A 72089-nucleotide genomic window follows, 5' to 3' on the forward strand; every position below is an offset into this window, starting at 1 on the left:
CTGAAGTCCATGTATATGACATCTACAGCCCTTCCCTCATCAATTAACTTTGTCACTTCCTCAAAGAATTCTATTAGGTTTGTAAGACATGACCTTCCCTGCACAAAACCATGCTGCCTATCACTGATAAGTCTATTTTCTTCCAAATGTGAATAGATCCTATCCCTCAGTATCTTCTCCAACAGTTTGCCTACCACTGACGTCAAGCTCACATGTCTATAATTCCCTGGATTATCCCTGCTACCCTTCTTAAACAAAGGGTCAACATTAGCAATTCTCCAGTCCTCCGGGACCTCACCCATGCTCAAGGATGCTGCCAAGATATCTGTTAAGGCCCCAGCTATTTTGTCCCTCGTTTCCCTCAGTAATCTGGGATAGATCCCATCCGGACCTGGGGACTTGTCCACCTTACTGCCTTTTAGAATAACCAAAACTTCCCCCTTCCTTATGCCGACTTGACCTAGAGTATTTAAACATCCATCCCTAGCCTCAACATCCGTCATATCCCTCTCCTTGGTGAAAACCGATGCAAAGTACTCATTAAGAATCTCACCCATTTCCTCTGACTCCACGCATAAATTCCCTCTTTTGTCTTTGAGTGAGCCAATCCTTTCTCTAGTTACCCTCTTGCTCCTTATATACGAATAAAAGGCTTTGGGATTTTCCTTAATCCTGTTAGCCAAAGATATTTCATGACCCCTTTTAGCCCTCTTTATTGCGCGTTTGAGATTTGTCCTACTTTCCCGATATTCCTCCAAAGCTTCATCAGTTTTAAGTCGTCTAGATCTTATGTATGCTTCCTTTTTCACCTTAGCTAGTCTCACAATTCCACCCGTCATCCATGGTTCCCTAATCTTGCCATTTCTAACCCTCATTTTCACAGGGACATGTCTGTCCTGCACTCTAATCAACCTTTCCTTAAAAGACTCCCACATTTCAAATGTGGATTTACCCTTAAACAGCTGCTCCCAATCAACAATTCCTAGCTCCTGCCGAATTTTGTTATACTTGGCCTTTCCCAAATTTAGCACTCTTCCTTTAGGACCACTCTCGGCTTTGTCCATGAGTATTCGAAAACTTACGGAATTGGGATCCCTATTCCCAAAGTAAACACCAACTGAAACTTCAACCACCTGGCCGGGATCATTCCCCAATAACAGGTCCAGTATGGCCCCTTCCCGAGTTGGACTATTTACATACTGCTCTAAAAAACTCTCCTGGATGCTCCTTACAAATTCTGCTCCATCTACGCCTCCAACACTACATGAGTCCCATTCAATGTTGGGAAAGTTCAAATCTCCCATCACGACCACCCTATTGCTCCTACATTTTTCTATAATCTGTCTACATATTTGTACCTCTACTTCACATTCGCTTTTGGGAGGCCTGTAGTAAAGTCCCAACAATGTTACTGCACCCTTCCTATTTCTTAGCTCTACCCATATTGCCTCGGTGCTCGAATCCTCCATCGTGCCCTCCTTAATCACAGCTGTGATATCATCTCTGACCAGTAATCCAACTCCTCCACCCCTTTTACCTCCCTCTCTATCCCTCCTGAAGCATCTATACCCTGGGATATTTAGTTGCCAGTCTTGCCCTTCCCTCAACCAAGCCTCAGTAATACCAATAACATCATATTCCCAGGTACTAATCCAAGCCCTAAGTTCACCTGCCTTACCTGCTCCACTTCTAGCATTGAAACAAATGCACCTCAGACCACCTGTCCCTTTGCGTTCATCATCTCTTCCCTGTCTACTCTTCCCCTTAGTCACATTGAGTTTATTATCTAGTGCCTTACTGGCTTTAGTTGCTGCCTTTTTACTGACCTCTAACTTCCTAACCTGGTTCCCATCCCCCTGCCACATTAGTTTAAAACCTCCCCAACAGTGTTAGCAAAAGCACCCCCTAGGACATTGGTTCCAGTCCTACCCAGGTGTAGACAATCCGATTTGTAATGGCCCCACCGCCCTCAGAACCGGTTCCAATGTCCCAAAAATCTGAACCCCCTCCCTCCTGCGCCATCTCTCAAGCCACTTATTCATTCTGACTATTCTTGAATTTCTACTCTGACTGTCTCGTGGCACTGGTAGCGATCCTGAGATTACTACCTTTGAGGTCCTACTTTTTAACTTATCTCCTAACCATAAATTCTGATTGTAGGACCTCATCCTGTTTTTTACCTATATGTTGGTGCCTATATGCCCCACAACAACTGGCTGTTCACCCTCCCCCTTCAGTATGTCCTGCAGCCGATCTGAGACATCCCTGACCCTTGCATCCGGGAGGCAACATACCATTCGGGAGTCTCGTTTTCGACCACAGAAACGCCTGTCTACTCCCCTTACGATTGAATCCCCTATGACTATAGCCCTGCCAGTCTTTTTCCCGCCCTTCTGTGCAGTCGACCCAGCCACGGTGCCATGAGCCTGGCTACTACTGTCTTCTCCTGGTGAGTCATTTCCCCCAACAGTATCCAAAACGGTATCCCTGTTTTGGAGGGAGATGACACCTGAACTGCCTTCCTGCTTTTTCTCTGCCTTTTGGTCACCCATTCCCTGTCTCCCTCACCAATCCTAATCTGCAGTGTGACCAACTCACTGAACGTGCTATCCACGATCTCCTCAGCATCGCGGATGATCCAAAGTGAGTCCATCCGCAGCTCCAGAGCCATCATGCGGTCTAACAGGAGTTGCAGCTGGACACACTTCCCGCACATGAAGGAGTCAGGGGCATCGGCCGCGTCCCTGAACTCCCACATTGAGCACGAGGAGCATAACGCGGGTGTGGAATCTCCTGCCATTTTTACACTTTACCTTAACTGATTACAAATATAATATCAAATAATTAATAAGTGAAAGGAATAAAGATTTTACTTACCAATCACAATACTTACCAACACACGAAGAGTTAAATTTCTCACAGCTACTGCTAATTGGAGCACTTTCCTTACCAGCCAATCAGGTCACTGCTTTGCTGTGATGTCACTCTTCAAGGTAATTTTAAAAAGTTTTTAAAGAGGAAAACTTACCTTCCCGACAGACCCCTGACCACTGCTCCCGCCAAAAATCTGAAGGCCGCTTCTTCGGCAGCTGTGTCCCCGCCGCTCTCCTCGTGCTCTTTTATCATGTGTCCCCACCGCTCTCCTCGCGCTCTTTTATCCTGTGTCCCCGCCGCTCTCCTCGCGCTCGTTTATCCTGTGTCCCCGCAGCTCTCCTCGGGCACTTTTATCCTGTGTCCCCGCCGCTCTCCTCACGTTCTTTTACACTGAGTCTCTGCCGTTCTCCTCGCGCTCTTTCACTGAATCTCCGCCGCTCTCCTCGCGCTCTTTCACTGAGTCCCCGCCGCTCTCCTCGCGCTCTTTCATTGCAGGCTGTGATGTCACAGTTCAACTTCTTTCCACTTCTACCTGCCCTCGAGTCTCCCTCTTGATCTTTACTCAGCTGGGATCCTTACAGTGATTGTCTTTTTCTTTTGGTTAGAGGTGGAGGTAGAGAGGGAAACACTGAAGAAGTGTTTCGGGTTTAACTGTCACTTGACAACAGCTCCTCTGCAAACCATCTTCAAGATACGGTGACTGCAATGGACTGATGCAAACTTTACCCGCAACAGCCAATCAGCAGCTCCGCTCTACTGCCCTCTGCTGAAGGTTAAGATCCATAACTCGAACCGAACAGACTTCTTCATTGCTGATCCTGAAGAGGGTTTTCCCTAACATGGCCACATAACCTATGTGTGGTAATTATTTGCTGGATTTGGCTCATAGAGTTATATAACATTGAATGTTGTTTGGGAACAAAGGGATGTCTCAGTGTTCAGGGAACATAAGTAGTTGGGAACCAAGGGGTAATTTCATAATATACTGTGTGTATTGCCATCGGTATAATTAAGTGTTGTGATATAATATTGTCCGCTTGTATATATTTTTTTCTTTTAAGTTAAGAAAAATTCTTTATTAGTTGTTCACACTACAATTAAACTATGTTAGAGTACTTCCTTTTAATTTCCCTTGTTCCCATTCCTTTTGTTTTATTTTGTTATTTTTGGTCTGCGGACACAGAATCAGAATGTACCTTTAAGCAGGGGACTTAAGCTGAGGGAGTCTGCTTGTCAGGACAGTGTGTTCCAGGATTTGATTGTTGGGGAGGAGAGCACAGACTCGTAGGCACTGAGGGAATCTTAAGATTCGATTGGCTGCTGGCAACCTGTGGGTTGGCCAGGTACAGTGTTCTGGCTGACAACAATCAGTGATTGGTTCCTGCGGAATGCTTCTGGTCGAACTGGTCAGAACTGGAAGAAGCAACTCTCCCTCTGCTGAAGTAAAAGGACTGTTTGACGGTTCTAAAACCAGTGGGTGTCTGGCACATCTTTACTATATAGTTAAAATGATATTGAATCTCCAAAGAAAGTAGACAGTCTTGCCAGACAAAGGTTGCACCTCCCTCAGTGCTGTACTGCAGTGTCAGTCTAAATGTTATGCTCCATTCTCTAAAGTGACTCCAAACTCTAAAGCAGCAGAACAACTACTGAGCAAACACCTGAGGTGGGAATCCAACGGAACCACCAAAGCATGCATTTTTATTCCGTACAGTGGATTAATAAATTATGCTTTTTGATATCTTTGCCAGTCATTGTGAGGAACTTGCTTTTATTCAATTTATATTCACTGGAGAAGGAAAAAAGGCTAAGTAGCTTATTGGAAAAAAATATGCTTATTAAAACAAGAATCATAGAATCCCTACAGTGCAGAAGGAGATCACTCGGCTGCACCGGCCCTTGCTCCGATAGAGCACCCTACCTAGGCCCAATCCCCCAATCCTAGCCCAGGGGCAATTTAGCATGGCCAATTCACCTAGCCTACACATCTTTGGACTGTGGGAGGAAACCGGAGCACCAGGAGAAAACCCACGCAGACATGGGGAGAACGTGCAAACTCCACACAGACAGTCACCTGAGGTCAGAATCAAACCTGGGACCCTGGTGCTGTGAGGCAGCAGTGCTAAACACTGTGCCATCGTGCCACCCCGTTTCAAACTGATAGCAGCTAAAACACTTCTGTAGTGTGGCTCCTGTTATTCTACTTTGCACTCGTATACCATAGAATGAATTTTACTAACAGCCAATTTGTAACATTGGGCGCGATTTATATGGCTATGAGTTGGATTCTCACCTCAGAGAACTATTCGCACAGTTGGTGTGGTGTCCCTTTAAAGTCTGGAATTAATACAAAATTCTCATAATTTCTGACCAGTTCTCCCAGAAGCATTCCACAGGAACCAATCACTGACTGTTGTCAGCCAGAACACTGCACCTGGCCAACCCACAGGTTGCCAGGTGGCCAATCGAATCTTAAGATTCCCTCAGTCCCAATGAGTCTGTGTTCTCCTCCCCCAAAAATAATTCATGTACTTCAATGGTAGAACTTCTAGTTTTTAAAACATTTTAAATATGTGTTCATACATTCCACAAGTAAAACCAGAGAGTAATGAATTGAGGAAAGGAAATCCAGTTAGTTTTAATTATGAGGTGTTTTGAAAAAAACTGACAGAAAAGTCTGAACTCTCAAAGGAAGAAAATGCACCATCTTTATACGAAGCATGACACTGACACTGAGGTCAGAAGTGTCTTTCCATCGATCACCTGAAACATAATTCTGAAATGTCCATATTTTTCATAAGGAATGTATGTTCTTGATGGTCAATGAACTATTCAAGGGTAGAATAGTGTGTTTCTTTGTTCCAGAATGTTTCCTTAAATTTCCAGAAAACTGTTTTAATTCAACCTGGTTTGAAAAATAGCTTCATTTCATCTATGGCCATGGATACCCCCATGGGACCCAGTTTTGCCTGTCTCTTTATTGGGTAAGTGGAACATTCCTTATTCCAGTCCTACTCTGGCCCCATCCCACAACTCTTTTATCGGTACATCCACGACTGTTTTGGTGCAGTTTCATGTTTCCTTCTGGATCTTAAAAAATTGATTAATTTTGCTTCTAATTTCCACCGCTCTATCACCTTCACATGGCCCATCTCTGACATTTCCCCTCCTTGACCTCTCTATCTCAAATTCTGGGGATAGACTGTCCTCTAGTATCTATTACAAGCCCAATGACTCCCACAGCTACCTCGACTACAGCTCTTCATGAACCCACATCTTGTAAGGTCTCCATCCCATTCTCCCAGTTCCTTCTCCTCCATTGCACCTATTCTGATAATGCCACTTTCCAAAATGGTGCTGTGATATGCCTTCATTCTTCCTTAATTCTGGTTTCCCACCCATTGTGGTTGACGGGGCTCTCGACCGTGTCCGACCCATCTCCCGCACCTCTGCTCTTGCACCTTCCCCTCCCTCCCAGAACCAAGATACGGTCCCCGCTTGTTCTCACTTTTCACCCCACCTGCCTCCTCAATGAAAGAATCATCCTCCGCCAGCTTTGCCAACTCCAGCATGATGCCAGCTTACACATCTTCCCCTCACTACCCCTTTCAGCATTCTGCAGGGACCATTCCCTCGAGGATACCCTGGTCCACAACTCCTTCACCACCAACACATCATCCTCTTCCCATGGCACCTTACTATACAATCGCAGAAGGTGCAAAACCTGCTCCTTCGCCTCCTCCCTGCTCACCATCCAAGGGCCTAAATATTTTTTTCCAATGAGACAGCATTTCACGTGCACCTCCTTCAATCTGTATATTGTATTCACTGCTCCCAATGCAGTCTACTCTACATTTGAAGGATTAAACATAGACTGGGTGACCGCTTTGCAGAACATCTTTGGTCTGTCCGCAAGCAGGACTCAGACCTTCCTGTCGCTTGCCATTTCAATTTACCATCCTGCTCTCATGTCCACATGTCCGTCCTTGGCCTGCTGCAATGTTCCAGTGAAGCTCAGCGCAAACTGGAGGAACAGTTTATTTTCATTTCTACCATCGATCTGTTTTTTCCTCACCATTGTCCCCCTCCCCCCACCCCAAGCTACATGTTCCCCTTTCCAGGTTCTTTGAAACACTGCTCACCATTGTTCTGCCATTAACACATTCCGATGTCTTAATGTGCCACTATCAGTACCCTTCTTAGTCATTATCTCCACTATTTACATTCCCTTTCTCTTTCTACCCTTGGTAAGAAGTCTTACAACACCAGGTTAAAGTCCAACAGGTTTGTTTCGAATCACAAGCTTTCGGAGCGCTGCTCCTTCCTCAGGTGAATGAAGAGGTATGTTCCAGAAACATATATATCGACAAATTCAAAGATGCAAGACAATGCTTAGAATGCGAGCATTAGCAGGTGATTAAATCTTTACAGATCCAGAGATGGGGTAACCCCAGTTTAAAGAGGTGTGAATTGTGTCAAGCCAGGACAGTTGGTAGGATTTTGCAGGCCAGATGGTGGGGGATGAATGTAATGCGACTTGAATCCCAGGTCCAGGTTGAGGCCGCACTCATGTGTGCGGAACTTGTCTCGGCGATTCTGCGTTGTCGCGCGTCCTGAAGGCCGCTTTGGAGATCGCTTACTAGGAAGATCAGAGGCTGAATGCCCTTGACTGCTGTTCCCCGACTGGAAGAGAACATTCCTGCCTGGTGATTGTCGCGCGATGTCCGTTCATTCGTTGTTGCAGCGTCTGCACGGTCTTTTTCTAATCTTTCTATCCTTGACATCTTTGTCTATCTCCACCTATCGCTGACCCTCTATCCAGCTGCACTGCTCCTCACCTAGCTCCCTCAACAACAATATAAGTCTGACGCTATTTCCAGTTCTCTCTAGCTTTGACAAAGAGTCATCCAGACTCGAAATGTTAGCTTTCTTCTCTCTCCACAGATGCTGTCAGACCTGCTGAGATTGCCCAGTATTTTCTGTTTATGATTCAGATTCCAGCATCTGCACTAATTTGCTTTTATAACTTCACCCCATCCTGATTAATGAGCAAGGAAAGTATCTTTAATGCTGTTACACTATCATTGATTTTCTGTGTTCAGGGCAAGCATGTATATATCTTGTTAAAAATCTTACATATACATATCCTGCCCACAAACCTTATTTCCTGCTCCTACATTAAAACAGTGATTAATCTTCATTGACTGTAAAGTGCTTTTAAATATCCTGAGGCCAATAAAAGTACTTTATGAATTAACCTTTGAAATAGCTATGGTGGACCGTTGTAATTGGAATTTCCCACATAAACAATGTGAATTATTGCTAGTGCCTTTGTTTGAAAAAGAATGTCTGCCATTTTGATCTCAGAATGTATAAAATCAAAAATTAGATATAAAAGTACTTTTTTTAAAAATCTACAATAACATGGGTGGCATGGTTGCACAGTGGCTAGCACCATTGCTTCACAGCGCCAGGGTCCCTGGTTCGATTCCCGGCTTAGGTTACTGTCTGTGCGGAGTCTACACGTTCTCCCTGTATCTGTGTGGGTTTCCTCCGGGTGCTCTGGTTTTCTCCCATAAGTCCCGAAAGACGTGCTGTTCGATGAATTGGACATTCTGAATTCTCCCTCAGTGAACCCGAACAGGCGCCGGAGTGTGGTGACTAAGGGATTTTCACAGTAACTTCAATGCAGTGTTAATGTAAGCTGACTTGTGACAATAATAAAGATCAAACATCACAGTTATCTATTTATTTGTCTTTTAATGCCTTCCTTAAAGTTTTGATTTCAAAAGCCTGGAGTTCAATTGGAAATTTTTACTTCCGGAAAGTTAGACAGAGCTTCTCATCACATTGGTGGATTCTAAGCATGTGCAGTTGACAAAATTTCCCAGTTTGTAGAAGTCTCACCAGGAATTGAATAGTCACTTCATTCTGTGAGTTATTGATGATTTATGTTGCAATTCCCCCATAAATGATTCAGAGAGAAAATAAAGATTGAATTGCCAAAGCTTTATTTCAAGCAAGGTGATGAAGAATTAACCATCTCTTAGTTTAATTTCTTTGTGATGGCGAAAACATTAATCAGGGATTGTGCTCATAGAAAATGGCTTGTTGTTGAAAACTCAGTTAGATATTTTGATACTCAAGGATCATTTTTTAAAAACTGATATAAACCATCTTTGTCTACATATTTCCACATCAGTAAGATCACCAAACGTTGCTCCTGCAGCAATTTCTCTGCTATAAAACCCTGTCATGATCAGGTGAGAAAGGGGTAACTAACTGTAAAAGTTTCCGTAGATAAGTAACGAGAAAAAGATTGATTAAAAGCGAATGTAGGTCCCTTACAGTCAGAAACAGGAAACTTCATAATGGGGAGCAAAGAAATGGCTGAGGAACTAAATTCGTATTTTGCTTCTGTCTTCACTAAAGAAAACATGAGTAATTTACCGGAAGTTCTGAGAAACACAAGTTTAAGTGAGGAGCTGAAGGGAATTAATATTAGTTGTGAAATGATTTTGGGGAAATTAATAGGATTGAAGGTGGATAAATCTCCAGGGCCTGATAATCTTCATCCCAGAGTAGTTAAGAAGAAGCCCTTGAACTAGTAGATCCATTGGTGGTAATTTTCCAAAATTCTTTGGACTCTGGAATGATTCCTCGAGATTGGACGGGAGCTCATTCAACCCCGCTAGTCATAAAGGGAGGTAGAGAGAAAACAGGGAACTATAGACCAGTGACCAAACGTAGGTAGTGGGGAAGTTGCTAGAATCTATTACCAAGGATTTCTTAGCACAGTATTTGGAAAGCAGTGGTACACTCAGACAAAGTCAGCAAGGATTTATGAAAGGAAAATCATGCTTGACAAATCTACTAGAATTCTTTGAAGATGTAACGAGTAGAGCTGACCAGGGAGACCTGATGGAATTGGTTTATCTAAACTTTCAGAAGACTTTTGACAAGGTCTCATATAGCAGATTACTATGTAAAGTTAAAGTGCATGGGATTACAGATAGTGCCTTTGACAAATATAAATTTCTTTACCCGTCAGTCTGGCCTCAATAAAAGTTGAGATGGATTTGCAGGTACAGCATTAGTTATTTTATTTGACTTGCAAGTCTGATTCATTTCACACAGGCACAGGACACAGAACTAGACTCCTAGACCTCTGGAAAACGAATGAGGAAGGAGACAAAGGGATTTCTGCAAATACATTCAAATGGCATCAAGTTTCACATACACGATTCCCATAGGTCATCCTATACCCCTCCTGACCTGGCCATACATCCTGATTGGCTCACTTCTCATCCCTTCCTCTGGCCTCCTATTACCCAGCATCCTTTTCTCCTTATCTGGACACCCCTGCCCCTTGCTTTGCCATGCGTTCTGAAATCCTTTGTCTGTGAACTAACAGAATCAGACCGGCCTATGTTTACATTACAGTAACTAATATCTCTAAAGTAACTATTTTATATCACATTCATCATTCCCTCCTTTTATCATTTCATGATAACCGAACTATTCAACCCATAGCTATGGTCCCTCATCTAAAAAGATTCATCTCTGCATTTCCAATTCCTGTTGTAGCCCCCTTCATCCGCTGCACTCTCGTGGATTTTAACAGCCAAGATTCTTGGGGTGTCTATCTGTTCCAGTGCACCCCGCATTCTACCCATCACGTATTTAAGGATGGCTGGGCCCACAAAGATGCAGCCAATAGCCACTGCTAAATACATGGCCATATTTATCAACCAGTCCGCCCAACCTCCAAATCCCCAGTTACCCCAAGAGCCAGGATCCTGCATTCCGTCCAGGTGATCTCGTAAGCGATCCGTAAATTTAGTGATGTTAGCGGTTAAGTCTTGAACTGCCATGATACACCTGCCCTGTACTATGGCGCATGGCCCACCCTCACGGACCAGAAGATAGTCAAGAGCATACCGGTTCTGCATTGCAAACAACCGCAGCTACAAGACGCTCAGAATTCCCCACCCGGCTGAGTGGCCCCGGTTGGGTGCGAGAACCTGAGGTTGTTTCCAGTTCTCGCAGAATTCAGCTGAGACTGCCCGGCGTGCTAACTGCTTATGCAGCATCCACGCCGAGGGGCAGGGGACTGTGGTGGGGACTAGAGTCCCAATAACAATTTGGCGGGGAAATGGGGGTGACAAAACATTGATCGCTGTGCCATTAAATAAAAAGTAGTATCCTTGCTCCGTGTACAGGCTAGCATCACAATCAGTATATCGGTTGCGCAGGGATCCCCCAGTAGCCCAGTTTATCCAGCTTTGAAACGCCCATTCGGGCAGCCTAGCAATGCGGAAAGCCCTAGTCCCAACAGTGATATGAGAGACATTCGCCCAGCCACAAAGGAGCTGGAGGCCGGCGTTCAATGGAACGCAGGTGGTGTTGTAACAAACGCATTGGCTAGACGCCTGGGTGATATGACACCTCCTGTCCATACAGGTGGGAACAGACATGTTATATTTGTTTCCACCTCTACCAGCAAACAGCCGTATCCTTCACTGCTGAAACAATTCTCGTATAACCGGGAATCCCTATTGGGAGTGAAGTGGCTAGGTATGTACGCCCTCCACTGTTGCAGCCTATCATACTGTGAGTGGGAATTATCCTGAGGAAGGGGAAGGCAAATAGCCGGTGGTGCTGAGCCCAGATCGTAAGGAAGAGTGACCTGATCGGGCGGTGGCTCGGAACGCTGACAATGAACCACCGTTTGGGGAGTGCCCCAAAGTGGTGAAACTGAAAATAACCTAGACACCGCTGCGGGGTTCGGATAGCAGACAACTCGTCCCTGGCCATACAAGTGGTGGTAAATCTGGTAAAAGAGATTCATACTACCTGGGTTTTCCTCAGTTTGGCCTCTAAATGAATTAAGTGTATCTCCTGATAACCTACGTTCTAGTTGTACTCCCCTTCTCACATGCTCCGTCCTCTCTCTAGTCCCCCTCTCTCTCCCACAACCTCTTCCTACTCTCTCCTGACGGTCTGATTTTACCTTTATCGCACCAATCTTAACACATCCAAAATCAAATTTACATGTACTCCAAAAACAAGGCAATGTCCATGTAATGTTCCCTTCCCATCGCTGGGACCGGTGCAATTGCTTCATGAGTCCTGCATTTTCCGTTAACCTGATGACCTTCCATGAGTCAATACCATGTCCTCGTATATAGGGGCAGCGAAGAACATCACCTCTGCATAAACAAAATGTCCTTGTAGTTTGGTTGGGGTTACAAATGTAGATAATATGTCCCTTTTCCATGTCCGTCCCCGATGTCACTCCAAGCGAGGTGAGGCCGAAGATCACACAGGCGGTGCGTAGCCACCCCATCATGCTCCACGCCTGTAAAATAGCACTGGGGAAGGGAGGCAGGTTAATCTGTCCAAGAAAATGAGGCCCGTTATCAGAACTCAACTGAGCTGGTATACTGTACCGGGGAATGATTTCCCGCATCAGAACTTTAACCACAGTAGCAGCTTTATTATCGATAGTCGGATACGCCTCAACCCATCTGCTGAACACATCCACAATGACCAAAACATATTTATAACATTGACATCTTTCCAACTCAATGTAATCCATTTGGAGCGTCTCAAAGGGACCACTGGGCAATAGGGTTTGCCCCATACCACAAGGGATACCTTTGCCGGTGTTATATTGCTGACAAATCAAACACCGAGTGCTGATATTCTGAGCCAACCCCTGCATTTTAGGGTGCCACCAAGTGTCCAGCAACAAATCACTAGTCCCCCGAGCCCCACAATGAGTTGCAAAGTGTATACATTCAGTGACCCATAAAGCCAGTACATCAGACATACAAGTCTGATGTGCTGGCGTGGTCCATAAAGAGGAAACAGAATCATATGTACAACCTAACCATTTCCACATTTGTTTATCACTCTCAGGAGCGTCTCCTGTAACCTTATGACGTCTTGGATGGTTGGCATTGGCTTGTCAGAGGCAGACCTATTTATTGCAGAACGTTTAGTCTGACTTAACATTTTAGGCACCATCACTTGATGAATTTGTGTGGCTGTCCGCGCTGCACAATCTGCTTGTTCATTACCAACGTCAACTGGGGTCTTACCGTTTGTGTGGGCAGCACATTTAATGACGGAAATCTGCGCGGGCATAAGGAGGGCCTGTAGTAGGTCATTAACTAAACCCCGGTGGGATATTTGACCACACATAATCATGTCAGGTTGTTCTGACGAAATATCACTCAAATCGTCCCTTATTGTGGTAGTTTCCTGAATCAAGGCTAAACAGTCATGGCCAGGTGCGTCTTCATGGACAGGGGGACCACTAAGAAAACAGACTGGATTGATAGTGTTACAGTGTTTAAATGTCAGACGTGGATTGTTCAAAAGGTATATCTCATACCTATTCTGACGAGCTGCGGTAAGATGCTGAGTCTGCAGTTGCCTCAGTAGTGCGATGACCGAGTGGGAGCTATACACCGTAATATCCTGTTGGAGAGTGAGAGCATGTAACGGCTGTGCGATGGCATTGATTGAACATAAATCCTGTACTAATCGGTACAGGTCTGGCTTGGCTGGTTCAGGCACAGCAAGTATGGGGGTGTTACATTCTGATTGGCAAGGGACCAAAATACCCTGTTGCAACAGCTCTCGGATTAATTTGTCTATCGACGGGGCAGCTTGGGGTTTCAGGGGGTATTGCCGAATGGAAGGCAGCTTTACATGGTCCTTAATCGTTACCTTAATAGGTGTAACATTTGTCTTTCCCACTTGTGATGGGTATTCCGCCCAGACCTGTGGGTTGACATATTCCAAAACATCATGTCCCCGGTGATGCTGCAGTCGAGTGTTAATCGGTTCAGGGACCTCAAAATATTTTATGGCAGTGCCGTCCGGCATGACTTGAAGTGCGTTCTCTGTTGGATCTGAATGATCCACTGCCCTCCTTTCCATAGGCCCCAGATCCTTGGCATGGTACTGGTCGTGGACCTGACGTGTAATATGAGGGCTTACCGAAACTGACTGTGGCCATAAATGTGGTGGTATTGTAACAAAATCGGCCATACCTTCTTTTCCCGTGACTGTGGCTGTAACCTTGACTGGCCATTCGGTCCCAATTAACAGCCGGTATTTGTCCTCCAACAGCCTGTTTTGTCCGGTTCTGTCATAGGCCAGGGTAACATGATGCAGTGAATGTTCAATGTCTAACGTCCACCACTGGGGGGTGATAGAAATATAGCACTGTTGTCTCATCCTCCATGATGTAACCGTTACCCCTTCGTCTCCGCACTCTAGCTGTAGCTGGAAGATACACAGTAAATCTCGGGCCAACAAGTTACAGTCCAATCCAGTAGTCACTACAAACTGATGATCTGCAGACTTATTCTCCTAAGTGACTGTCACAGGTTCAGAGATAGGATACTCACACACCTGTCCTTGGGACCCCGACAAATGCTGCGTGTGGTCGGATAGTGGTAGTCGAAGTTCTGATTGTACCGAAGACATGGCTGCTCCAGTGTCGATTACAAATGGGTGATGTTGATCTCCTATCTGCAGAGAGATAATAGGTTCCCTGTCCGATTGGAGAGTCCTTATGACTAAATTAGCTAGTCAATCCTGTGTTGGGAAAGGGTTTGCATGGGAGAAGTCAGTGTATCTCGTCTGTCCTCCCCTTGGTGGGTACCCCCTCCTTTGGGTCGGGTAGTCTCCTTCTGCTGCCTGTCTTTTAAAGGGGCATTCCTGTTGCCAGTGATCTGCACGGCCGCAATTAAAACATGCATTGTTCCCTCTATATCTGCCCCGTCCTTTTTTCCCAGTAGACCAATGGCCCCTCAGAGGGGGCTGCAGTTGTAAAGCTGTTGGTGCATATGGTGGGCCATAAAGAGGAGCTGAGGGTCCATTTGGGTGGGTTTGATATCCTCCCCCTCGCTGATCCACCCAGCCAAAGTCACAATATTGGGGTTCCAGCTGGTAAGCCACCGTTTCTGCCGCTGGTTGGGGTCTCAGATCATCCTTTTTCATTACATACTCAGTCTTAATCTTTGTAACTGAGCCTCCTTCCTGGCCTACACCCTCCTTCCAATAAAATCTGACTGCCCTGGCCATTCGGGAAGGGTTGTTCTCTGTCCAATTCATGTTATTACATTTCACGACAGTAGCCACGGAAGGTGGTAGGCACCGCATTAACATAGCACAATATTGAGGGGAATTCTGACCATTTTGATATGGCAAGTCGCCTGCCTGCCCACGGTAGATTTCATTAAAACGTTCCAGAAATTCCTCTGGCTCTTCCAAGACCTCGACGTCCCTCCCTGTCACTAGAGGGAGCTCCTTCTCCTCAGAACCATCCCTTTCTTCTCCCTTTCTTTTCGGAGTTTTCTGTTCCCCCTTATCAGTCTGAAGGGATTTAGGTGGTATGCTTGATTGTTTCTGGATAGGATCAGGCCCTTCTCTCGCTGTCCGAGATCGGGTCCTAAAGCTAATTGGGCTTGTGGAACAGAGCCCCCCTTCTCTCTCAGACAGTGAAGATGGTACCGAAGGGGCTGAAAGGGCTGGCATGATTTGAATCTGGGGAGCAGTGACTGGATATAAATTATTATACTCTGGTGGTTCTGGAATTAGTGCAGACTGTGCTACAGGTGCAGTTGGAATCCTAGCCTACGTGGTCAAATTGTCCAATTCGTCATATTCTGTCTCTGTCAATGAAAGGCCAGCCATTGAACTAAGTAGCCCATTGTTTTGTTTTTTTCCTCTTCACTAATTGGAATCCCAATTTTAAGGGCATTTTCTTGCCAACTTAATAACATGATCTTATCCCTCTCATGTTGACAATATTGTCTCCATAACCTAATTAACTCTTTAGCTTTCATACTTTGGCTCTTTCTTTTTTATTATTATTATATATTTTTTTATTTTTTTTATTTGCTTATTTATAACCAATGGCAATTTTTGCTCCTTGGCAAAATTATTGAAAAGGTTCTAACAGTGTTCTTTTAAAATTTAAAATGTTTGAAAATTCAAATTGAATTACTGCAACTTGCAAGCTTAGCTCTGATCTCAACTCAGAACTAAATTTACGATTTGCTTAACACAAACTTGTATAACTTTTACAACTTAATTAATTCTTTATCTTAACAATTTTTCTTTTAACAAGTTTTTCTTACATTCACAAAAATGTTGGCTGCTATCAATGAGGGAGCAGTTAGCTGCGGTGATGTATACCGGAGCAAAGTCAACTGTCATTTCCAGATTTACACTTTTTAAAATGGTGTCAGTGAGTTTCTTTAAGTTTCTATTAATTCACAAATAAAATGAGATAAACATTATTTCAAGTAAGTAAAACTTAAGATTCTGGCAATTTCAATCAATTGCTTTCAAAAATAATAACTTTTATCAAAGAGGTGGAGAAACTCACTGGTTTCCTTTAATTAATTCAAAATGTAACTTTGCTGGAGTTCACTGACTCGAAGGAAAGGTATCCAATTACACCACAAGCTGCCTGTTATCTCAAGCTGCTGTTAACCCTTTGAGAGACTTCTGCTTTAACTAACATGCAGCATCCAGTTTGTTTTAAAAGTTATCGTTTCTCGCCACTTCAGTCCAAGGATACAATTTTAGCTTACTCAACTATAGATTTAAAAACACTCGTGGAACTGAACTATCTTTCCGATGTCTCATCGATTCATCAACAACACTCGTAGAACTGGTGGTGAGGCCGTGGAATGCCCTACCTGCAACAGTAGTGAACTCGCCAACATTGAGGGCATTTAAAAGTTTATTGGATAAGCATATGGATGATAATGGCATAGTGTAGGTTAGATGGCTTTTGTTTTTTGACTTCCCATGTCGGTGCAACATCATGGGCCGAAGGGCCTGTACTGCGCTGTATCGTTCTATGTTCTATGTTCTATGTTCTAACTGAACCATCTTCCGATGTCTCATCAGTTCATCAACAATACTCGTAGAACTGAACCATCTTCCGATGTCTCATCAATTCATCAACAACACTCATAGAACTGAACCATCTCCCGATGTCCCATCAGTTTAATTTTCTAATCCCCAGACTGACCTTTGATTTCGTCGAGACGATCTTTCCGTACCAACCGCGAGTGACCAGACTAATCAGACGATAAGAAGAGGGGAAAAAGCAATGCGCGGTCATTTTCCAGCTATACATTGCGGGCCCCTTTTTCCACTCTCCTTCCGTCCATAATCAGTCTAATTCTGAGTTCGCAGCTGGCAGATGACCATCTTGAGAAATCCCGGGTTTCCGGCACCAAATGACAAATATAAATTTCTTTACCCGTCAGTCTGGCCTCAATAAAAGTCGAGATGGATTTGCAGGTACAGCATTAGTTATTTTATTTGACTTGCAAGTCTGATTCATTTCACACAGGCACAGGACACAGAACTAGTCTCCTAGACCCCTGGAAAATGAATGAAGAAGGAGACAAAGGGATTTCTGCAAATACAGTCAAATGGCATCAAGTTTCACATACACGATTCCCATAGGTCATCCTATATCCCTCCTGACCTGGCCATACATCCTTATTGGCTCACTTCTCATCCCTTCCTCTGGCCTCCTATTACCCAGCATCCTTTTCTCCTCCTTATCTGGACACCCCTGCCCCTTGCTTTGCCATGCGTTCTGAAATCCTTTGTCTGTGAACTAACAGAATCAGACCGGCCTATGTTTACATTACAGTAACTAATATCTCTAAAGTAACTATTTTATATCACATTCGTCACCCTGAGTTGGATAGAAAGCTGGTTAACAAATGGGAAGCAAAAATTTGGAATAAATGGGTCTTTTTCCGATTGGTAGACAGTGATTAGTGGGGTGCTGCAGGGATCTGTGCTAGGACCCCAACTGCTCACATTATATATTAATACTTTGGATGAGGGAACTAAATGTATTATCTCCAATTTTTCAGGTAATACAAAGTTGGATGGGTGGGTGAGCTGTGAGGAGGATGCAGAGATGCTTCAGCGGGATTTGGACAGGCTGATTGAGTGGGCATATGCATGGCAGATGCAGTATAATGTGGATAAATATGAGGTTATCCACTTGGGTAGAAAAAACAGGAAGGCAGATTATTATTTGAATGGGTATAAATTGAGAGAGGTGGATGCTCAGCGAGACCGTGGTGTCCTCGTGCATCAATCCCTGAAAATCAGCACGCAGCTACAGCAGGCCGTAAAGAAGGCAAATGGTATGTCAGCCTTCATAGCGAGAAGATTTGAGTACAGTAATAGAGATGATTGACTGCAATTGTATAAGGCATTGGTGAGGCCATACCTGGAGTATTGTGTACAGTTTTGGTGTTCTTATCTGAGGAAGGATACTCTTGCTATGGAGCGAGTGTGGTGAACATTTACCAGGCTGATTCCTGGGATGGTGGGACTGTCATATGAGGAGAGACTAAGTCGGCTAGGATTATATTTAGAAGTGAAGCGGATCTCATAGAAACTTATACATTTCTGACAGTATTAAACAGGGTAGATTCAAAAAGAATGTTCCCGATGGTGGAGGAGTCCAGAACTAGGGGTCATAGTTTGAGCATAAGGTGTAAACCTTTTAGGACTGAGGCAAGGAGAAATTTCTTCACCCAGAGAGTGGTGAATCTGTGGAATTCACTGCCACAAAAAGTAGTTGTGGTGAAACCATGATGTCATTTCAAGAATGAATATGATATAGTTCTTGGGGCTAAAGAGATCAAAGGATATGGGGGGAAGGCGGGATCAGGGTATTGAACTTGATCAGCCATGATCATAATAAATGGTGGAGCAGGCTTGAAGGGCCGAATGGCCTCCTCATGCTTCTATTTTTTATGTTTCTATATAACTGGCTCCCCTCTATTCAGCCTCCTCAGTTGGTCACAACAAAAAGTTTAAGTATCTTTTTCATGAGAATATGCATTTTCCAAATTCAAATATATTTAACTATTTAATCTGTAAGTAATAAGGAGACAATAGATCAACGTTTCCTTCAGTTAAATAAAGAGAAAATTTATTAACCACTAAACGCAAGGGATAAAATAATAAAACTCAACCTCATACAGACACAGGTATTAGAAATAAAGAAACGTAGAGTCCAATAAAAAATGGTAAAATAAAATGCAGTTAAGAGTCCTTTGATTGTCCTTGGATCATAGATTTTTAAATGTTGCGGCCCATTTGCATTAGCTGCTTTTGTGGATGCGGTCAGATGTAGACGATATTGCAATGATTATGAGATCTCGGTCTGATGGTAGATTTCTGGCAACATTGGCTTCTGAACCAGGTAATAAACTTCTTCCAAAAGAGGGCGAGCCCAGCTTTCAGCCTGGTTCCTCTGCTGAAAACATCCTTTCAAACTCTCTGCTGTGGAGAATAGGAATTATGTGGCTGAAGCCTGGCCTGTTATACTTCACCCATTGTGTATTCCCAAGGAGTTTTCACAGCTCCAGTGTCCCAGGTTCGATTCCCGACTGGGTCACTGTCTGTGCGGAGTCTGCATGTTCTCCACATGTCTACGTGGGTTTCCTCCGGGTGCTCCGGTTTTCTCCCACAGTCCAAGGATGTGCTGGTTAGGTGAATTTGCCAAGCTAAATTGCCCTTAGTGTCCAAAAAATGTTAAGTGGGGGTTACTGGGTTACGGGGATAGGGTAGATATGTGGGCTTCAGTAGGGTGCTCTTTGTAAGGGCTGGTGCAGACTCGATGGGCCGAATGACCTCCTTCTGTGCTGTAAATTCTATGTAAATCTATATAAAAACAACTTGTCATGATACCCTGACAGAATATTCTCCTTGGCAATTATCTTTGTTTACCTCTGTCCCCGGCTTCTAAGAATGTTGTTTTCAAAAGAAAGAGCAAGGAAGGGAGAAGATACAATCTACTGTTAGGGATTCACAATATTACATCTGTTAATTCTAGAATAATTGTAAAGATGTTTTGCAGCAGCAGAGGCAGCCTGCCATTGGCCGGCGGTGGCATCTTCCACTGTTAAAGGGTTTTCCCATTATTCGCATCCTCCACCGCCGAGGAACACGGGGGGATGGGGGGGGGGGCGGGGTCACCATTAACTGGAACAGCCAGAAGGTCCAACTTAATGGGCTGCAATCTGACTGGGCTATGGAGCACAGGCAGCAGAGAGAGGGAGCTGTGTGCAGCAGGAAGAAGAGAAGTCTCTCAATAGAAAGCTCTACCCAGCATGTTCCTCAGAAAGCATTTCTCCTCCCCCCAGCTCAGGAGATGTGCCTGAAGCAGCTACAATTCGTTTATGAAATGGAAACTGAACTGAGCCAAAACCTGGAAATACGACTGCATAGCAGGTTGAGAAGAATGCTGTCAGTGTCCGTGAAAGTTATCATAGCTCTAAATTTTCACACCAGTCGATACCTTCAATCAAGGGGAAGTGACATTGACAGCATCTCAAGTTTCCTGTGTCTCATTGCATCAGAGAGGGAACTTCATTATCTTCCCTCTTAACATAAGAGAGGACTTCATTGTTTCTCCTCTTAATCTAGAGAAAGGACATTAGGACCCACACACCTATGACTTTTTGAAAGAACCACTTATCCATCTTCTCACTGCATCCCTCCAATCTATTTCTCTCCTGAAAAGCATCTAATTGTTTCTTGAAATATTTATGCTCTTTTCTTCAATGGCCTTCCCTGCTAATTTATTCAACAACTCCTTTTTGGATGAGAGAGTTCTGTCTGACTGTCCTTTGAACCTCTAATTTTAAATGCTTCCAATTTTTAAAATCTCGTATTCCCTGTTTTTGAACCCTTTGTCTTGATCAAGCTGTGAATTATCTTCATTACATTGAAATTTAATTAGGTCAGAAAGTTGAGCATATCACTGATTTTTTGATGACTTGTTGTAAACCGTCTGATCATTGGTCAATATGTTACTTGGCAGGAAGATCTAATGCTGGTAGGAAATTATGTGTCAGGTTTTCCTCTTCCTGAAATTGGGAATATTGGATTACCTAGACACCGTTCGTAGAAGCGAATTGGGGAGGTAATGCCATACACCAAGATAGCCAACCTAATTTACTTGTAGTTGGAAGGTATTCCTGGTTATCTGACCATGTAGCAATTTACCTCACACAGATTGGGTCCCATATAATTGAATGTATTTGCTTGTGGTTGCACACTAGCAGATGTTGTGTGAGAAGGTCAGAGAAAAAGGAGGCCTTCCAGGGGAGAGGAAGAGGAGGGAAAGTGGGACATGACTGAGGGTTGAAGCTGAGATGCAATGATGGGGGAAAGCTAATGGGTGGTGGAAAGCTGGGAGCAACTGAATGGGAATCTGGTGCAGGGGTGATGAGGGGAATCTATGGGCAAGGGAGAGGTTGGAAAGCTAAGGGCACGAGAGAGGGGGAGAGGGAGAGATGGAGCAAAGACAAGAGTTGAGTGGAGAATGACCAGAAATAGAGGGAGAGGACTACTGAATCTAAGGGTGGAGTGGGGGGAACCCGAGGGCTGGGATTCAGAGGAAAAGGGTAAAACTGAAGGGTGGGATGGGGATGGAAGCTGAATTGGGGGAGTGTGGGTGCAATGTGGATGGAAGCTGAAAATCAGGAAATGGCAGATTTGCTGAACAATTGCCTTGTAATGATCTCCACGAGGGTGAGGAGAAAATGGCCAGACAAACAAGGAAGTTTTTTTAAAAAATCAAAGGGATGGACTTAATTTAAGATAAGTGAAAACAAATTCTGGAGAAAATATTGAGACTGTAGATCAACAAAGCAGCAGGACCTGAGACCCTCCATCAAGAAAATTATAACTGGCAGGTTTTGAAATCATAGATGCTTGTCATGATCTTCCAAAATACTTTCAATTGTCAATGCCTCAGTGCTATTTGTCATAATATGCACCCATGCACAATCTGAGGTAAAAACAGGCAGTGACAGACACCCAGGTTAGCCAATCAACATACGGACAGAACACAACCAATCACCAGACAGAACATCAGAGGGGGGATTCCAACTATAAAACACACGAGGCATCAGCACTCCGCCTCTTTCCACTGGTGACAACTGTAGTGACAGTCAGGGTGTATATATCAGTCAGCACCTTCTACACGTGGATCAGAGCTAGCCTGGTCTAGTAAGTGAGAGTTAGTACACTTAGAGTAGTAGAGTGTCAACCCACAGCCAGTTCTGTGCCTTGCTACAGAAGTTCAATAAATTGTATTGAACCAATGCCTACATTTGGTGTATGCTTTACAATTCATCTGCATCCTGTTGCAGTCCGTGTTACCCCAGGGCGAATAACACAACATTATTTAAGAAGGGTAAGAAAGATAAAGGTCCAGGTTTTGAACTCAGTGGTGAATGAGTCATTTGTGTTTGCCGCTTGCTACACCTATTGCTGCCCATTGACCTTCCATGGGCCTGTGCTGAGCATCATAAGGTCATTGACATCTGATGCAAAGTGGCATCCTCTACAGCAGTTGTTCCCAACCACTGTGCTACAGCGCATGAAGCCTGCAAGTGATTTTGTGAAAGTGCATTCCCATTTTCCTCATCATCCACAGTGGGGAATGTCCTTCCAAATGAGCAGTCACCCTTTGCAAATATACGGTAGTTTAGTTTCAATTTCATTTTTCATTTTTAAATAACGTGTTGTTGCAGGCATTGGCATGAATTCTAGCCAGAGTTACTGGCGGGCCTGCCTATTGTGAGTGTGCAGACAGTACGGAAGCAGCCTGTGCTGTTTGGGTTGCCACCGGGAGACATATTTGCACAATAAATAACAGCGATAGGCACACTCCCTTCAGCCCTGGCATCTCACTTCAGCAGTAAAACGCAAGGCTGACAATATGAGGAAGTAATTGCATGTTTATCCTCCACCCCCACTGCAAAGCACATATAAATAAAAAGCTCCTTCGCATCGTCCCTTTAGTTCCTCATGACTGTAATGCGCTTCTCGGTATCAGTGCAACTTTACTTGACTCAGCCATGTTGATAACCTAGGGCTCAGACGTTGCAGTACAACAGTCGTGGCTAAACTGGAGGCACATCCATTCAGGAATACCTTGTCCTGCGGAGAATCAACAATAGGTTGTAGGCATGCATGACACATAGTTAAGAATATCTAAACCGTTTCCCTGTACGTGAGTTAGCTACGAAATGCAATAAGCTGAACAGCAAAATGAGTAAACGTCAACGTCCAAGGAATCCAACAAATTAGAACTCAGATTATTAGTTTTCAACTCCAAGTAAAGCTTCAAACATAGGCCCAATTCCGAAAACCGTAAGCGAGTGAATTTGCTTTGAAGTTTGCTACAACCATAATATATGAGGGGCTGGATTCTCCATTTTGGCGACGTGAAAACGGTGGTCTTTTATACCAGGAAAACTGGCGGACAACGGCCACCGATACCCCGGTTTGCTGGGGGCTAGTGGGGAGGCAGCGTACAGCTCGCAGCTCTAGCTGCCGAAATGGCCTTCAGCACTTCTGGTTCCGAGGCTGCGCATGCACACGGCGTCGACCTGCAGTGACCGCGCTGTGCTCCAGGGCGGACTCAGCCCGCGGACATGGACTGCCAAAGTAGTGCCCCCCTCCGACCACTCGCGCGCTCCCGACCGCACGTCCAGTGCCCCCAGCCCCGAATGAAGCCCGTCCTGCCCGCTGATCGGCCCTCCCCCGATTGTGGCAGCTCTGGACTTAGTCCGCAGCCGCTACACCGAGTTCACAAATGGTGTGAGCACACGTAACCCACGCCGTCGGGAACTCGGCCAGTCGATCACGAGTACGCCGATTTTCAAGGGGCAGAGAATTCAAAAACCGGCGCCGCTCCCGATTTTGGCGCCAGAACGGATTCTCCGCCTCGTCGCCAAACATGATTTCAGCCTCAGGGAGCAGAGAATCCAGCCTGTGACGTTTATGAGCAATCGATTCAGCTGAAAAAAAGTGGGTGTACTGTGGAATTGTTTGTCTCATTGAAGTGTGCCGTGTTACTGAAAAGGTTGGGAACCACTGATCTCAGCATCTCTGTGCAGGATTTGGAATCCTGCATAATAAGGTGCGATCATGTGGGATTGAGAGGTGTAGGTTGCCACTGAAAGTCAGCATGTTGACATGGAAGGAAGTGGCACAGGTTCTGAGTACTAGCCGCTCGGTGCAGTGTAACAGTGCTACAAAAATTAATGGGCTGGATTCTCTACCCCCGATGCCGAAATCGCATTCGGCGATGGGCGGAGAATCCGTTTTGCACCGAAATTGGGAGTGGCGCTGGTTTTTAAATTCTCCGCCCCCCGAAAATCGGTGTACTCATGGGGCACGCCGCGCGAGTATCCACCGGCTCAGGCCATTGCCTGAGGCCCGCCCCGCGATGCTCCTTCCCCAACCGACCAAATTCCCGACGGCGTGGACCTCTCATGGTCCCAGCCGTATGGGAACCTCGCGAGGCGGCTGTGAACTCAATCTGGGGCCACCACAGTCGAGGGAGGGTTGATCAGCGGGCGGGGTGGGAGGACTTCTTTCAGGGCTGAGGGCAATGTGGGCAGGCGGTCCAAGGCACGTGAGCGGCCAAAGCGGGGCACTACTTTGCCAGTCCAGGTCCGCGGGCTGAGTCTGCCATGGAGCACGGCGTGGCGTTTCTCCAAATCGGAGAATCCAGGCCAATGTTTTAATTCAATTCACTAGAGTTTGTAGATTTATTTTCAGAAAGTTCAAAAGATGTTTATTCATGTCCTTACCATTTCTGATGTAATGGATAATTCCTGCTGCTTTTTAATTGTTGGTGTTATGTTGTTGGTTAGTATTTAGTATGTTTCTTTAATGATTGTATTATAAATGTTGCTGCGTTTGTAATTGTTTAAAATTATCTTGCTATGACTGTTTCCAAAGTAGAAAGTGACTAGTCACCTCAATTTTTATTTAAAGTTTGGCACTAAGCAATCATAGAATTGCTACAGTGCCCATCAAGTCTACACCGACCCTCTGAAAGAGCGCCCCACCCAGCCCACTCCCCTGCCGTATCCCCACAGCCCCACCTAACCTACACATCTTTGGACACTAAGGGGCAATTTATCATGGCCAATCCACCTAACCTGCATAACTTTGGACTGGGGGAGGAAACCGGAGCAACCCATGCAGACACTGGGGGAAAGTGTAAACTCCACACACTCACTCAAGGTTGGAATTGAACCCAGGTCCCTGGTGCTGTGAGGCAGAAGCATTAACCACTGTGCCATCGTGCTCAATGCGTACATAAAGTTCTGTAATAATTATTTCAATTCTTCTTAGAAGTCTTGCACTCAGTATTTATTCATTCTAAACTGTGCTTTACTGGAGATAGAGACAGGAATGGGGAAGGCACCTTACCACTTTCATCACTGCCTAACTACATAAGCCACAAACAGGTTCTCGCAGAGCCCTGGGTAATATTGTTAGCTGGTGAATGCTGTTCCTTGCAGAGTGCTCAGTAATATGCATGATCGGTGCGGGTCCTCTCCGCACTGTTGTTTATAACAACAACTATTTATATAACACCATAATGCAATAAAACATGCCAGGCATGTCCCAGGACCACGAGAAGGCAGGATTTGGCACCATGCCACGTAAGAAAATGTTAGGGCAGATGAACATAAACTTACAGGAAGAAAGAGATGTAGAGAGGAGGAGGGGTTTGGAGAGGAAGTTCCAGAGCTTAAGATGCTGGCAACTGAAGTCATGGCCACCAATAGTGGAGTGATTGACATTGGGGATGCTCAAGAGACCAAAAGTAGATGTATGCAGATATCTTGGGAGTAGTGGGGCTGGAGAAAATGAAATAGGGGAGAGTCATGAAGGGATTTGCTGACAAGTAATTAAAAAAATTGACGTATTGTTAATCCGGGAGCCAACACAGGCCAGAAGCAAGCACAGGGCGGATGGTTGTTGGGACTCGGTGCAATTAAGGACAGAGGTAACTGTGTTTTGGATGATCCTAAGTTTGTATTTGTCACTTTTTATTTTGAACTGATTGAAATGGCCGATATATGCATCAAACTTGAATTCTGTGGCTACCTTAATGGCTCCTCCAAGACACTAGAGAACTTTAAACACCATCTTTTAATACAGAGGTGGGAGATTGCCTCCTTACTAAAGAGTGATCTCACACACATCTCTTTTGACATCATTTCAAAAGGCAGCCTCTCACTGTACAATCTCTGGGGTGAGTAATTGTTTCTCCTGATGAGACTCCAGACACGGCGTATGATTCTCCTTTGTTGTTCCTTGTGGCATTCTCCAATTCTGTACATAGAGATGAACAATATGATCCTACATGAAAAAGGTGTTTTTCCCCACAGGCCTCTCCTTTTTAAACATTTCTGAGATAGTCATAGAAATGTAAATTAAATTGGAAAAACAATTTGAGTCGCAAGAACTTATTTTGTACAAGTGTCTACCATCCAAAAATCTCCTTCTGTGTGACTCCATGTTTAATTAAATCTGTGCAAACTTTAAACAGCTGCAAGACAGATAATTTCTTCAGATATGCCCGAGTATTTTCCGGTGCATATACTGGATATCTAGTGGATAATTACTGCAAATTCATGTATTTGAATGGTGGGCCACTTAATCAGATACCTCTGAAAGAGCAGGGTGGCTCTGTCAATAACTTTTTGATTTCCACATCTCACTGGGCATATGTGGTCACAGTCTGATTTAGTCCTTAATAACGGTGAGTGCTGGTCGCCTAACCTTTATTCTTCCAGCAAAAGCTACCATGAAACTCAGAGGTATTAATATGTTGTGGAAAAGTTACTAGAATTTGTTCGGCAGAGTGATTGAACAGTTGAAGAAATATGAGCTGATAACAGAGAACCTAGATGAATTTGTAAAGGATAAATACATGTCAAACAAACCTAGTTGCATTTTTTGAGAGGAGTCGCTAACTTGATGGATAAAGATGTGTCTCTGGACTACCATGCATTTGACAAGAGACAACAAAAATGGGCGTACATGAACTTAAAGGTAACCTGTTAACATGGGTAGGAAATTGATTAGGAGACAAGAAAGTACTTATAATGTACTTAAGTTGGCAGTTAATGACTCATTGTGTCCTGCAGTGATCATCATTACGACGTTTAGTATTTCACTCAATTTACATATGAAGGAATGGAGAGCCATATATTTCAGTTTGCTGACATACGATTGTGTGGCATAGTAAATAAAATAAATGGGAGCAAAGTCTGAAAATGGATACTGATAGATTAAGAGGCAAGACTGTGACAGATGTAGTTCAATGTGAAGGAATGTGAGGCCGTCCAATTTGGACCCAAGGAATATAGATCAAGAGTATTTTCTAAACAAAGACTATAGCACTTTCATGACCACTGGACATCTCAAAGCATTTTGCAGCCAATGAGGTACATTCAATTTTGTAATTTAGGAAATATAGCAGCCAATTTGCACACAACAAACACCCACATAGTGACAAAAGACCAGATAATTTATTTTTGTAATGCTGATCGGGGGATGAATGTTGGCCAGGACAGAGTGGATGACTCTCCTGTACATTTTCAAAACATCGTCATGTGATCATGTGGTACATCCACCCAAGAGGATAGATGGGGTTTCACCCGACAGGCGGCACCTCCAACAATGCAGTGGACCCTCAGAACCACCACATTGGAGTGACAGCCTGGGTTTTTGCAAATGGTGAGAAGCTAGGAATCATTACGACAATTAGGGATGGGCCATAAATGCTGGCTTTGCCATTGACATCCACATCCCATTGTGAATAAATAAAAGAATGTTAGGGATCCAAGTACAGAAACCACTAAAGGCCAGTGGAACTGGCACAAAAGGTAATTTAAGAAGCTAATGGAACATTATTTTTTATCTCAAGAGAGCGAGAATACAAAGGAGTGGAAATCACGTTAGTTACATACAACTCTGGTTAGATCCCAACTGGAGTACTGTGTTTAGTTTAGGGACACTGCATCTCAGGATTGATTTTTTGACCTTTTGAGTGGGTGCGTTGCATTCACTGAATGATAATGGGGCTAAAGGAAATAAAGTTTGAGGACAGTTTGCATAGTCTATGCTTGCATTTCCTGATTATAAAATATTAAAAGGGTGACCTAAATGAAATATTTTGTTCAGATGATTAAAGAGTTTGATATGGTATTACAGAGAAACAAAGTGGTTTCTTCAGTGGCGGTATCCAGAATAAGGGGTCACAACCGTAAAATGGTAAAGGGGCAGCATGGTAGCACAGTTGCTTCACAGCTCCAGGGTCTCAGGTTCGATTCCCGGCTTAGGTCACTGTGCGGAGTCTGCATGTTCTCCCCGTGTCTGTCCTCTCACAGTCCAAAGATGCACGGGTTAGGTGGATTGGCTATACTAAATTGCCCTTGGTGTCCAAAAAGGTTAAGTGGGGTTACGGGGATAGGGTGGAGGCATGCGCTTGAGTAGGGTGCTCTTTCTAACGGCCGGTGCAGACTTGATGGGCCAAATGGCCTCCTTCTGCACTGTAAATTCTATGAAAACTGGAACTATGTCATTCAGTGTTGATGTCAGGAAGTATGTCTGTATCCAAATGATAGTGAACGTATGAAACTCTCTTCTTAAAAATCTGTTGAGGGTAGATCAAGTGAAAATCGAGATTGATAGATTTTTGTTCGGCAGAATTATTAGTTATCGGGGCCAAGTGAAGATATAAATCAGTCATGATCTAAGTCTTAAAGGGCTGAATGCCTAAAGAGACATAATGGCCTACTTCTAATCCCATGTTCCCACAGGCGATACGAGATATATTTGAAAACATTACCTGGTCTGAGGATATGAAATGGAAATTAGAGGATCTATCACATTATATACTCCATCATGACTATTATACCAGAAGCAAGCACCATGGACTATCCAAAAGTAAATCAATGTTGACTTTATGAGTCATTGATGTAGACTGTGTGTACACAGCCCTAAAGCAGCATTACATAACCCGTGAACTAGTTTCCTGCTGTCATGGTGGAATTGGTTAAGTATCTCAGAGAATTGTGTTACATCAATGAAGACAAGAATAGATTACTGAGTGTAACATGTCCATTAACAGATAGATAATTCCATGGATCAAAAATGCATTGATGCGACATCAGACACACCACCTCCTGCCTCAATACTGAAATGTTATTCGTCAAATTTTGAACTTAATATTTGCAATGGCACACTTCAATACTTGTTGGCAAACAACATTTTGATTATTATAAAGTTACAAAAGGAAGTCATGTTTTTTGTGGTTGTTCATTTTCAGGAAATATTTTAGTAGAGGTCCCGTACTTGTGTAATATAGTATAAGATGCTCAAATGCTGTAACTACGTTCATGTCTATTGGCCTGGATTTTCCAAGCACTGGCCATGATCGTCACATTGCTGCTTTGCAAATTCCCCTGACCAGACATTGCTCTGCATTTCTTACAGGACCTCTTGCAAACTCTGTTTTCCCAGAAATGCTCATGCACTGTTCCTCAGGGCACTGTGTCAAAGTGGAGTAGAGCTGGGGACAGGATACGTTCCTTTTTTATGGCACATAGTTGACATATGGCAAGTTTAAAGATTCAGTTTGAATGCTAGTGAATGGATGAGATGGCAGGTGCATGTGGTGGTTAGAGTGGGCAATGTGGCAGGCAGGTAGTCAGATTGGGTTAAGGGGTAATCGGGGCATAGTTGGGTTAGGCAAGGTGGTTAGGGTCAGGGAGCTAGTTGGGTCTTTGTGGACAGCAGGGGGGCTACTTGGATCAGGTCAGGGAGGTAGTCAGGTGGGTGGGTAGCAGTCGGGTTCGGGAGATAGTCAAGGGGGTGATGTTTGAGGGAGGGATGGGGTCAGTTGTATAAATACCCAGGTTCCCTGGCCAACCAATAGGCAGGTACCACATAAATGTCCAACTCTTAACTCAGAGTTGGAGACATTCACAAAGGGTCCTGGGGAGCAGGGGAATTGCCCATCAGAAGTTGAAATTTCCCAGGCAATTCCCACGTTGGTCCCACATCAGGACCTCCACAGGATCCTGACGTGCATGCCCAGTCACACGGCCAGTCTTTTACGAGTAGGAGACCTGTTGGCCCTTTTTGTTTTGATGCAACTCATTTGTATATTATTTCAGCCAACATTTTATTATGCAAGGTGCTGCAAGACATCTTCCCTGACGTACCTATGATATTACGGAAAGAAAACTCTCATCTTCCCAACTGTAACCTCGGTTTGATATTTATAATTGAGTCATTGGTTTGCTCATTTCGCCATTAGACAATGTGGAATAGGGTAATTTAGCTTCCCCCTCCCCCAAAGCCTGTTCCATTATTTAATAAGATAATGGATGATCTGTGACTTAACTCCATTGACTTGTCTTTGCCGCAATTCTTTATCACTGATTAACAAAAATATTTATCTTACATTTAATGACTGACCTTCCATCAAACGCTGTTTAAAGAGAGTTCCAATCCTTTACATAAGAACCAAGAGCAGGAGTGGGCCATCTGGTCTCTTGAGCCTGCTCCACTATTCAATAAGATCATGGTTGATCTTTTTGTGGACTCAGCCTCACTTACCCACCCGCTCACCATAACTCTCAATTCCTTTACTGTTCAAAAATGGGAATTTCACAGATTCACAACCCTTTGGGTGCCTAAATCTGCTCCCCCTTATTTTGAGGCTATGCTCCCTAGTTCTATTTTCACCCGCCCGTTTGCACCTGCAAACCAACTTTTTGTGATTCATGTGCAAGTACAGCAAGGCCCCTCTGCACAGCAGCATGCTGCAATTTTTTTTACAAGTTACAAATCTCTGTTTGTAATAACGTTTCCCACCTTCAATCCTGAAACCTTCTGGCTCTAATACTTGGGCTATGTACCCCGGTACTAGACTCCGCAACCAGCAGAAATAATTTATCTCTAGCTACCCTATCCATTCCCCTCTTCTTGAAACATTTAATCAAATCGCCTCTTCTAAATGCTAGGGGAATTTAACCTTAATTCATGTAATCTCTCCTTGCAATTTAACTGCATCCTATGTTGCACTACCTGCAAGCTCAGGATATTTTTCCAAGGATCTGGTGCCCAGAACTGCTCACAATACTGTCAGGAATGGTCGAACCAGGACTTTGCGTGGCTGTCACACAATTTCTACCTCCTTGCATTTTAGCTCTCTAGATATAAAGGTCAGACTTCCATTCGCCTTTTTCTATATTGTCCAATGTTTTTGTGTGTCTTTGGACTTCCACTGTTCCTAGCTTTCCACCATTTAGCAATTACTCTGATCTACCCTTATTGGATCTCAAATGGATTAACTAATCTCTGATGATATAAAATGTCACACAATGATATTGCGTGAAACATGTCATCGTGTGATAACAGTAATACTTGGTCACCATGTTCTCTTTGCTATTACTACAATAAATATATTCTGACACCTTATTAAACAGCACCAAACTAATGGTCCTCGATCAAATTGAAATAGCAAACTGTTCAAAAAGTATTAACTTTTGAATTTTAAAACCTGTCTTTGTATGGAGAAACCTATTTCTAACAACAAAAAGAAACCTATTTATAACAGCAAAAAGAAAATGTTCTTTGTGTTAAAAAAAATTAGCGTAGCTATTATTCTCAATTTTGGAGTTCAAGAGGTTGGATAGTGGTATGCATACTGAGAGCTGGAGAGGCAGCTGTTAAAACATTTTTGGGAGTCTTAAAAGTGTTAAGACAGTGTTAAGGCAGAATAGAAAATAAACAAAAAACTCTGATGAACTAACTGTCAATGTCTTGATAAACAAACTGGGTTTTCCACTTCTATATGTTATTACTCAGATCTAATCCTCCACGGTTTTCCTTAAGAACTATACACGTTAACAACAGATTTGGTTTCATTTTGTTTCACATAGTGAGCTTCAGTAGTTTCAATCCAATTTCTTGTAAAGATTCCAAGGCATACATTTATGACAAACGATCCACAATTTGGTAGTAATTGAAATCAATGTGACATCCCTGAAACAGCACAGCTGGTATGACAAATGTAAATTTGGTATTAAAGATAAAGGGAGATCTGAGGCTTCTCAATGGGATTACTCAGATGAAGTATTTGCCATTGATTGTGATGTCAGAAGAAAATAACCTATTGGTCATATTTTCACTTTTCCAAAAATCCTTCCCTTAGGGTTGATTCTGCTTTCTTAGCAAAATGTCAGCTGAATAGGAAAAAGGAGTTATTTTTTCAATGAAGGCAAGTAATTGGCACTCAGATCCAGCCAAAATGGGTATAACTGCTTCATAATAAAAATTGTTTCTGACTTGCTAATCTAAACTTCAAAACTAATAATATGGTGCACTTTTTTTTCCTTTTAAAGTAACCTTTTAAAGTATCCTGAGTAGTACAATCACCAATATGGGGCACTCAGAGTTAATTATCTTGTTGCACAACGCATATCCCAAAAATCTCACAAATATCCATTTCAGATATATATATATATATATATATATATGTGTTTGTATATATTTACAAATTTATATTTTACACAAGATATATTGAAGCATATAATTTATTGCCTTTCCACCATACAGCATGTATGGTGGGAGTTTTACATAAGGACCGGAAACCAGGCTGGAACCCTGATGGTCCAGGTCCTGTCCAGCTCCACCAGCTCCGATGGAGATTTGTTTGGTTTGGATGGAAGTTCTTTCCTAAAAAAGGAAAACTACATCAGCAGGATGGGGGGCTGAGGAAGAGCAAGAATCTCCTTGTTTTTGGCCTGGGAATCATGGTTGGATGTACAATATGTCAGGATATTGTCCAGTGAACCCCATCTAAGAGCCAAGCCTGGCTTGGAAAAACACCAGCCCTTTTTGGCATTCATTGTTGATATTTTAATTATGTAATCTTCACTGGACTATATTCTCTGGTAGGTTCAGTGCTAAAGGTTTCCAGTGAGAGTTACGGAGACATATCCCATTCAGATAGTGAAGGTCATTTTCTTTCAAGACGTGCTTCTAACACAACTACAATGTTTTGGCTCTGCCACTTCGGCAAGAACTTGGAAAAATAGCCTACCACCCCTTTCAGATATTTTGGTTAAATCTACCCCCACTTCCCATGTGGCTGGAGTTGAATAATCCACTGCAGCCCCTCCGACCAGATACACCAACACACAGATACTCCAGGAAATGTTCCACCCCGTGCTGGACTCGTATTTACAGGATCATCTGCTTTAGTGTTATTAAAATCCCTTGTTGCAGGCTAAAGAAGAGTGAAAAAGGCACTGTTGATGAAAGCAGATGTAAAATACCATAGTTCAGTCGGTACTGTTCACCAACTCAAGATCACGTTCAAGATGTGGAATTCTTTGTGATGTGAAAGTATGGGTCACACTGGACCAAAGTGCAAGTTTTCCAATGAAGGCAATTTATGTCTTCCACTGAAAAGCTTCACCTGCATAGGTACATATCATGGATTCAGACAAATGTCACTCCCCCTTTTGTCAGTTTTAGACGTATACACCTTGACTACATGAAGCTCCACACTGGCAGTGCTAAAAACAAAAACCCCAAATCATTGTTTGCTGAGTTATCAAGGCCAATCAGGTGATCTGGTTTGTTTTCCTACCCGCCACCCACTTCAGTCAAGAAGAACATCCCATGCTGGATACCACTGGAGAGGTTTATGGCAGAAAGGGATGTATTTTCTCCCTTTCACTGATATTAGTGAAAAGTCAGCATGGGTGGAAACAACAATTTACATTTATAACATTTCCCTAGTTTGTGTTCACACTTTTTTTTTTTACTAACATGAAAGGATGGAATTAAAAAAATAATCCCAGATGATTGTGAGTTTATGCACAGGATCAGAACATTAAAAAAAAGTCTTATGCAGCTTTCTTTTCCTTTTCTTTGTTTGCCTTCCTTCTTTGCTTCAGTGACTTCAGTTCTGTCATTTCTGCCAATGTTCTGTACACCCACACAATCTAAGAAAACAGCAGAAAGTGGTTAAATTATGGGGGGGGGGGGAAAAGACGCAATTCTAAGGCAATTGGAAGCACCAAAACAAGTGGAAATGAACTCATACCACAATGATCATCGTGTTCAGTAAAAGTGGAGTTGAAAAGACGAGTGAAATAAACATCCCATTGGAGTCAAAGTACTGGTGTGTAGAAAATGATCTGGAAAAAGATTTTTTATAATCTGAGCTGTTGGCTGAAAGTATCAGGCAGTTTACTATATTCTACTACTAATTTGAACAACACAAACAAGAATTACAACTAAAACTGAAAGTTTCAATTATTTCAATTAAGTGTTTCGTGCTTGCAGCTACATTTTTTTTCCAAAAGAGCAAATATTAACGAAAAATCTTCAGTTAGTACATACTATTAAAATAAAATTTTACCATTTCTAACAATTAGATAAAAGTTCAAATAAAATCAATTTTGAATTATTTTGATTTTTCAAATTAAATACTAGATTCAAGTTGCACTACTTAGAAACAGTAGTTTAGAACTGCACTACTGCAATGTGTCATTCAGTCTGACCAGTCTATGGTGGTGTTTATCCTCCACCCAAGCAGTCGTCCGAATGCAATGAACTTACCTTAATTGCTTTATTCCCCTTTTAGTCAATCACGTATCTATTCTGAAATGTTGTCATAGTTGGCATGGCCTCTGCTTCAATCTCTAACTCAGCTTTCTGTACAAAGAAGCTTGCCTTCTTCTCCATGGTACATCCTTCGCATTTAATCTTAGAACCATGCTGCTTTATTCTAGATATGTCTATCATTGGAAACAGTTTATTTTTATTCACTGTCTTAAAATAAATTTTAAAACATCTCTTATTGTGTCACCGCACAAAATCCTCTGTTCCGATGAGCAGTCTCAAATTTTCATGTCTATCTTCTTATATGCATATCTTTATACCAGGCATCATCCCAGGAAATCTACATTGGGGCAATATAGAGGATACAATGTTCTTAATTTAGCAGGTAACAGTACTCTGGCTCTGATCTTAAGGTTTTATATCAAATCACCATTCCATCTCAATTTGTACTTTCTACATCCCTCAGCAGGACTCAATTTTCCATCAGCATTTTAATAGTTTTTATTTACTTGAGTCAAGGTATCTTTGTACCTGAATCCCCCAAACTGCTCTGCTCTTCATCCACCTTCCTTCCAAAGTATAACTATATATTGTTTTCTGGCTGAAAAATGAAGCACTTCGGATTTCTTGACATTTAATCCCATCTGCCACTTCCTTGCCCATTTTGCCATTTTATCGATATCTCCTTGTAACATATTTTTTGTTCATCAGAACCATTTCCTACTCCTCTTATTTCAATATCATCTACAAACTTGGAGGACATTGCCCCTTGCCTTCCCCCCCCCCCAATGGAGTCAGAACTAGCTTTTAAAACCATCTATTGTCTTACATCAACTTCTGCAATTTCAGATTCTTCCCCCCAATGGAGTCAGAACTAGCTTTTAAAACCATCTACTGTCTTACACCAACTTCTGCTTTTCAGATTCAATCCAGATTAAACAACGTAGATAACTAACGATATTTTGCAATACTTCACAGTATTCAAAACCATACAGCTGTATTCAGGGGCTGTTCAGCACAGGGCTAAATCGCTGGCTTTGAAAGCAGACCAAGGCAGGCCAGCAGCATGGTTCAATTCCCGTAACAGCCTCCCCGAACAGGTGCCGGAATGTGGCGACTAGGGGCTTTTCACAGTAACTTCATTTGAAGCCTACTTGTGACAATAAGCAATTTTCATTTTTTTCATTTTTCAACTGAGCAGAGCTATTTGATACACTACTGAATTAACACATTGGATTTGATTTCTTCTTTGACAAATTATCAGCGACATTTTGAAAGGTATATCTAAAATGTCTAAATCTAAGAACTCAATGGCATAATATGTTGTTTAGAAAGGTTAGATAACAGTTTTTATGCCATAATATTCCCAACGCCTTTACCTCCAATTCATTGCTGCCATTTCGTTAATGTATTCTGCACAGTATACCAACACAACTGCAATAAAGAGAAAGAAAGTGATTAAAATTAGTTGGGGATGAACATTTAACTGTCAAGTTAAAAATACTTAGTTTATATGAGCAACATGTTGTCATCGGCAGCATAGTCCCCGATATTTAAATTTTTCAATTAATTTAAATCCAGGTTTTCACATTTGACGTTTTTAAAAGAAATCTTTGCCAGTAAGCTACACATACTTTATCCATTATATTGGGGGGAATTTAATATGGAAGGTATACCAGCTGGATTTTGCACAAGTGGACTCAAACCAATAGTACTGAACCAGAACAGATGTTATTGTTTTGTGGCTTGGCTTCAGATCTAGCTGTTAAATGCAATCCCATTGAGTAACCTCAACTTAGCAGTTCTGTTTCAACAACTTGTGCACATCAAAACGTAGGAAACTTCAGGAATGTGATCACCTTATTCCTCAAATTATTGTTTTGTTGTGGGGGATTAATGAAGGGATGAAAATCATGGAAGCGATTCGAAATCAAGCTAATAATAGAATTCAATATTTGTAAAGGAAATCAATTTATTTTCATTTTCCCTCACTGGGCACAGTGATAATTTTGTCACACCAGGTTTCTTTGAAATGCTCAAGACTGTGACTTGATATTCATGTGAACTTGTTCTGCTTTGCAGTAACAGTACAATTCTATTGTAAACAGTTTTGAGTGCAGTCAAAGTGAATGATACCCTGAGTAAGTGCTGAGTAGTAAATGTAATCCATGTTGGACCAGGCAGGTCAGTTAACGAATTAGAAGCAGAGTGATGTTAGCAACATTGGCCCTGATCTTGACAGAGATGCTTTGTTTAGGTGAGAGGGCAGGAGATGCAACCTATCAGGTTTCTTGAAAATTACTGTTTTTTCTCCATAATTTTTCAAATTTTGGACGCTTGTGAAATGTAACATCCACAGTTCTAGAGTGTGGTTTCTCGATACTTCCCAATTCTAAGCTTTGGAATAGAACAGATATTATTTTCTAAATCCCTGCAATGTATCCCTGCGCTCACCTTTAAATAAAACACATTTGTACATGTTCCGTTAGGATTGTAAAGTTGCATCCAGTGTTTACTTTGGCAGGATGAAAATTATAAATTAACATAAGTTAAATCAAACAACCCAGTGCAATTCAGTGTTGAGGTGCAAAAGATAATAAAGCAGAATCTGAGTCAGATATGAAATTTGGTAGTACTTTATACCTCAATTGAGTTAACGCAAAGGCTAGCATTAAAAAAAGCTGCAATAGCATATTCAGTCTACCTTGATCAATGCAAATTTCGAGAATTTTTTTCTTTTTGTAAACTATATTTCTAAATTGCATATCTGTATACAAAAAAAGGGCCCCGAATTCAAAGACAATGATAACATACCATTTACTGGATGGGAATATCATCAACCACCACTTAGTGTAATCAAAGGACATAAAAACTGTGGATCATTGTCAAACCTATGATGCATTGGAGCTGCAAGCCATCGCGATACAGATTGCTCACCCACCAATGTCCATGCACCAACTTCATGCAGCATTTCTCATTTTATCTGTTTTGTAAACAGCTCTGTACTGTTATCCTCCATCCAAATCCACTGTCATTGTAACATCTATATTCAACCTCCATTAGAGGCGAAAGGGCTCGCACAGTCAGATTAATATTAAATTACATGTTATTTTTACATTAAAACAAACTTAACCTCAAAGGACAAAATATACCTACACCATGATCTCCAAGCTTGTATTTCTTCTGAACATTAATAAATATTCAAACATTTGCTAATTTTCTCTGCCTCTTGTTTAAGCACTTATTCGGAGAGATCGTGGGCTGGATTCTCCGCAATGCCGTGCCACATTTCTGCTTCGACCCACCGGCAGAATTCTCCACTACGCCGGCCAGTCAATGGGGTTTCCCATTGTGTGGCAGCCCCATGCCACGGGAAACCCACGGGCGCCGGCAAAAAGGAGAATCCCGCTGGCGGAGAATCCAGCCCAGTGTTTCAGGATTAACTGTGTACTTCTACAGCAGTCATTAGTTTCATCGTGGCTCCCAGGATTGACAGGTTGGATAAAGATAACAGTATCATGTTTCACTTCAGTTATGGAGCAGCTTTACACTTTGACTAAAGTTTTGCTGGAAAATAGAATTAAAATTAATGCCAATTATGTCATCAGTTTTTAAATATGTAGTGTAGCAATGTTACTTTAATTTAAGATATTTCATATTATAACTATTTATACATGGTATAATTATTTAGACAGCTCAATGGCAACTAACTTAAGCAGTCCAAAATTTTGGTTATCACTCAAGTAGAACTCAAGAATGATTGAGGTAGCAGATACTAGGCGGAATCAAAACTCAGAAGCATTAATCCACTAAGCTGGCATCATCAGCAGTGAATCTCACTACAAAATATTTACATCCGTTTACAGTATTATAATATACCTGCAAGTTGTATACTAATAGTTAAGATTCACAATGCCAACATATTTAGCTGTGTAAAATGTCTGACCAAAGGAAATAACTCAGTGGTAATTATGATAACTACTCCTCACTATATCTCACGTTCCATGCATTGCTTATAGTTTCCAGTTAAATAGAAACTTAACATACAGCAAAATATAATCTCTGTATTGAGTTTACTCCAACATATTTTAAACAGCTTTATAAAAAGTATAATTGAAAAAAACTTCATAACCAACTATATGCAGATACTGAACAAAAATAGACAATTAACTGTAACAACTCAAGGCATATGATAGAGACAATTGTTAAATGGGGAATTTGAAAGGAAAGTAAGTTGGGGCAATAAAAACATCATGAGGTTGCAGAGGACTGAGGGAAGATGCAGGTCACAAAATCTATCGGCATCTCACAGCCTTGTACATGATATATAATTTCATAATGAACCACAAATATTACAGATAGGCATTAAATTGCATTACATGTAGATATACCAAAGGCTTATCTGACTGATGGATTTTGTGGATACCTGGTGGCTAATACAACAGCTGGTCGGGATTCCCTCCAACCTGCTCCCAATGTCTGGCTCTATTTCTTGACAATACTGATCAAAGTACGAAATGTTAAAAAGTAGGTGCAAACTAAAAGATAAGAAATTTGGATTCAGTTAGATAAATTGTTTAGTTTTTTTTCAGTTAATTGTCAGTCTTGTAACATCGTTCCATTATTTAACAGGTTATTTGTATACGTACTTCAACATTTGCTGCAAGAGGTTTGCAGAATATTTACAAAGCACCACACTGACCTCCAGTGGCAATAACCATACAGCAATGCCAAGCCTGACCGCAAACTTTACACCAGTTAATACAAAGTTTCAAAGGCGTCAAGCAATTTGGCCGGCAACACTATTTTCAGTGTTTCCAATCCACATGAGGAATCCAGAAGGTTTGCAATCCCTACAAGCCTATCTGTCCTATGTTTTGTAAGACAATCTTGCAAACCAGTAATGGTGGACAAAGGTATAATATAGAAACATTAATGTTACTATATTTGATAGTGTGGCGACCACTACATCAAAAAATGTCAAACCAAGAATATGTTATTGAAGATGGAGCAACATTACTCAGTGAGGCTCTTTTCTAGTGCTGTTGGGGAGGGTTTAAACTTACTTGGCAGAGGGCTGCGATCCTGCGAGACGGTTCAGCAGGGATAAAGGCACAGCCAAAATTAGAAGAGACATCAAGTGAGTCAGGCAGGCACATAATGTCTAGACCAGTTAAGCCACAAGGGAGTTTGGCAAGATTGGATGGTTTTTATTGGTATCTGACGAACAAGGCAGATGAATTCAGGGCACAAATTAAAACAAGAGGGTATGATGTCATTGCTGTCACTGAGACATGGTTCAGAGGGACAGGATTGGCAGCTCAATATTTCCGGATACAGGATCTTCAGGCAAGATAGGGAAGGAGATAATTAATGACATCAGTAAGGAGGGTCAGCACCTTAGACAGCTCTTCAACTGAAGCCAAATGGGTAGAACTTAATAACCAAAAAGGAGCAATCGCATTGCGGGGTGTTCTCTACAGGCCCCCCAACAGGCCGCGAGAAATAGAAGAGCATATATGTATGCAAATTTCACAGAAGTGCATAAGTAATAGGCACCAATACATATAATTAAGTCCTGGACTGACCCCTCTCATTTCGGACCTTTTATGTACTGGCTTAAAAAGTTCTCCCTGGATGCATTTTAAGAATGTCGCTCCCTCTAAACCTTTTACAATATGGCTGACCCAGTTAATGTTGGGGAAGTTGAAATGCTCCACTACCACTACCCTATTACTACCCAGGAAACTACAGGCCAGTCAGTCTAATCTTAGTGGTGGCAAAACTATTGGAAGTAATTCAGACAGAATTAATCTGCATTTGGAGAGACAGGGATTAATCAGGAACAGTAAGTATGTTTTTTAAGGAGATGTCATGTCTGACCAACTTGATTGAATTTTTCAAAGAGGTGACTACGATGAGGAAAATGCATTTGATGTAGTCTACTTGGACTTCAGCAAGACTTTTGGTGAGGTCCACATGGCACATGGATAGCAAAGGTAAGAGCCTATGGGGCGCAAGAAAAATTGGTAAATTGGATCCAGAATTGGCTGAGTGGCAGGAGGCAAAGGATGTTGGTCGAGGGTGTTTTCTGAGTGGAAGCCTGTGTCCAGTGGGGTCCCGCAGGGATCAGTGTTGGGACCCATGCTGATTGGGGTTTATATAAATGATTTAGACATGAATATAGGAGGGTTGATCAGTAAGTTGGCGGATGATACGGAAATTGGTGGGGCGGTAAATAGTGAGGAGGATAGCCTTAGATTACTGGAGGATACAGATGGGCTGTTCAGTGATAAATGGAATTCAATCTGGATAAGTGTCAGGTGATGTATTTGAGCAGGGCAAACAAGGCAAACAAATGGCAGTATCCTGGGAAGCAGAGGATCAGAGGGACCTTGCTGTGCATGTACACCGGTCCCTTAAGGTAAAGAGCAGGTGGATACAGTGGTTAAGAAGGCATATGGCATACTTGCCTTTATTAGCTGAGGCATGGCAGTTAAGAGCAGGGAGGTTTTGCTGGAACTGTATAAAACTTTGATTAGGCTACAGCTAGAGTATTGTGTGCAGTTCTGTAATCCACATTATAGGTGGGATGTGATAGCACTGGAAAGGATACAGAGGAGATTTATCAGGATGTTCCCTGGTTGGACAGCTTTAGCTATGAAGAGAGATTGGATAGACTGGGATTGTTTTCCTTGGTGCAGAGGAGACTGAAGGGGGACATGATTGAGGTGTATAAAATTACGAGGGTCGTAGATGGACAAGAAGAAATGTCTTCCCTTGGTGGAGGGATCAGTGGCTGGGGGCTTACATTTACGTTATGGTGCAGGAAGTTTAGAGAGAACGAGGAAAAACATTTTCACCCTGAGGGTGATAGGAGTCTGGTCTGGAACTCGTTACCCGAAAGGGTGATAGAGGCAGAGACCCTCATAACATTTAAGAAGCATTTAGATGTGCACTTGCAAAGCCAAGGCATACAAGGCTATGGTTGAAATGCTGGAAAATGGGATTAGAATAGTTAGGTGGTTAATTTTGACCAGTGCAGCCGCAATGGACCGAAGGGCCTTTTCTGTGCTGTAGACCTCTATGACTCAATGTAGTTGTTATTTATTTGAACGAACCTGCAGTACTAGAATATCAGGAAAGCCTTTTCTAACATTTAGTGGTCAGTTTTTTTCCAATGAATAAGTAATAGATATTTGAAGAATTTTAACCAATGTTAACCAGGTATCACCTCAGCACTGAGCCATACATTCCCTGTCATGGTCAAAAAGCAATGCAATGCCAGGTGCTCTGCTATTTATTTAGAGAAATTAGGGAGGGATTAGAGATGTGCAGAAACCCTGTGACAGATAGAATGGTCAGTGAACCATGATGCAAGTCAGAATAGTGAGAAAGGGATGGAATACATTTTAAAAGCAAACTAGCTCAATAACAATCTCCATTTGTGCAAGAAAGATTTGGATTTGAAGCATCCCTACTGTCTAATATAAAAGTCATGATGTGGAGATGCCGGCGTTGGACTGGGGTGAGCACAGTACGAAGTCTTACAACACCAGGTTAAAGTCCAACAGGTTTGTTTCGATGTCACTAGCTTTCGGAGCGCTGCTCCTTCCTCAGGTGAATGAAGAGGTCTGTTCCAGAAACACAGATATAGACAAATTCAAAGATGCCAAACAATGCTAGGAATGCGAGCATTAGCAGGTGATTAAATCTTTACAGATCCAGAGATGGGGTAACCCCAGGTTAAAGAGGTGTGAATTGTATCAAGCCAGGACAGATGGTAGGATTTCGCAGGCCAGATGGTGGGGGATGAATGTAATGCGACATGAATCCCAGGTCCCGGTTGAGGCCGCACTCATGTGTGCGGAACTTGGCTATAAGTTTTTGCTCGGCGATTCTGCGTTGTCGCGGGTCCTGAAGGCCGCCTTGGAGAATGCTTACCCGGAGATCAGAGGCTGAATGCCCTTGACTGCTGAAGTGTTCCCCGACTGGAAGGGAACATTCCTGCCTGGTGATTGTTGCGCGATGTCCGTTCATTCGTTGTCGCAGCGTCTGCATGGTCTCGCCAATGTACCACGCTTCGGGACATCCTTTCCTGCAGCGTATGAGGTAGACGACGTTGGCCGAGTCGCACGAGTATGTACCGCGTACCTGGTGGGTGGTGTTCTCACGTGTAATAGTGGTATCCATGTCGATGATCTGGCACGTCTTGCAGAGATTGCCATGGCAGGGTTGTGTGGTGTCGTGGTCACTGTTCTGAAGACTGGGTAGTTTGCTGCAAACAATGGTTCGTTTGAGGTTGCGCGGTTGTTTGAAGGCAAGTAGTGGGGGTGTGGGGATAACCTTGGCAAGATGTTCATCGTCATCAATGACGTGTTGAAGGCTGTGAAGAAGATGACGTAGTTTCTCCGCTCCGGGGAAGTACTGGACGACGAAGGGTATTCTGTCGGTTGTGTCCCATGTGGGTGGCCGCTGCCTTAGACTCGACATGTATGCTCAAGCCGTCAGGAGTCACGTCAATGCCAGATTCATCAGTCGCATTTACAAGACAGCCCCGAACGTCACCCAAGCACAATGCAATGCCATCCGCGCTCTCAAGACCAACCGCAGCATCGTCATCAAACCAGCAGACAAAGGGGGGGCCACTGTCGTACTGAACAGAACGGACTACTGCAAAGAAGTATACCGACAACTGAACAACCAAGAACACTACAGACAGTTACCCGCAGATCCGACCAAGGAACACCAAGGGCATTCAACCCTTCCAGTCGGGGAACACTTCAGCAGTCAAGGGCATTCAGCCTCTGATCTCCGGGTAAGCGTTCTCCAAGGCGGCCTTCAGGACCCGCGACAACGCAGAATCGCCGAGCAAAAACTTATAGCCAAGTTCCGCACACATGAGTGCGGCCTCAACCGGGACCTGGGATTCATGTCGCATTACATTCATCCCCCACCATCTGGCCTGCGAAATCCTACCAACAGTCCTGGCTTGGTACAATTCACACCTCTTTAACCTGGGGTTACCCCATCTCTGGATCTGTAAAGATTTAATCACCTGCTAATGCTCGCATTCCTAGCATTGTTTGGCATCTTTGAATTTGTCTATATCTGTGTTTCTGGAACAGACCTCTTCATTCACCTGAGGAAGGAGCAGCGCTCCGAAAGCTAGTGACATCGAAACAAACCTGTTGGACTTTAACCTGGTGTTGTAAGACTTCGTACTGTGATATAAAAGTGATTTGCATTTCCACCAAATTACACCATTTAAAAATAACCACTTAGTATTTCAAAATATGTTGATAGTGTATGTCAAAAAAAAAGTAATTTGGCCTTCTGGTGCCACCAAGGAATCCAAGAATAATTAGTTTGTGCAAGTCACTTTTGGAAATGTTTAAAAGTTTATGAAAAGGTGTAAACAGAATTAAATGCAACAAATATGTGCTCGATCTATTCTACAGCTTCAACACAAGTCTTTTATCAGGCCTTGTGTTTTTCACATCAATACAAACATAAAATTAACTTACTCATAAAAAGGAAATGAGCAATCTGGAACTTGTAGAATTTAACGGTTATCAAGGTGAGTAGGAAGCAAACGGCATGAAAAGCTAGCAATCCAATTAGCCACGACTCTGACCACTGAATCTGTAAAGCAAAGAAGCCAGGGAAGAGAAGATTTACAAAATAAGCCATCTTAATCACTTCTATTGAAAAAGACTTCTGATACGAACCGTTGCACATTTCTACGAAGTTATGGGTCTTAATTAAAGGATCTTTGGGTGGACCTTGTAATATGATTCTCTCAGCACATTCTTGTGTACAACATGGGTCACAAATTGGGCATAATGATTTACTAAGTGCCCAATGTGCCAACCCATCCCACATGGCTCCTCACCGAGGAGTAAAATATACCCTGCCTTATACAAAACTCCTTTTTCCCTTCAATTACCCAACTGCGTTGCCACATTCGGTTAAGAAACAGGTAGAGAATCATTTGGCCCAATGATAGCACTCTCACTTTGTGGAGTCAGAACGTGGCGGGTTCAAGGCCCACTCTAGCACCTCACTGAAAAATTTCACATGACATTGCAATGTATTGAGAGTCAACAAATTAATTGTCATAGTCGCTTGTGTAACAAGTGACTCGACCAAAAATTATTGCCTTCAAAGCAATTTGCAATGTACTGATGACATAGAAGCTTGTTCATTACAAATTCATCTGTATCATAGGAAGTGAGGCCAGAGGTATTTATTATTGCCATCTCATTCCCAAATTGTTATTCTGTCCGGTATTTTCAGCAAGATCCCATATAAAATATTGAAACTGCAGGATTTTATTTCTAAAGATCCTATTTTATTTGTTAGCAGGTTGTAGATTTGATCATTGGCAAACCTCATAACTCAATCACTCGGTTTGACAAGCAGAGATAGACTGGCTTATTTTGCTGACAGCTTCTACAAACATGGTGCTGCTGAGACCCCGACGGAGGACTGATGGTGATGCAATTGGAACTTACTTGAAACGGTTACCTATACTAGATTTATTTGGGTGGGGAGATTCAGCAATGCTTTGGACACCAGTCTGTTTCTCTGATAAGCAGTGTTAGAACGGAGAATAAACATGTACGTACAGTTGTGATTTGAAACTTTGTTTCTGATGACTGACAACCATGCCAAGTGGACTGTATCGGTATGGTAAGTTCGAATAAGATGGCTCTCTGTGCCTATGGCATTCTTAACAGTTTGCCTGTACACAGCACCAACACGTAGAATGTCAGAAGGCACTTCACAAAAGAAGGCATAAAGGGCATGCAAGTTCTTCTTCTATCCTCTTTAATGCCTTGTCTAATTATTATTAGCCAAGTGTGTGGACAGCTACAGTTCTGTAGTCGAGCACCAAGAGAGAGCATATGACATTGTTGTAGAGTGATCTGCTATCAGGTTTTTCCTTCCTCACATTTGAATAACAGTTAGAATAGAATAGAATCCCTACAGTGAGACAGGAGGCCATTCGGCCCATCGGGTGTGCACCTATCCTCTGAAAGAGCACCCTACCTACCCCACTCCCCCTCCATATCCCCGTAACCCAACCTAACCTTGGGACACCAAGGGGAGATTTAACATGTCCAATCCACCTAACTGCACGTCTCTGGACTGTGGGAGGAACTCGGAGTAGACATGGGGGAAACACGCAAACTCCACACAGACAGTGACCCAAGGGCAGAACTGAACCCAGATCCCCGGCGCTGTGAGGTAATAGTATTAACCATTGTGCCACCGTCTTTTGGTGGTATATAATAAAAACGAGCATGGTGAGAATTCCTTAACCCCACGCAGACTGCAGCAGTTTAAGAAGGTGGCTCAGCACCACCATCTTGAGGGCAATTGGGACAGGCAAAAATGCTGGTCTTGCCAACGATGCTGCATCCTGTGAATAACTAAACTAAAGGGAATCATTGTTCAACCTACAACTTCCTTATCAAGCCTAATTTCTACAGAAACTAACTTTTACAGATAGCATAAATAAAAAGCCATGAGACTAGCCTGAACTGTAACTGTATTAGTCCAAGTGTTGTGGAAATGTGCAGCAGCACTTCATTCAAAACAGCACCCCAGACTTAATTACAAAACGATTGTATCGATTGTGTTGACTGACAGAAGTCAATCCTTATCTTAACAGAAAAAAGATGAGTTCAGGAAACATGTAGCAAGTAAAACACTGCTGGAAAGCTCTGCATTTACGGTACACTTTTAACATGGGGCAAATGTCTCCAGGTGCTTCGCAGAGGGATAGCCGGACACAAATAGATTTCAAGGCAAAGATGGAGAAATTACCACTCAAAGATGTACATTTCATGACATTGAGAGAGAAAAACAGTGGTTTGGGGATATATTTCCAGAGCACTAGGCCTAGATGGTTCTGATCCTGTAGTTTGGGCTTTAAATTAAACTGTTGGTGGAGGGTTCAGTTGTATAGAAAATCAATGTTAACGGTGATGGTGAGAGTGCAGACTAATGACGAGGACTTTAAACTAGTTAAAGGATGGCTCAGCAGAGGTTAGTAAAGTTTCCAGAACAAGTTATAGAACATAAGAGTGCGGGAAGCGGCAGGAATCTAACTTCAGGCACAGCAGATACGGGGACAACTATGAGATAGCGGTGCGTGCGGTCAACGCAGGACTGAGGATGTTGCATTTAAATGTGCGCTGCATATGAAACAAGGCAAATGAGCTTTTTGCGCACATTGAAACTGGCATGTACGATGTTTTGGGCCTCACAGAGACATGGCTGCAAGGAGATCCAGGCTGGGATCTAAATATCCAAGGATCTGCGTCCTATCTAAAGGACAGGCAGATGGGTAAAGGGGGCAGGGTTGCCTTGTTAGTAAGAAATGAAATAAAATTGATAGCAAGAAGTGATATTGGGTCACAAGGTGCAGAATCGGTGCGGGTAGAGTTGAGGAATTGCAAAGGTAAAAAGACCCTGATGGGAGCTATGTTCAGGCCCCCTAGCAGTAGTCCGGATGTGGGGTAGAAAATAATTCAGGAGATAGAAAAAGCATATAAAGACAATATTAAAATAATCATGGGGAACTTGAATATGCAGGTGGACTGGGAAAATCAGGTTGGTAGTGGATCCCAAGAAAAGGAATTTGTGGAATATCAAAGAGATGTACATGCCAATTTCAATGTTTTTCTGGAGCAGCTTGTGACAGCCGACTAGGGAACAGGCAATTCTGGATTTGGTGATGTGTAATGAGGCAGACTTGATTGGGGGACTTAAGGTGAGGAAATCCTTAGGGAGCAGTGACCACAATATGATGGAATTTACCCTGCAGTTTGAGATATAACTGTTATACAATTAAATAAAGATAACTAAAAAGACATGAGGGCGGAGCTGGCCAGAGTTGATTGGAAAATGAGCCTAGCAGGGAAGATAGTTTTGGGGTTATTCGGGGGGGGGGGGGGGGCATAACAGAAATTCATCCCAAGGAGGAGGAAACATGTTAAGGGACAAGGCATCCATGGCTGACGAGGGAAGTCAAGGATAGCATAAAAGAAAAAGAAAAAGCATACAAAGTGGCGAGAAATATGGTGGGAAGCCAAAGGTTTGGGAAGCCTTTAAAAGAAAGCAGAAGACAACTAAAAAAGCAATAAAGGGGGAGAAGATGAAATATGAGTGGGGGGAGAAGATGAAATATGAGTGTAAGCTAGCTGGTATTACAAGATAAGTTTTTTTTGATATATAAAACCGAAGAGAGAGGCAAGAATGGACACTGGACCACTGAAAAATGTAGCTGGATAAGTAGTAAAGGGGAATAAAGATATGGCAGGGGAACTGATTAGGTACTTTGCATCAGTCTTCTCGGTGGAAGGCACCAGGGGCATACAAGAACTTCAAGAGAGTCAAGGGGCAGACGGCAGTGTCGTGGCCATCACTAAGGAGAAGTTGCTGGGGAAGCTGAAAGATTTCGGCGGGAGAACAGCTGGTGAGTCAGTTTCAGCGGGAGCACTGCGGAAGGAGGTTGCTGGGAGGTAAGTCAACCTTTAAAAGCACTTGTCTTTGCAGGGGCAGGCCAGTCGATTTCGGCGGCGTGAGAACAGCTGGTGAGTCAGTTTCAGCGGGAGCATTGCGGAAGGAGGTTGCTGGGAGGTAAGTCAACCTTTAAAAGCACTTGTCTTTGCAGGGGCAGGCCAGTCGGTTTCGGCGGGAGAACAGCTGGTGAGTCAGTTTCAGCGGGAGCACTGCGGAAGGAGGTTGCTGGGAGGTAAGTCAACCTTTAAAAACACTTGTCTTTGCAGGGGCAGGCCAGTCGATTTCGGCGGCGTGAGAACAGCTGGCTGGTTAGTCAATTTCAGCAGGAGCTGAGAATTTTTTTTTTTTTTTAAATTAGTTTTTTTAGGCGGGATCAGGAAGTCGACCCGCGGACGTCTGGGAAGACCCTCACCAATAAATTCTGGTGGAGAGGAAACCCGAGACACTACACGTGTAGTGTCTCCCACCCGCCCTCCTCCTCTAACCTAATAATAAAACCCATTGGTCTGAGGGAAGTACCATATTTTATATTATTATTATTATTTTTTATAAAAATTTAATTTAGTTGTTAGCCAGATCTTGGTAGAAAGTTAGAGGAATGGCAGGGAAGGGAGTGCAATGTTCCTCCTGCAGGATGTTTGAGGTGAGAGATGCAGTTAGTGTCCCTGCTGATTTTACCTGCAGGAAGTGCTGCCATCTCCAGCTCCTCCAAGACCGAGTTAGGGAACTGGAGCTGGAGTTGGAAGAACTTCGGATCATTCGGGAGGCAGAAGGGGTCATAGATAGCAGCTTCAGGGAATTAGTTACACCAAAGATTGGAGATAGGTGGGTAACTGTAAGAGGGACTGGGAAAAAACAGTCAGTGCAGGGATCCCCTGAGAAACAAGTATACCGCTTTGGATACTTGTGGGGGGGACGACTTACCAGGGGTAAGCCATGGGGTACGGGCCTCTGGCACGGAGTCTGTCCCTGTTGCTCAGAAGGGAAGGGGGGAGAGGAGCAGAGCATTAGTAATTGGGGACTCTATAGTCAGGGGCACAGATAGGAGATTTTGTGGGAGCGTGAGAGACTCACGTTTGGTATGTTGCCTCCCAGGTGCAAGGGTACGTGATGTCTCGGATCGTGTTTTCCGGGTCCTTAGCGGGGAGGGGGAGCAGCCCCAAGTCGTGGTCCACATTGGCACCAACGACATAGGTAGGAAAGGGGACAAGGATGTCAGGCAGGCTTTCAGGGAGCTAGGATGGAAGCTCAGAACTAGAACAAACAGAGTTGTTATCTCTGGGTTGTTGCCCGTGCCACGTGATAGTGAGATGAGGAATAGGGAGAGAGAGCATTTAAACACGTGGCTACAGGGATGGTGCAGGCGGGAGGGATTCAGATTTTTGGATAACTGGGGCTCTTTCTGGGGAAGGTGGGACCTCTACAGACAGGATGGTCTACATCTGAACCTGAGGGGCACAAATATCCTGGGGGGGAGATTTGTTAGTGCTCTTTGGGGGGGTTTAAACTAATGCAGCAGGGGCATGGGAACCTGGATTGTAGTTTTAGGGTAAGGGAGAATGAGAGTATAGAGGTCAGGAGCACAGATTTGACGTCGCAGGAGGGGGCCAGCGTTCAGGTAGGTGGTTTGAAGTGTGTCTACTTCAATGCCAGGAGTATACGAAACAAGGTAGGGGAACTGGCAGCGTGGGTTGGTACCTGGGACTTCGATGTTGTGGCCATTTCGGAGACATGGATAGAGCAGGGACAGGAATGGATGTTGCAGGTTCCGGGGTTTAGGTGTTTTAGTAAGCTCAGAGAAGGAGGCAAAAGAGGGGGAGGTGTGGCGCTGCTAGTCAAGAGCAGTATTACGGTGGCGGAGAGGATGCTAGATGGGGACTCTTCTTCCGAGGTAGTATTGGCTGAAGTTAGAAACAGGAAAGGAGAGGTCACCCTGTTGGGAGTTTTTTATAGGCCTACTAATAGTTCTAGGGATGTAGAGGAAAGGATGGCGAAGATGATTCTGGATATGAGCGAAAGTAACAGGGTAGTTATTATGGGAGACTTTAACTTTCCAAATATTGACTGGAAAAGATATAGTTCGAGTACAATAGATGGGTCGTTTTTTGTACAGTGTGTGCAGGAGGGTTTCCTGAAACAATATGTTGACAGGCCAACAAGAGGCGAGGCCACGTTGGATTTGGTTTTGGGTAATGAACCAGGCCAGGTGTTGGATTTGGAGGTAGGAGAGCACTTTGGGGACAGTGACCACAATTCGGTGACGTTTACGTTAATGATGGAAAGGGATAAGTATACACCGCAGGGCAAGAGTTATAGCTGGGGGAAGGGCAATTATGATGCCATTAGACGTGACTTGGGGGGGATAAGGTGGAGAAGTAGGCTGCAAGTGTTGGGCACACTGGATAAGTGGGGCTTGTTCAAGGATCAGCTACTGCGTGTTCTTGATAAGTATGTACCGGTCAGACAGGGAGGAAGGCGTCGAGCGAGGGAACCGTGGTTTACCAAGGAAGTGGAATCTCTTGTTAAGAGGAAGAAGGAGGCCTATGTGAAGATGAAGTGTGAAGTTTCGGTTGGGGCGATGGATAGTTACAAGGTAGCGAGGAAGGATCTAAAGAGAGAGCTAAGACGAGCAAGGAGGGGACATGAGAAGTATTTGGCAGGAAGGATCAAGGAAAACCCAAAAGCTTTCTATAGGTATGTCAGGAATAAGCGAATGACGAGGGAAAGAGTAGGACCAGTCAAGGACAGGGATGGGAAATTGTGTGTGGAGTCTGAAGAGATAGGCGAGATACTAAATGAATATTTTTCGTCAGTATTCACTCAGGAAAAAGATAATGTTGTGGAGGAGAATGCTGAGCCCCAGGCTAATAGAATAGATAGCATTGAGGTACGTAGGGAAGAGGTGTTGGCAATTCTGGACAGGCTGAAAATAGATAAGTCCCCGGGACCTGATGGGATTTATCCTAGGATTCTATGGGAGGCCAGGGAAGAGATTGCTGGACCTTTGGCTTTGATTTTTATGTCATCATTGGCTACAGGAATAGTGCCAGAGGACTGGAGGACAGCAAATGTGGTCCCTTTGTTCAAAAAGGGGAGCAGAGACAACCCCGGCAACTATAGACCGGTGAGCCACACGTCTGTACTGGGTAAAGTCTTGGAGGGGATTATAAGAGACAAGATTTATAATCATCTAGATAGGAATAATATGATCAGGGATAGTCAGCATGGCTTTGTGAAGGGTAGGTCATGCCTCACAAACCTTATTGAGTTCTTTGAGAAGGTGACTGAACAGGTAGACGAGGGTAGAGCAGTTGATGTGGTGTATATGGATTTCAGCAAAGCGTTTGATAAGGTTCCCCACGGTAGGCTATTGCAAAAAATACGGAGGCTGGGGATTGAGGGTGATTTAGAGATGTGGATCAGAAATTGGCTAGCTGAAAGAAGACAGAGGGTGGTGGTTGATGGGAAATGTTCAGAATGGAGTACAGTCACAAGTGGAGTACCACAAGGATCTGTTCTGGGGCCGTTGCTGTTTGTCATTTTTATCAATGACCTAGAGGAAGGCGCAGAAGGGTGGGTGAGTAAATTTGCAGACGATACTAAAGTCGGTGGTGTTGTCGATAGTGTGGAAGGATGTAGCAGGTTACAGAGGGATATAGATAAGCTGCAGAGCTGGGCTGAGAGGTGGCAAATGGAGTTTAATGTAGAGAAGTGTGAGGTGATTCACTTTGGATGGAATAACAGGAATGCGGAATATTTGGCTAATGGTAAAGTTCTTGAAAGTGTGGATGAGCAGAGGGATCTAGGTGTCCATGTACATAGATCCCTGAAAGTTGCCACCCAGGTTGATAGGGTTGTGAAGAAGGCCTATGGAGTGTTGGCCTTTATTGGTAGAGGGATTGAGTTCCGGCGTCAGGAGGTCATGTTGCAGCTGTACAGAACTCTGGTACGGCCGCATTTGGAGTATTGCGTACAGTTCTGGTCACCGCATTATAGGAAGGACGTGGAGGCTTTGGATCGGGTGCAGAGGAGATTTACCAGGATGTTGCCTGGTATGGAGGGAAAATCTTATGAGGAAAGGCTGATGGACTTGAGGTTGTTTTCGTTGGAGAGAAGAAGGTTAAGAGGAGACTTAATAGAGGCATACAAAATGATCAGGGGGTTGGATAGGGTGGACAGTGAGAGCCTTCTCCCGCGGATGGATATGGCTGGCACGAGGGGACATAACTTTAACCTGAGGGGTAATAGATATAGGACAGAGGTCAGAGGTAGGTTCTTTACGCAAAGAGTAGTGAGGCCGTGGAATGCCCTACCTGCTACAGTAGTGAACTCGCCAACATTGAGGGCATTTAAAAGTTTATTGGATAAACATATGGATGATAATGGCATAGTGTAGGTTAGATGGCTTTTGTTTCGGTGCAACATCGTGGGCCGAAGGGCCTGTACTGCGCTGTATTGTTCTATGTTCTATCTGAAGGTGGATGAATCACCCGAACAGGAGGGTTCTGAAGGAGATGGCAGAGGAGATTGTGGAGGCATTTTGGGTGATATTTCAGGGATCACTGGAGGGAGGGTCTCAGAGGACTGGAAAATGGCTAACGTAACACCGCTGTTTAAGGGAAGGAGGCAGAAGACGGGAAATTATAGGCCGGTTAGCCGGACTTGGGTCATTGGTAAGATTTTGAAGCCCATTAAGGATGAGATTGCAGAGTACTTGGGAAGTGCACGGTAAAATAGAACCAAGTCAGCATGGCTTCATCAAGGGGAGGTCATGCCTGACAAACGTTAGAATTCTTGAGGAGGTAAGTTAGTCAAAGGAAAGCCAGTGGACATGATCTATTTGGATCTCCAGAAGGACTTTGACAAGGTACCATACAGGAGGTTGCTAAATAAGGTAAGAGCCCATGATGTTAGGGACAGGATACTGGCATGGAGAGAGGATTGACTGACTGGCAAAGAGTGGGGATAAAGGGGTCGTTTTCAGGATGGCAGCCGATGACTAATGGTGTTTCACAGGGATCAATCTTGGGACCACAACTATTCACAATATCCAATAATGATCTGGAAGAAGGAATTGAGGGCATTTTGTTGCTAATTTTGCAGACAATATAAAGATATAGAGTAGAGGGACAGGTAGGTGGCGTTGAGAAAGCAGGGAGGCGGCAGAAGAACTTTGACAGGCTGGGGGAGTGGGCAAAGAAGTGACAGATGAAATACAAAGTGGAAAAGTATGAGGTACTTTGGTAGGAAAAATAGAGGCATAGACAATTTTCTAAATGGAGAAAGGCTTCAGAAATCTGAAGCACAAAGGGACTTAGGAGTCCTAGTTCAAGATTCTCTTAAGGTTAACATGCAGGTTCAGTCGGCAGTTAGAAAGGTAAATGTAATGTTAGCATTCATACCGACAGGGCTAGTTTACAAGAGCACGGATGTACTGCTGAGGCTATAAAAGGCTCTGGTCAGACCACATTTGGAATATTGTGAGCAGTTTTTGGCCCGGTACCTAAAAAATGATATACTGGCCTTGCAAGGGGCCCAGATGATGTTTACAAGAACGATCCCAAGAATTAAGGGTTTGTCATATGAGGAGCGGTTGAGGACTCTGGGTCTGTACTCGATGGAGTTTAGTAGGATGAGGGGGGGGGGGGGTCTTATTGAAACTTACAGAATACTGAGAGACCCAGATAAAGTGGACGTGGAGAAGATGTAGACTAGAACCGGAGGCCACAGTCTCAGACTGAAGGAGCGATCCTTGAATATTGGGATCAGAAGGAATTCTTTCAGCCAGCGGGTGGTGAATCTGTGGAATTCATTGCCGCAGAAGGCTGTGGAAGCCAAGCCACTGTGTTAAAGACAGAGATAGATAGGTTATTGATTAATAATGGAATCAGGGGTTATGGGAGAAGGCAGGAGAATCGGGATGAGAAACAGAGCAGCCATGATTGAATGGCAGAGCACACGCGATGGGCCTTATGGCCTAATTCTGCTCCTATACCTTACGGCTGATGGCATGGCGACCTACAGTGGAGTTAAGATTGGCGAGGAAAAGAGTACTAAAGGACAGAGACAGGGAATTTGGTGAGACATTTACATGGAGATTGCCCGGACGACCCACCCGCTCCGCTCTCACTGCTCTGCCAGGATCCCCACCCGCTCCGCTCCCGGCTCTGCCATGACCCCCACCCGCTCCGCTCTCACTGCTCTGCCAGGATCCCCACCCGCTCCGCTCCCGGCTCTGCCATGACCCCCACCCGCTCCGCTCTCACTGCTCTGCCAGGACCCCACCCGCTCTGCTCACTGCTCTGCCAGGACCCCCACCTGCTCCGCTCTCACTGTTCTGCCAGGACCCCCACCCGCTCTGCTCACTGCTCTGCCAGGACCCCCACCTGCTCCGCTCTCACTGCTCTGCCAGGACCCCCACCCGCTCTGCTCTCACTGCTCTGCCAGGACCCCCACCCGCTGCCCACTCACTGCTCTACCAAGACATCCACCCGCTCCGCTCTCACTGCTCTACCAGGACCCCCACCTACTCCGCTCACAGAACGCTCTCACCCCCACAACTCTGCCAACACAGCCCCATTGCACAGTCCCTCATGGCAGTCTGTCGCCTAATTTTCTCCGTGAGGGTTGATCATCAAGCCACAGCTTCTACAGAATGGCAAAATTAATTGAAAGCATGAAGCTGTGATTGGTTTCCAAAATAAACACAATGCAATATGCTAATCTCTGCTGATGTTTCAATGGAAAGTGGTATTCATGTTATTTCATTTATCCAGCAGCCAGCTCCTGACAACCAGGTGACGTGACCGTCGCAGCTGGATGACGTTCACCGCGAATGACGTAATCTCAATAGCGCCGAGCCCGCCCCCAGAGGGAAGCTGAGCCGCTGCCGCCGGCTGACCGCGGGATCAGGACCTGAGCCCGATTCTGGTCGTTATAACCAAACACACCCCGCCCAACTCACAGACAGCAGGACGGTCCAAACGCCGGTAATCTGCAGTTTACTAAACTCGTCAATCGGCACCGTCGCTGATTCCTCCTCCCTCTCCATGGCAGCCTGATAAAGGGCGGGACATCCGGTGTATGCTAATGAATCATTCTGCGTCACAGGCTGGGCGGAACCCGCGACACGATTGGTCAGTTCCAGCTGTCAATCACGGGCGCCCGACATCTCATTGTGAGTCAGGAGCAGGCGCAGATTAAGCTTTGAGTGTGGATCTGCCTGCAGCAATCAGCAGCATCTCCAGCTCACCTCTGTGTTTCTGCAAACAAAAACTGGGCAAACTATTTAAATTGGCTGGCAATCAATCACTACCAGATATGTCAACCTAATAAACTCTTGTTATGATCCGAGATCAGAGCCCCCAGGTTTTTTTGTAAGATCCAGTTGGGCGTCAATTACATTGACCGGGATTCTGCAATCCCACGACCCAAGTTCTGACGCCGGCGTGAAAAGCGGCGTGAACCACTCCGGCGTCAATAGTCCTCATGTGCTCCCCTTCCTAGGGGGCTACGTCAACGCTGGAAGGGCCACTTTCAACTGCCCCCGACCGGCATGGCGGCGATCACGCGGGTGCCTGAAAATCGGCGCCGGAGAATCGGCGAACTGGCGTCAGGGCGGTGCAGCGCGATTGTCGCGCCCCCCTGAGGATTCTCCGACCCCTCCCGGCTCTTTTGTTTGAAGAAGACAAAGTTTGGCATTCAAGACACTTACTAATTGAATAAAACCACAAGATTCCTCGAGTTTTGAACAAAGTAGACTTTCCTGGGATGACATCATTGTCTGATGAGGAGAAATTGGGTAGACTAGGCCTGTATTCATTGGAGTTTGGAAGAATGAGGGGATGTCATTGAAACATACAACATTCTGATAGGGCTGGACAGGCTGTATGTGGGGATATTTCCTCTGGCTGGGGGATCAATGTGGCACAATAGTTAGCACTGCTGCCTCACAGAGCCAGGGACCCAGCGTTGATTCCAGCCTTGGGGTCTGCATGTTCTCCCCATATACGCATGGGTTTCCTCCGTGTGCTCCGGTTTCCTCCCAGTCAGAACATGTCCAGGTTAAGTGGATTGGCCATGCTAAATTGTTCCTCAGTGTTCAGGGTTGTGCAGGCTAGGTTATGGGGTAGGAGAGAGTGGGCTGGTGAGTGAACCAGGGTAGAGTGGAGGGTTGGTGCAGACTCGATGTGCCGAATGGACTCCTGCACTGTAGGAATTCTATGAAAGGGTCACAGTATCAGGATACAGCGTAGGTCGTGTACGACATGAAATAAGTAGACCTGTAATTCTCTACCACAGAAGGTCGCAGAGGCAAGTCATTGAATATATTTAAAAGGAAATAGATAGATTTCAAAACTGAAGTCATCAAGAGGTGTGGGGAAAGTGCAGGAGTATGACCGGTAGATAGAGGATCCGCCCACCATGTTTCTAAGCAAAAATAAACTTCACCAGCTAAAATATTCTAAAATTGTGTTTTGCGAGATGTGGGCATCGCTGGCATTTATTGCCCATCCCTTGTTGCCCTTCATGAGGTGGTGGTGAGCTGCCTTCATGAACCACTGCAGTCCCTGAGATGTAGGTGCACCCACAGTGTTGTTAGAAAGGGAATTCCGGGATTTGAGCTAGCACTGTTGCTTCACAGCGCCAGGGTCCCAGGTTCGATTCCCGGCTTGGGACACTGTACGTGGGGAGTTTGCACGTTCTCCCCGTGTCTCCGTTGGTTACCTCCGGGTGCTCCACTTTCTTCCCACAAGTCCAGAAAGACGTGCTGTTAGGTGAATTGGATATTCTGAATTCTCCCTCAGTGTACCCTAACAGGCGCCGGAGTGTGGCGACTCGGGGATTTTCACAGTAACCTCATTGCAGTGTTAATGTAAGCCTACTTGTGACAGTAATAAAGATTATTATTAGGATGATTACATGGAACGTGAGGGGGTTAAATAGTCTGGTCAACAGATCCTAGATGTTTGCGCATTTGAAGAGCTTGAAAGCAGATATTATTTTCTTGCAGGAGACACATTTGAGGGTGAGGGATCAGACAAGGCTAAGAAAGGTATGGATGGTGCAGGTGCTCCACTCAAATGTTGATTCGAGGTTGAGAAGGGTTGTGATCCTGTTTAATGAGGGTGGCCTTTACGACAGCTAATATAGTGCTGGATCCAGGGGGACGGTACGTGATGGTGTGTGGGGTCTTGGCAGTCGTAATCAACATTTATGCTCCAAATTGGGATGGCAGGATTTTATTAAGAAGGTGCTGGCCCAAACCCAAATGTCCTAGGATCTCAAAGATGCACCTCCACTCCACCTGTACGAAAGCATCCATAGAGATGACTACTTCAGGTATACAACAAGCCCGGTAGAACCAGTTTAGGCGGCATTTCGGATAGGGGGTGGGAGGGTGCGTGTTGGTATTGTCAGCAATCTGCGGAAATCATAGATTTGCTCCAATGCAACTTATAGGATTTGGAAGAAGGAGGGAGTCGGGAGGATTAGGGATCTGTTTGTTTAGGGTAGGTACGCGGGATGAGTTGAATGAAAAATACCAACTCCCAAGGGGGAGTGAGTTTAGGTATATGCAGGTGCGGACTTTGCTCACAAAGAACCTCCTTTGTTCCCCAGTTGCCGAATCACAGATTGATGGATGGGTTGTTATCGTGCAATGAGCTGGGGGGAGAGTGGATCTCGGAAATATGTGGGTGGTTGCTAGAGATGGGGAAGGCTTCTTAATAAGGAGACGGGGAGTCCACACCAAGTAAAAATAAGAACAAAGTTGCATTTACAAACAATATATCTACACTTCCCAGTAGATATACTCTTACTGGTATCCAGCTTGATCTGTGCTTACTGGCTGATCTTATATTCACTGGGTAATTGAGATACTCTGCCCCCTAGTGAGTGATTATCATAGAATTTACAGTGCAGAAGGAGGCAGAAGGAGTGAGCTCGTACACCACAAAGAGCACAGGGAAGACAGGCTTTCGCAACCCGTCGATCCCTTGCAGGATGTTACAGCTCTGTTAGCAGCGATAAAGGGGAAGTGGGAGGAAGAACTGGTACTGGAGGGAGGAGCCTGGAGTGAGATACTGTATCGGGTGAACTCGATTCCCTCTTGTGCCAGGCTGAGCCTGATACAATTTAAAGTTGTGCGTAGGGCTCACATGACTAGAATGCACAGATTTGTTTGTCACCAGCAAATTGAGGGGGTGGCGGTGTGGAGAGGGGGAAGGGATGGGGGGACTGGGGGTTTTCTTTGGGGTGATAATTAGTTATATCAAAACTAAAATGACAAACTCCAATATATTTGGACATGTTTTATATGTTTGTGGAACTTTCTGTGTTGTTTGGAATAAAATAGATTTTTTTTAAAAGATGCAATTTGAATGTTGTTCCTTCTCTCAAATTGGTTTCAGTTTTGGGCAATGCACCTCCGGAAGGATTTATTGGCCTGGACAGTTACCTTCCATTTTAGGGCGATCGAGTTAAGGTGTTAAGAATATCAAAAATCTTCAATAAAAAAAGATACAGAGAACTAATTTCCCATGGCGCAGGAATCCTGAACAAGGGTCCACAATTTAAAAGTTGCAGAGAAGTGAAATGAAGAAGGACCTTTTCACACAAAGGACAATATAAATATGGAAATTTCTCATCTTAAAAGGCAGTGTATGCTGTATTAAATGAATTTATCAAAACTGAGTACAGCAGATTGTTATTGGGGTAAGATAATCAAAATATATGGATCAAAGGCAGGTAAATGGAGTTGAGGAACAATTCAATGGCAGAACTGGCTAAATGGTCTGAATGGCCCACTGCTGTTCCTGTGTTTATATATCTCAGACAACTAGGACTTTAACACAATAGGGCTGATTCTCTAATTTGCATTTATTTCTTCTATTATGGGAACAAAACTGTGCCAAATTGTGGCTGAAGTGTAAAAAATGGACCCCATTTGATTCGCGAACCCACCGTTTTGACATTCCACTTAAATGCTTTTTGAAATTTTTGTAGCCCATTCAGAGTTGAATTGCACAGACTAAAACTTAAATTGAGTTTGAAATCCACCTCCGACGCTGCTTATTGGTAAGAACAAGCGATGAGCAAATGTAGTCCACTCAGTTTGTTTGGAATTCAGTCAAATTATTTTCTTCTCTGTCTTCCCTGACTGCCTACTTCACTCTGTTCAACCTGTTTACCTTGTTTGTTCAGTTTTTAACCTTGAGGTAAAGCTACATTTGGCTGAGGTATCCTTGGCATATTTGGATTTGTCCTATTTCTGCACTGGTATGTTCCCTCTACAAGCAATTGATAAGGTTGGAAAGTTTAACCTAGATTTAATAACACATAATAAACCACAGGGAACAGTTCAAGTTGGTGCTTTATATTTTCAGCCTTAACTGTCGTTACTTATATATTTTGTCAACCTTTATTTTGTTTCTTTTCTCTGTACCTCAAAATGCTCAAATTTGCACCAACTGTGCATAGGATTTTGTGGTGTGTTATCAACCCCACTGTTGCTTCTCATGCAGTACAGCGCCCTTGCCAGTAAGTGTTGCTATTGCACTTTGAATTAACTTCATTAGCAGTTCACAATATTTTGGGCACAATATCTAACCAATCACAGTTCACCAGGGGCCACCAAAACCAGCAATGGAAAGTAGCAAAAACAAAAGTTCCTAAATGTACGATCCTGAGCTCTATAATGGCCCTGGGCTCTACAATTCAGTTGTATAGGTGCCAACAGGGGCTGGTTTAGCACAAGGCTAAATCGCTGGCTTTGAAAGCAGACCAAGGCAGGCCAGCAGCATGGTTCAATTCCCGTACCAGCCTCCCTGAACAGGTGCTGGAATGTGGCGACTAGGGGCTTTTCACAGTAACTTCATTTGAAGCCTACTTGTGACAATAAGCAATTTACATTTTTCATTTCAATAGAAAATCCTGTTTGGGAAAACTGACTAGTGACCATGAACTACTAGTGTTAATTTATCCTTATGAGAAAACGGACTTTGAAGCAACTTCTTGATTGATATATAACTAGAGTGATTCTGTATTTTGAGTGACAAATGTCTTAATTTCCAAGTAAATCCGTGATTTAAAGTGTTGGTCTTTTGTTTCATTTTGTATGTATATACAATGTAGGTGAAAATATTCAAGAATAGACCTTTGAGTGAGTAAAGAAGCAATTTATTAATTTTCAGAGCTCTGGGAGAAAAGGCTTTTGACCTCCACAGTCTGTGCAGCACCTTTTCTCGCCAAGGCTGAGGTCACACTGGGTTAATATACAGAAGGAAAGTGGAATTAGTTTGCATTCGCATTTACATATACCCAATCAATTCTGTTTGCATCACAATTCATAACCTGCATCTTCAATGCCATAAATGGCGACAAGTTAGCTCCTATAGCCTCTATTTGACAGTTTTCCTTACCCAATCAATTCATTATATAGAGAACGGTTACATAAAGTCAATAGTCCAGCCACGTTGAAACATGTCCTTCTTCATTCCTTGCTAGTTCCTTAATTTGGGGTCCCTTTGTCAGTTACAAATAGCTAAGAATACAGACATTGGGCAAAGGTTGCCAACGGCCCATTGTCTCTCCGGATGCATCTGGTTGTGGATAACTCGTTTTGCACAAAGCTTTACTACTTCAGCAGAAGACACATAACATAGGGTCAAGAACATTGACAGAGTCCATTTTATATCAGGTGGCATCCATTTTGTATCTTTTGTAATCCGTTCGGAATTCTACCTCTTCATACAATATGCATATAATATCAACCCAGCATAGTTTCTGTTTGTCAACTGTTAGAATGCCAAACAATAGCTTTTGAGTAATGGCAGCTTAGCTCCATGAATCGAAGAAAGGGGATGAGCTGACACTAAATTGCCAGTCTCAGAGCAAGACCACAAGGCTGGCCATGCCAGAAATGGAATGGTCTCATTTGTATAATTATGTATAATAGTGGCACATTCTTTACACTGGAGACATATTGTTGAGAAGTTGTTAAAGTATCATTAATTTACTGCTAAATATTCTGAGCCAAACTTAAATGCCTTTTCTGGGCCTAACTTAAATGCCTCTTCTGAGCCTAACTTAAATGCCTTTTCTGAGCCTAACTTAAATGCCTTTTCTGAGGATAGTTGAAATGCCTTTTCTGAGCCTAATTTAAATGCCTTGTCTGAGCTAACTGAGCCTTTTGCTGGCATTAGGAAAAAAGGACAAAGAAAGATATCCCAGCCCTTAACGAACACAAAATATTTTGCAAAAACGTTGACATTTACAACAAGTGAAGAAGGCACTTTGAAATAAATATTTTTATTTAAACCTTCCATCTCACTGAGGAGGCCTCAAGTCAATCCACATCCAACAACCTGCTTTGAAAAGCTCACATTTTGACAGCTGTGATAAATTTTACCACAGCAGCTGAGACAACTCACTTAAAACAAAAACTAACCACCCTATCTCCCAGTGTCAACAGATCCTTTTCCGATTTCAGGATCTGGTTGCAAATTCGTATTAATGTCAAAAACTAATTAGTTCTTCTTGGGCCATCTCATTCCTGTGTACCAAATTAAATCGAGTCCATCCACTCATGTTTGAGATATATAGTTTACAGACTAACGGGTGAAAAATTCTCCCGCTCTCAGTGGCGGAGGTGAAAAAAAATGTAAGTGCCGGAAAGATGTCCCGTTGATAGCACAGGTTTTGACCATTTTTAGTATCAGTGAGATTTTAGAAACATTTAAATGATACATTTACTGTTAATATTGATCAGTCATGTAATGAGACTCTTGGGTGCCTGATCTTGTTGCATTTGCAGAACTATTCAACAAAAACAACAAATGTGCATACTTGCTATTACCAGCGACTGCTTCATTACTTTATTGTGTTTGTTTTCTTTAAGATCCAAAGGCTCACATGGCCGGTAGTATATTACTAACTTAGTTTTTACTGAATCATCTTCCTCAAAATTAGCTGGAGTGTGTACACTTTCATTCATTCTTTTTCAGTCGACCTGAAGACTGCATCCATCATTCTGACGTTCCTCTCTGGACAGGATACAGAAGAAGCTTGTAGTCTGATAACAATCCTCTTACCTGTATACTTGAACCTCTCTCTCTTTTTATCACATGTTTTCTTGTCTCTATTTCAATGAGTATTGTATTCCCGACATTCCTCTTGTTCTCTCTCCCTGCATACTGACCAGGCAACATCTTTATTTCAACTGATTTCTCCTAGGATCTTGACATTGTGGAGCACCGTTTACCTTCCTCATTTTTCAGTGTGCTGAACTCAACATAGAGTTCAACAATTTCAGATTGTAAGCATTGCTCCCATTTACAAGATCAACTGCTGTTGGTAATGATTCAGCTATACAGTGAATCACTCCTGCCTTTCACCTCATCACATAACTTAAGTTTTTGTTCTTTTGTCCCCTCTTGCTTAAAACCTGTGATATCAGCAATACTTCCAGTTCTGATGAAAGGTCACAGATCGGGAGGAATGTGCAGCACATTGGGGTCACTATCAAGCAGTATGGGATCACTGTGATGCAGACCGCGAGGAGTGTGAGGCAAGTTAGGGTGACCAGGAACCAGATTTGGATGAGTCTGATGCAGATTTGATTCACTGTGAAACAGACCTCAAACACTGAGAAGCAGGCCGAAAGGAGTACGAAGCAGGTCAGAATCACTGAAAAGAAGACCTGGAAGCGTGTGAAGCAGGTCTGGATCACTAAAGCAGGTCGGGAGGCGGGTGAAGCAGGTCTGCATCACTGTGAAGCAGATCGGGAGGCATGTGAAGCAGGTCTGGATCGCTGTGAAGAAGACCTGAAGGTGTGTGAAGCAGGTCTGGATCACTCTAAAGCAGACTGGGAGGAGTGTGAAGCAGGTCTGGATCACTGAAGCAGACCTGGAGGCGTGTGAAGCTGGTCTGGATCACTGTGAAGCAGACCTGGGGACATATGAAGCAGGTCGGATCACTGTGAAGCAGACCTGGAGACATATGAAGCAGGTCGGATCACTGTGAAGCAGATTAGGAGGTGTGAGACGCAGGACGGGATCACTGTGAAACCGACCGGGAGGAGTGTGAAACAGGTAGTGATAACTGTGAAACAGACTAGGATGAATGTGAAGCTGGTTGGGATCCCTTTGAAGCAGACAGGGAGTATGTGAAGCAGGTCCCGATCACTGTGAAGCAGACCGGGCGGAGAGTGAATCAAGTCGGGATCACTGTGAAGCAGACCGAGAGGAGTGTGAAGCAGGTTTGAATCACTATGAAGCAGGTCGGGAGGAATGTGAAGCACGTCGAGATCACTGTGAAGCAGACCGGGAGGAGAGTGAATCAAGTTGGGATCACTGTGAAGCAAACGGGAGGAGTGTGAAGCTGGTTTGAATCACTGTGAAGAAGGGTGGGAGGAATATGAAGCAGGTCGGGAGGCGAGTGAATCAAGTCAGGATCACTGTGAAGCAGACCAGGAGGAGTGTGTAGCAAGTCAGGGTGACCGGAAAGCAGACCGGGAGGAATGTGCATCAGGTCAGGATCACTGTGAATTAGGTCGGCATCACTGTAAAGCAGACCTGCAGGAGAAGCACATGAAGCAGACCAGGAAGAGTGTGAAGCAGGTTTGAATCACTGTGAAGAAGGTCAGGAGGGCTATGAAGCAGGTTGGGAGCACTGTGAAGAAGGTCGGGAGGGATGTGAAGCAGATCGGGATTACTGTGATGCAGACCAGGAGGAGTGTGTAGCAAATTGGGTGACCAGGAAGCAGACCGGGAGGAATGTGATGTAGGTTTGAATCACTGTGAAACAGACCGGGAGGAATGCGAAGCAGGACAGGATCACTGTGAAGCAGATCAGGATCATTGTGAAGCAGATATGGAGGAATGTGACTTAGGTTTGAATCACTGTGAAACAGACCAGGAGGAATGCGAAGCAGGACAGGATCACTGTGAAGCAGACCGGGAGGAATGTGAAGCAGGACAGGATCACTGGGAAGCAGACCCGGAGGAATGCGAAACAGGACAGGATCACTGTGAAGCAGACCGGGAGGAATGTGAAGCAGGACAGGATCACTGTGAAGCAGACCTGGAGGAATGCGAAACAGGACAGGATCACTGTGAAGCAGGCATGGATGAGTACGAAGCAGGTTAGGGTCACTGTTAAGCAGACCAACGGGAATGTGAAGTTGGTACGGATCACTGTGAAGCAGATCGGGAGGAGTGTGAAGCAGGTCATAATCACAGAAGAGACCGGAAGGAGTGGTAAGTAGGTCAGGTTCACTGTGAAGCCAATTGGGAGGAATATGAAGTAGGTCAGGCTCACTGTGAAGCCAACTGGGAGGTGTGTGAAGCTGGTTGGGATCACTGTGAAGCAGATCGGGAGGATTGTAAAGCTGGTCGGGATCACTGTGAAGCAGACCGGGAGCAGTGTGAAGCTGGTCGACGTTTATGTGAAGCTGATTGAAGTCCCTGTGATGTTGCTCAGGGTCCCTGTGGAGCAGACCAGGTTCTCTGAGAAGCATACTGGTAGTCATGTGAAGCTGGTTGAGATCCGTGTGAAGCTAATTGACGTCCCTGTGATGCAGACCAAGAGGAGTGTGAAGCAGGTCGTGGTCTCTGTGAAGCAGTCTTCAAGGACTGTGAAGCTGACCTGGATCATTACAAAGCAGATTGTGGGGATTATAAAGCTTGCTGGGGTCACTGTTAACCAGACTAGGTTGAATGTGAAGAAGGTCAAGATCACTGAAGCAGACCGGGAGGAGTGTGAGTTGACTTGGAGGAGAGTGCGGCTGGCTGGGATTACTGTGAAGCAGACTGGAGAAGGGTGAAGCTGGATAGAATCACTGTGAAGTAGAGCAGGAGTGTAAAGCGTCATCATCACTGTGAAGGGGACTGCGAGGAGTGTAAAAGGTCAGGATCTTTATGAAACTGATCAGGGAGAAGTCTAATGTCCTTGGGTAAGGGCGAAATAGATAGGGAAGAGTTTGCAGCAGGTCGTGGTCACTATGAAGCAGACCAGGAGGAATCACTGTGAAGCATGTTATCGTCACTGTGAAGCTAGCCGGGATCACTGTGAAACAGACAGGGAGGGTGTGCTGTGAAACAGACTGGGAGTGTGAAACATGATGGCATCCTGTGAAGCAGACCGGGAAGAATGTGAAGTAGGTAGGGGTCACTGTGAAGTAGACCAAGATGAGTCTGCAGCAGTTCGGAGTCATGCTCCATCAGTACCGGATCTCAAAGAAATAGACTGGAGGAGTGTGAAGCAGGTCAGGATGACTGTGAGGCAGACTGGGAGGAGCCTGGGGGCAGGTCAGCATCACAGTTACAGACAGGGAGGAGGGTGAAAGAGATAGAGATTAACATGAAGCAGGAAATGTGTGTATATGGCACTTGTCAGATAGATAACAGAAAACCAAGCTGAATGTGTCTGCTCTGGAGGGGAAATGAAGAAACAAATAAGCGAGACAAAGCGATAGGATGAGAAGAGACTGGAAATTAACATAGAAGGGAATCCAGTTTTCTGTGGGCATATACATAGTGAAAGGCTGGCAAAAGGAGAGGTAAGGCCAATTAGGGGCCAGAAATCAGATTTACATGGCCAGGCAGGAACATGTCTGAGGTATTAAATTAATTATTTGCATCTGTCTTTAACAAGGAAGAAGAGTGACCCAGCTTCACATGGACCTTAACCACCTTCACATGGCTCCCGGTCTGCTTCACAGGGACCTCCGTCTGCTTCACAGGGACCTTGAGAAGTTCTTGGTGAAAGATGAGGTAAATCAGACACATGAAGGGTTTAGATTGACAAGGAGTAGGTATTAGGTAGGAACAAAAACAGAAAATACTGGACAATGTCAGCAGGCCTGACAGCATCTGTGGAGAGAGAAGGGAGCTAAAATTTCAAGTCTGGATGACTCTTTGTCAAAGTTAGAACTGGAAATAGAGTCAGATTTAAACTTGTGGTGGGGGGGCATGGAGCAGTGGGGCTGGATAGAGGGCTAGCGATAGGTGGAGATTGACAATGATGTTGTGAACAGAAAGACAAATGGAATGTAAATGGTGGTGATCAAGGCTAAGAAGAGTTCTGATGGTGGCACATCAAGAGATCAGAATATGTTAATGGAAGAACAAAGGTAAAGCAGTGTGTCAAAGGACAACTAGGAACAGGGAACAGAGTGGGGTGGGGTGGGGGGAGGGGGCACATTAGTGAGGGGAAACGGATAGATGGAGAAAGTGAATTGATTAAATAAAAATTGTGCAAAGGTGGAGGAGAGAGTTCAGAGTCTGAAGCTGTTGAACTCAATGTTTAACTCCGGAAGGCCGTAATGTACCTAATCGGAAAATGGGGTGCTATTCCTCCAAATTTGTGCTGAGCTTCACTGGAACATTGCAGCAAGCCAAGGACGGCTATGTGGCTATGAGAGCAGGACGGTGAACTGAAATGGCAAGTAACAGAAAATGGCAGGTCTGGGTCTTGCTTATGGACGGACCAAAAGTGTTCCGCAAAGCCTTCGCCCATTCTGCATTTAGTCTCTCCAGTGTAGAGTAGACCGCATTGGGAGCAGCGAATGCAATAGACCAGATTGAAGGAGGTGTACGTGAAACGCTGCCTCACCTGAAAAGAGTGTTTAGGCCCTTAATTGGTGAGCAGGGAGGGGATAAAGGGGCAGGTGTTACACCTTCTGCGATTGTATGGGAAGGTGCCGTGGGAAGACGGTGAGGTGTTGGGGCTGATGGAGGAGTGGACCAGCATATCCCAGAGGGAACGGTCCCTGTGGAATGGATAGGACTGTCTGTACTTGACGTTGGTAAGGCATCAGGAATGGATGAGATACAACCAAGATATTAAAGGATGTAGGGGTGGAAGTTGCAGAGGCACTGGGCATAATTTTCAAGTATCACTCCAGACTGATATCAGAGGATTGGAGAATTTCAAATGTTGTTCAAAGGCCCGTGCTCACACAAGGGTGTAAAGATAAACCCAGCAACTATAGTCCAGTCCGTAGTGGGAAAACTTCAGGAAATGATAATTTGGTACATAATAACAGTCACTTTGGCAAATGCAGATGAATTAAAAGAAGCCAGCATGGCTTTGTTAAGGGACTAGAGTGTTTAACTAACTTCCTTGAGTCTTTTGATGAGATATCTGAGGTTTGAATAGGTAATGCGGTTAATGCGGTGTACATAATTTTCAAGGCATTTGTAAAGTGCCTCACAACAAATTTATCTGGGATAGAAGGGCAGGATCAACATAGATACAACATTGGCTGAGTGACAGGAAATGAAGAGCAGAGGTTAATGGATGTTTTCAGACTGGAGGAACATTTATCGTGAAGTTCCTCAGGGGTCGATGTTAGGACCTTTGCGGTTCCTGATATATTAATGACCCACACCTTATTGCACAGGGCACAATTTGTAAATGTATGGATGGTACAAAACCTTGAAGCATTACAAACTGTGAGGAAGATAGTGTAGAACTTCCAAAGGATATAGAGAGGTTGGTGGAATGGGTGGATCAGTGGCAGATTAAGTTTAATGCAGAGAAGTCTGAAGGGGTGCATTTTGGTAGGAAGGATGTAGAGGTACAATATAGAATAAAGGGCATAATTCTAAATGGGGTGCAGGATCAGAGAGACAAGGGTGTATATTGACATAAGTCATTGAGGTGGCGAGACAAGTTGAGAGAACGGTTAAAGCGTACAGTATCCTGGGATCTATCAATAGGAGTATAAAGCACAAAAGCAAAGGCATTATGGGCGGCACGGTAGCACAGTGGTTAGCACTGCTGCCTCACAGCGCCAGGGACCCGGGTTCAATTCTGGCCTCGGTGACTGTGGAGTTTGCACTTTCTACCCGTGTCTGCGTGGGTTTACTCCGGGTGCTCCGGTTTCCTCCCACAGTTCAAAGATGTGCAGGATTGGCCACTCTAAATCGTCCCTTAGTGTCCAAAAGGTTAGGTGGGGTTACTGGGTTATGGGGATTGGGTGGGGTTCTCTTTCAGAGGGTCAGTGCAGACTCGATGGGCCGAATGGCCTGCTTCTGCACTGTAGGGATTCTATGATTCTCTGTTAAACCTGTACTAAACACTTTTTCAGCCTCAACTGAAATATTGCATTCAGTTTGCGCACCTCATTAGGAAGGAGGCAAAAGCATTAGTGAGGGTACAGAAATTTTTGTTAAATTTAGAGTACCGAATTGTTTTTTCCAATTAAGGGGCAATTTAGCGTGGCTAATCCACCTACTCTGCACATCTTTTTGGGTTGCGGGGCTGAGACCCACGCAGACATGGGGAGAATGTGCAAACTCCACACGGACAGTGACCCGGGGCCGGGATCAAACCCAGGTCCTCGGCAGTGAGGGTACAGAAAAGGGATGAGGAACTTATGTTCGGAAGATAGATTGGAGAATTGGGTCTACAGTGCAAAAGGAGGCCATTCGGCCCATCGAGTCTGCACCAGGAGAAACTGTTCGCATTGGTGGAAGAATTGAGACCTAAAGGTAATTGACAAAGGAAGCAATGGCGACATGAGGAAAAACATTTTCATGCAGTGAGTGGTTAGGATCTGGAATGCACTCTGAGAATACGGTGGAGGCAGGCACAGATTGAGGCTTTCAAAAGGGAGTTGGATCATTATCTGAAAAGGAAATGTTTGCAGGGTTTAGAGAAGAAGGCAGGTGAGTGGCACAAGGTGAATTGTTCTTTCAGAGGGTCGGCACAGACATGATGGGCCAACTGATCTCCTTCTGTGCAGTAATCATTCTCTGATTCTATTATTCAATGATTCAATACACAAAATGTTCATTCAGTTTCTCTCTCTACCGACGTCACCTGGCATGCTGGACATTTCCAGCATTTTCTTTTGCTTTTAAATTTTGGAGTACCCAATTTCTTTTTCCAATTAAGGGGCAATTTAGCATGGCCAATCCACCTACTCTGCACATCTTGTGGATGAGACCCACACAGACACGGGGAGAATGTGCAAACTCCACACGGACAGTGACCCAGGGCTGGGATTCGAAACCGGGTCCTCAGCGCCGTAGGCAGCAGTGCTAACCACTGTGCCACGTGCCGCCCCCTTTTCCCAGCATTTTCTGTCTTGATTACCTTCCTCAGTCTTTCTTTCCTCCAACAAGCTTGACATTATCAAATCACCTTTTTTTGTTGTTGAGTCTTTCAGCCTTTGTATCATTCTGCATTTTGGCCTTAGCTTTTCCGCTAGGTTTTTCAGTTTACAGACAAGAATTCTGCCACATCTGTGATTTTGTGCTGCACTCTCCGCTTTAACAGCATTGCAACTATAATGTGATCATGAACTGGAAGAAAAGCAGCACTGTTTGCTTGAAAAGACTTATTGTTAAATATTTTTATCAGCCAATTAGATTCAGGCCATGTAAGAACATGGGCCTTCATTGAAAACTGGATAGTGGAGGTGGAAAAACCAGAGGGACGTTACTATGTGCCTTATTCCTCCATGGCCACTCTCTTCACTATATCTGTGAGCTCCTCTAACTGTCCAGCATTCTTCCAATTCTGGCGCCTGATGCATCCCTGATTACCTATGTTCCACAATTATCGGCCATACTTTTAGTTGCGAAGGCAATAAACGCTGGAATTCCTTCCCAAAAACTCTCCATTTTTCTAGCTCTCTCTCCTTGATGATCTTCCTCAAAATATTGGCTAATTGCCCAATAATGCCACCCACTCTTTTATGGCAGCTATTTACTTTTGGCTGCACAGCTTTAAAAATAATTCAAACAATTTTTGACCCTTTTTACTTTCATGTAGGCCCAACTCTTTGCTGCAGTCATTTACGGAGTGTTAATACTGCCAGACCCCCAAATTTGTTGAGATCCTAGGAGATCTGCTCCAGCCTTGAAGCTAAATGCAGAAAATGAAAGGTAATGAGAGATCTGCAAGGTTAGTTTTTACAAATTCTGGTGAATGCTCAGCTTACAGTAAACCAATGCTCTAGCTGGCAAAACTCAGTTAATTGCTCAATAATGCATACAGCAGCAAATCCATGTTTGTTTCTGGTGCAATATATAACTTTCCACAGTGCCGGAGGCTGAGGACTTCGACTACACATAAATCAATGAGATATATTTTCAAATATCAAGTAATAATTAGCTACTAATTTAATTAAACAACTTGCAACCATGCTTACAAAACTGTGTATCATTAGTGGAGCTTTTATCATGTCAACTACAGAAATATTGGAACACTTCCAAGAGCTCTGACAGTATATAGGGCAGCACGGTAGCACAAGTGGATAGCACTGTGGCTTCACAGCACCAGGGTCCCAGGTTCGATTCCCCGCTGGGTCACTGTCTGCGTGGAGTCTGCACGTTTTCCCCGTGTCTGCGTAGGTTTCCTCTGGGTGCTCCGGTTTCCTCCCACAGTCCAAAGACGTGCAGGTTAGGTGGACTGGCCATGATAAATTGCCCTTAGTGACCAAAACGTTTAGGAGGGGTTATTGGGTTACGGGGATAGAGTGGAAGTGAGGGCTTAAGTGGGTCGGTGCAGACTCGATGGGCCGAATGGCCTCCTTTCATAGAATGTGCAGAAGGAGGCCATTCAGCCCATCAGGTCTGCACCGGCTCTTGGAAAGAGCACCCTACCCAAGGTCAACACCTCCACCCTATCCCCATAACCCAGTAACCCTACCCAACACTAAGGGCAATTTATCATGGCCAATCCACCTAACCTGCACATCTTTGGACTATGGGAGGAAACCGGAGCACCCGGAGGAAACCCACGCACACACGGGGAGAACGTGCAGACTCCGCACAGGCAGTGACCCAAGCCGGAATCGAACCTGGGACCCTGGAGCTGTGAAGCAATTGTGCTATCCACAATGCTACCGTGCTGCCCCCTTCTGCATTATATATTCAACATATCGCATCAGATTGGTACTGGGCCATCCAGAATAGGAGGATTGCAGTTTTGATGCCTGTTTTTTTGCTATCTTAACTGCAGTTGGCTGACAGTGAACCCACTGTCTGGGCTGACGAAAAAAATGAACCAGTCCAACTGATTATTGGAAAGTCCATGTTTGGATGTTGGGTAATGCACTCCTGGGTAATAGCCCTGTGGATACTTGTTGTCTAGGATCATGTAAGGACAATAACTGTCTGTTTAAACTAAGGAAACACGAATTAGCGCATTCAGAAAAGGAAGAGAAAATATGGAATATGATTCTGGATACTTAAATAATAATAATCTTTATTGTCACAAATAGGCTTACATTAGCACTGCGATGTTATTATGAAAAGCCCCTAGTCGCCACATTCCGGTACACTGAGGACAATTCAGAATGTCCAAATTACCTAAGTATAAATTTACAGATAATATCACAGATATAGATTAGGGTTTCAAAATCCTAACGGGGAGTTTTGGGTTCTGATTTCAAACCTAGATGATAGCAGAAGACATTGGAGATATAGACTGAAATTCAATGGCCTTGATTTTTGGCAAACAAGAAGTTTGTGGCATTCCCATGCCTGTTCAGATTGAATTGGGTAAGGCAAAAATTGGTCTACCTACCTCATCTGAATGATTTCAACACATGAATCTGTGCCTCCAGCATTGTTCTCCTCTTTGCAGTATTGCCAGTATGGTGGGCACACAGCAGGTGGCACTGGTAGCATGGTTCCTGATCATGTGGTTCAAGCAACCTGCTCTTTCCCAAAAGCACACTGCTTCGTAAAAGCAAGGTGGACATTCTTGAAACATAAATGCCAGGGCATGCAGAAGGATCTAGACTGACTTCGCATAGGTGATCAATGTTGGTTAATGCTTCGTGACATGATTTCTTCCACCCACTGCCCCTCTGACCTCTTGTGTTGCTCTATGCAATACATTCAATCTTTTACCCAGCAGCATTTCCTGGCAATCAGATCTCATGTCTAACATCTAGATTCTCCACCTCAGTCCTCACAAACACACCAATGCTTACAGCTTCACACCCACCTCTAGCCACCACATACCTCCATTATTCAGCTATGGCAGACACATGGTGGCACAGTAGGTAGCACTGCTGTCTCACAGCACCAGGGACCAGTGTTTACTTCCAGCCTTGGGTGACAGTATAGATTTTTCACTTTCTCCCCGTGTCCGCATGG

The 72089-nt window shown here is 44.0% G+C and overlaps 1 protein-coding gene across 1 annotated transcript; it reads right to left on the reverse strand.

Moving 5' to 3' along the window:
• Window positions 1–28729: 28729 nt before the first annotated feature.
• Window positions 28730–55071, reverse strand: tmem18 (transmembrane protein 18). The gene is made up of 5 exons (XM_072498664.1): window positions 54932–55071; window positions 43959–44076; window positions 35811–35865; window positions 33911–34004; window positions 28730–33809 (listed from the first exon to the last, which is right to left on the reverse strand). The coding sequence occupies exons 1-5, from the start codon at window positions 55016–55018 to the stop codon at window positions 33711–33713; spliced, it is 453 nt and encodes a 150-aa protein (XP_072354765.1). The 5' UTR covers window positions 55019–55071; the 3' UTR covers window positions 28730–33710.
• Between the last annotated feature and the right edge of the window lie 17018 nt (window positions 55072–72089).

Source organism: Scyliorhinus torazame, chromosome 4 (genome assembly GCF_047496885.1).
Source record: "Scyliorhinus torazame isolate Kashiwa2021f chromosome 4, sScyTor2.1, whole genome shotgun sequence".
In the NCBI taxonomy this organism is placed as follows: domain Eukaryota; kingdom Metazoa; phylum Chordata; class Chondrichthyes; order Carcharhiniformes; family Scyliorhinidae; genus Scyliorhinus; species Scyliorhinus torazame.

Bases quoted from the DNA above. Each gene is read 5' to 3' on its own strand.
- tmem18 (XM_072498664.1), bottom strand. From the start codon at position 55,018: ATGGAGAGGGAGGAGGAATCAGCGACGGTGCCGATTGACGAGTTTAGT. The intron at 44,077-54,931 runs GTGAGTTGGGCG...TTTGCTTTACAG, and splicing joins TTTGGACCGTCCTGCTGTCT to ATTCAGTGGTCAGAGTCGTG. The intron at 34,005-35,810 runs GTAAAGGCGTTG...ATCTTTTTCCAG, and splicing joins ATGGCAGCAATGAATTGGAG to ATCATTTTCTACACACCAGT.